The 72,089-nt window shown below is 35.7% G+C and overlaps 1 protein-coding gene across 1 annotated transcript; it reads left to right on the top strand.

Moving 5' to 3' along the window:
- The first annotated feature begins 53,547 nt into the window (after nucleotides 1-53,547).
- On the top strand, nucleotides 53,548-54,317 carry LOC107019609. The gene is made up of 3 exons (XM_015220033.1): nucleotides 53,548-53,642; nucleotides 53,747-53,849; nucleotides 53,967-54,317. Exons 1-3 carry the CDS (start codon nucleotides 53,548-53,550, stop codon nucleotides 54,315-54,317), a joined length of 549 nt encoding a protein of 182 aa, XP_015075519.1.
- The last annotated feature ends 17,772 nt before the right edge of the window (nucleotides 54,318-72,089 follow it).

Below are 72,089 nucleotides of genomic sequence, written 5' to 3'. Positions count from 1 at the left end.
ACATGATGCCGTCCAAAATGGCTAATAATGTTATGCTAAGGTTATAATCTAAGGTTTGCTTAAAAGATCGCCATGAAATTATACTTGAATGAATTGCTTGCCTTATGCCAATAAAATGGATAACAATACATAGTCTAAGACTGATGAATTGAATTTGCTATAATATTATCCTAAATAATTAAATGATTGGTTAATGGTTACTGCATACCAAATTAAGCATGAATAAATATGAAAATTGGCTTATGCTAACAAAGATGTTTATGTAATCTTTACCTAATTGTTTATGCAAATATTAATCATATGCCAATCGTTGTATCAAAAATAATGAAATGACAACTCCAGCATTGCTAAAGTAATTCAATGAATCCATATCAAGGGCATTCGATTCAAGGGGACCAGTCCCAACATCCTCTAAAGAATAAACTATGAACTCATGTAATTTAATGTATCAAATTCTCATCATCCATAAATAATGATATGAAGCTACTAAACAAAAGTAAGCAAGTAACGTGATTAATAACATAACTAAAGATATCTAAGTTAATAAAGTGACCAAAATGATGTGTTAAAAGAAGTGAGAGAAGACTCACTTACACCTAAGCTACTGCGGTAAAAATACTCACGAATGAAGGTGTTAGAACGTGTGAGACAAGTCACATAAAAAAAATGTTATATAAGGAAAATTGACATATCATCAACGTAAAGAAAAGGACGACAAGTCAACAGTAGAGTAAGTAAATCTCAATCTAGAAGCAACCTTCCATAATGTTTGAGTCAACTCTGAAAGATAAGAAGATAATGAAAGTGAGCAAAGCACCGATAGACTAATTACGACCATGTGCTTGCATGTATAAGTAACATGAGACGAGGCTACCACCTGGGTGTATAAGTATTCGCCTTACGTCTATAGTCTTTGAACTATGTCTAGCCAACATAGGAACTAGCCTGTGGTTTCCACCGATGAGAGCTAGGTATGTTTTGATCTCACCTTAGCCAGTGAGATACACTTTTTTCGTTGTGGGGTAGACACTGGATTTCATGATTAGCTCACGCGATCTATGTCGTTTAATGCTCAAAATGATGTTTTTAGTTCACTATAGCCGTGAGCCACTCCTTTTAGGTGTGGATTTAACACTTGATACATATTCGTATTAGCCGAGAAACACCCCTTTTCGGTGGTGGGCAGACAATGGATTTCATGATCTTCTCACATGATCTAGATTCATTTCTGTAACAACCCTAAAAATTGATATTCTATGTGATAGTTCATGTGTCTAGAATGCCTAGGATTAGACCGGGTTCACACGGAATGATGCGCGGAGAACCAAACCTTGGAACCCTTGCTACATCCAAGCCAACTAAATTGGGGATTTATTTGAGCTAGGAAAGGTTGGTTCCATCAATGTAGGGCTCTCGAATACGAAAATTTAATCGAAGGAGTGTTTAATGGACTTAAAAAGGGGAAATCTTAGGTTTGAAGGGTCTAGGGGTAAAATTGTCTTTTTCAAGGCTAAGAGTAGTATCGTAATTACCCTTAATATATAATTGGAGGCTCTAGGGGCAAAATTGTCTTTTTCCAGGCTAAGGGTAGTATCGTAATTACCCTAAATATATAATTAATTTTTTAATTAATAGATGGAGGGGCATTTTGGGGAGAGAGGGCAAACATTGTGCTCTTGAAGTGAAGTCCGTCTCCACCCGGGTTCGAACTTAGGTGGAAGCAATGAATTAAATTATTTTTAATTTAAGTTAGTTTATTAATGTAATTAATTTATATTTATTATTTATTAGATGATTTAAAAAAAAGATATTTAATAATTAAATAAAAACCTTATTTGACTATGTCCTATACTAGACTACTAAGACTAAGAAAACTCTCCTCTCCCACACTCATCTCTCTCACGTCTTTATAACACTAAGTCACGTTTTTTATTCAAAAATAACTTAAAAAACAGTAGGTAAACCAAACTTTTTCTCACTTGAAGAACTCACACGAAAATACAAGAAAAAAAAAGTTTAATCAACCACGTAGGCAAATAGAGGATTTTCCGTCGATTTTGACATTTAACTTTTGTTTTGGACGAGAGTGTTGGAGATGGTTTGGGCAGAAACTTCAAGGTTTGAACGTCCAAAAGGTATGGGTTTTTTTACTCTCTGTCCCTTTCCCAAGAGACCCTTAAGGCTCAAATTAATCTACTTAAAAACTAGGGTTGTTCCCGTTATTGTCGAACTCTTTGTCCCTAGTATCCCTTTGATCTCAATGTGATTTAGGTTAGAGATCATGTTGTTGGTATGTTTGCTGGTAGTTTAAGTATGAAGTTTTATTTTCGTGATAATGTTTTCTTGATTATATGTTTAGAATCTTAAGCATGTTAAATTATGTAAACCCACAGTATGTGAAAAATGATATGTTTTTATGGTTTAATTTTATGTGCGAATGTTTGTGTAAATCATGAGGCGTAAAAGTGGTGTAATGTTGCTGGATGAAATGGTAATTCCTGGATGAATATAATCATAAAAACATTACACTTAAAGATGCACCAAGATCCACGAAATGACTTAAGAATTAACGTATGAATGATGATAAAAAGAAGGTGAAAATAGTGAACAAATTTCCATCATTTGGTAGGTTGGGTTCCGCCAAACAAATGTTACAAAATGCAATGGAAAATGAATGTAAAATAAGTGAGATCTCTAAGGATTGAACCCAAGACATCATTACATGAAAGCTAATAACAAATCGACTAAAGATTAAGCCAAAAATGGATTGGAAGAGACTAAATTTCCAGCCTGCTGGAAATTGTCGTCTCGGCCAACTTTTATAATTATTAGATTCGTTTAATTTTTTTTTAAAATGTAAGGTCAATGGGGATTGACCTCATGACCTCACTAAATGAAAATTTCAGAAAAAATTCGTGAGGAAAATGCAAGCAAAAAATAGACGTGGTGAGTGGAGATTGAACCCACCACCTCTTGAATGGATGAGAGAGTTAGGAGAAAAATAAAGGAGAAAATAAATGTTGAGAGTGGGGATTGAACACACAAACTATTGGATATGTGAGAAAGTTAAGAGATAAATTAAAAGAAAAATAATGAGCTTGTGCGAGATGGAACCCACAACCTCCTTGAGTTAAATGAAAAAGGAGAGGCGAAAAAGAAAGAAAATATTATGGAGTTGATAGGGATCGAACTAGGGTCCCCCAAATCTGAAAAATGCGATTATCAAGTTAAAAATAAGATTATGTTTTTTCCAAGAGATTCGAAATCGGGTTCTCTTGCCAAAATCCGTATTGACATAAGTCATACGTAAGTAAATATTTAATGAATGCTTCCTCTAAAGATCGAAATTAATATCTTGGCATATCTACAAGATGCATAAGTCTTGTACCACATAATCTTGGGTTAATATGAATCACTCAGACAAACTATGAATGAAGCCCCATGGCTTGTATGTATAGACCCATAAGTCTAGCATACATTTAAAAGTAAGTGAACGTAAGATGCATGTAATGAAATGATGAAACCTTAGAAGGGTTAAGTACGAGTGTAAAATACACTAAATGGCCAAGTGCATTGGCATATGATGAAATTAAAAATGAAATGATGAAAACAACAATGAAATGATGAAATGAACAATGAAATGAAGAAACCCTAGAAGGGTTAAGTAAGAGTATGAAACACACCATATGGCCAAGTGCATTGGCATATGATGAAATGAACATTCGCGTACAAAGAGGTGAGTAATTATGAAGAGCAAAGGTGCTAATGCTAATGAATGTGGTGACAACATGATATGAGACTAATGTAAAAGATGAGAGCAATCTCAAGTGAGCCTAAGTAAATGTTACAAAAAAGTACTCACCTATGAGAGTGTAAAGCTAATGAAGAGACCAGTCTCTATGAACACTCTAATAAAGTATTGAGATTAACACACTTAATACTAATGATGAGCTGAGAAATCATCTATTGATCTATGATGTCCTCATACTAGAAGCCAGCTTCCATGACATATGAGTTGAATGTAATGGAACTTTATACTAAGCACCAATAGACTAGCTATGAGCGGAGATGCCTTCTTTCGGGAAGGGCGGAGGTTCACGTAACTCTCATGAGATGAGACCGTCCGGCATGCCGGGTATGGATCACCTTATATCTCCTAGTCTTCAAACCTATACTGCCAACATATGGATCTGGAGGGGTTTGATTCCCATGTACGCTAGCATTTTTTGAGTAACTTTAGCCAGTGATTCTACCTCTTTTCGGTGTGGGGTTTCATGACACTGGATTTCATGATGCTCACATGATCTATGTCGGTTAAATTTAAAGTTCCTAATGAATGAATGAGGCAAACCTCAATGATGCACATAATGAAATAAATGATACAAAATGTGTTAGGTTACGATAATCAAAAGGTTAGTTAGACTCAAGTAATGACATTAGGTCATTCTTGGTCATTGCCCAACAAACCCGGTGAAAGTCTTAAACTACATCCTAAGTATATCTGGTGTTTACACTGGCCTATGAATCAAATGAAATGGAGTACGTATGAATGAACGAAACAGACTCTGTGTTTGCTAAATCAGACTCCCTGGTTGAGGTCCCATATGTTGAGCTCTCATTTCTGGGAATCCTTAATGTTAAGTCCATGATTCTAATGTCTTATGGCATATGAATGAATGATATGAAAGATGTTATGTTCTATATGCGATATGATATGTGCTAAGTATAAGATGTTATTTGTTGTGTGCAATATGATAAGTATGTTGATGCATGTTATTCTCATGGAATGACATTTCTAATCCAAATTTGGAAAGCACCCTTACTTTACTTATCCAAGTTTAGAAAGCTCACTCACATTCCTAATCTCAATTTGGGAAGTCCACTACCTTAACCTTCTAAAATCATGTTGTTAGGAAAGAGTTATCCTTTCTCATGCATGTTCTTGGTGTGTGCTTGCATATACCCATACTTAGTACAAGTGTGTACTAATTCCATACAACTCTATTTTTTTAGGTGCAGGTACAGGTGGACGCTAGAGCTTACAAGTTGATGTTGCAGCTACTCGGATGTGGAGCTTTCATCCGAACATGGTAGGTCCTCATGCTTTCGAGGTAGTATACTGTTATTATCTACCTTAGATGTAGGATTTAGTTAGTGGATCATTTTCCATTAGTGTTTCATTTCACATTTAATTGTGACTTTGTATTGGTGCCATTTTCGCAAGTACACATTTAATGTAGCTATGAACTATATCTTTCATTTGATGGTCTTAATGTTAGATGTTTGATGGTGAACAGTTATACATATAATAGAATGTTTAGTAAGCATGTTAGGAAACAAAAAGTTTTAAAATTTTCTTCTAATATTAATGTAGGCTTGTCTGCGACTTTTGAGAGGTCAACGACGCTGGTCTCGTCTGGGTCTAGACTCCAGTCGTGACAAAGTTTGCATCAGAGCACTAGGTTAAATTCCAAGGATAATAAGTTCACATCAACCACATTGAGTAGTCTCTAAGTCATGGTAGTGAAGTGCACCACTATCCTGGATTAGAGACTGCATGCTGCGTAGGAAAATTTCCCTTCTTCTAATCTTAACGTGATTTTCCTAATGTCTGATTTCTTGGTGTTATGAGAGTTTCTAACATCAATACTTGAACTTTCCAAAAGATGAATATAAGGAGAAAAGAAGGCGGAGAGATTCGAAGAGCAGCTGCAGGGGTAATTCAAGTTTCTCCTCAGGCTCCAACTGCTGGAATAGATATTCTTGTTAACCCAACTAGGTTGAGAGATGGAGAAGTAAGGAAAATGTTTGTACAAATGGCCCCAGGTAGAACTTTACAAGCTCAGTCTATTGGGTTTGATTGATGTGAAGAAGTCTGTGTCGGTATAAGCGGTAATGCCTTCTTTCGGGAAGTGCGGAGGTTCACGTAACTCTCATGAGATGAGAATGTCCACCATGCCAGGTAAGGGACTCCTTATATCTTCTAGTCTTCGAACCTATACTGCAAAAATAGGGATCTGGCGGGGTTCAATTCCCATGTACACTAGCATGTTTTGGGTCACTTTGGCCGGTTATTCCACCTCATTTCGGTGTGGGATTTCATGACACTGGATTTCATAATGCTCACATGATCTATATCGGCTAAAGTTAAAAGTTCCCAATGAATGAATGAGGTCAGCCTCAAATGATTCAAATAATAAAATGAATGATACCAAAGGTGTTAGGATAGGATATTCAAAAGGTGAGTTAGACTAAAGTAATGACATTAGGTCATTCTTGGTAATTGCATAAAGAACTCGATGAAAGTCTAAAACTACATCTTAGGTATAGCTGGTGTTTTCACTAGCCTATGAATGAAATAAATGGAGTACGTATGAATGAATGAAGCAGACTCTATGTTTGCTAAAGAAGACTGCCTAGTTGAGGTACCATATGTTGAGCCCTAATTTCTTGGAAGTCTTAATGTTAGGTCCATGATTCCAAGGTCTCATGGCATATGAATGAATGATATGAAAGATGTTATGTTCTATATGTAATATGATATGTGCTAAGTGTAAGATATTATTTGTTCTGTGCAATATGATAAGTATGATGATGCATGTTATTCTCATGGCATGACTTTCATAATCCAAATTTTGAAAGCTCACTGACTTTCCTAATCCAAATATGGAAAGATCACTCACTTTCCTAATCTCAATTTGGCATGTCCACTGACTTAACCTTCTAAAATCATGTTGTTAGGAAAGATCTATCCTTGCTCATGCATGTCCTTGCTGTGTGCTTGCATATACCCATACTTCGTACAATTTTGTACTTATTCAATACAACTCTATATTTTTAGGTGCAAGTACAAGTGGATGCTAGAGCTTACAGGTTGACGTTGCAGCAATCCGAATGTGGAGCTTTCATCCAGACTTGGTAGGCTCTCATGATTTCGAGGCTGTCTACTATTATTAACTAGATTAGATATAGGCTTTAGCTATTGTAGCATGTTCCACTAGTGTTTCAGTTCCCATTTCATTTCAGACTTTGTATTGGTGACATTTTGGCAAGTCCACATTTAATGCAGCTATGAACTATATCTTTCATTTGATGATCATAATTTTTAGATTGTTGATGGTGAACAATTATACATATAATAGAATGTTTAGTAAGAATGTTAGGAAACAAAATGTTTCAAATTTTCCGCTAAAATTAATCTAAATGAAGTAAGAATGACATAGGTAGGCTTGTCTGTGACCTCTGACAGGTCAACGAAGCAGTCTCATATGGGGTCTAGACTCTAGTCGTGACAATTTTAATTAGTGAATCACCTTTTTCGGTATGGGGAAGACACTTGATTTCATGTTAGCTCGCATGATCTTACTTCTAAATATGTCTATAAGGAATCAACAAAGAAAGATGATGGAACGTATGTTCAAAGTGAGCTATGAAAGTAAGAGCTTAAGAATGTCATTTGTCAATATTAATAGCAATGAAGTTTCAGCAATTAATGGGCAAAGAAAATAAGATTGTCTTATAATGACTTATTATATGACGCCAATAAAGGGGAGTAGAAACATAATAGCAAATAAAAGCTTCATACCTTCCCTAACATGAAAATGCTGAAATAAGTGGCATAGCCAATAGAGACTTGCTTATGAAGTGTTATTGAATGTATAATGTAATTAATGACTCATTGTAAGGATAATGAAATCATTCCTTAGTTCTTGGATAACTTACATGATTCATTGTTGGTATGGGACTACAATGAATCATTGCACTAGTAAGTAAAACATAGGACCAAAGAAATTACTGAACTACAAAATAAGTAGAATAAAAAAAGTGAAAAATAAACTAAGTACAAAAGGGAGAGCTCTCAAGTTAGGCATAGCAAAATTTCAAATCTTTGCTCGAGTTGTTCTAAAATTATGTTGATGATACTAATGTCTTTTGATCACATAGTAAATGATTTGTGTGATTTGAATGAATTAAAATACATCATATTCATACCACGATTAACAACTAACGAATTAGGAAAGTCTAGTGACAACACTTTCCAGAAATGACATGTTGTTTTCGAAGATCTTTCATTGATCATGCATAACCTTATGTGTATATGTGCATACACCCATACTTAGTACAAGTGGAGTACTAAGCCTATTCAATTTACTATTTTATAGCTGCAGGTCAGAGAGCAGATTGAAGACTCAACGCAGCGGTTTAGACATAGCGTTCTCCTGACGATTTGGTAGGTCATCTTGATTTCGAGGATGCTAAAGTTTTAGTCTAGCATTAGTATTTACACATAGCTAGTGGATGTTGTCCCTAGAGTTTATTTCATACATTTATTTGAAGCTTTGTAATAAAACCATTTTGGCAAACTACTATGACATGTTATTCTTTGTTTTGAATTGATTCCGCAATTATAGATGGTTGTTTCCTTACTTTGAGCTTAGTATATGATGTAACTAGTTAATAATTATATGAAGTCTATGTATATTTCATTTGTTTAATTTTTTTTAAATATTCCGCAAATTTAACTAGATGAATATGATGAATGCAAGAAGAGGCTTTTCTACGACATCTAAGAGGTCAACGATGCTGTTTACGATTTGGATTCGAGAATTCGGGTTGTGACAAATTTGGTATCAGATCATGATGTTAAATTACCTGGGAACTAAAGGTCAAAACAAACACGTTACGCAGTTTCTAACTTATGGTGTTGAAGCGCGCAACAATCATAACTTAGAAACTACGCGATGACAGGAAATATTCCCTTCTTCTACTATTTATCGTTCTATATGGAATTGTGACATATTTTTTTGTTAAAGGATCTAACTCTCTTTTGTATCTACGTGTAGAAACTGAATACGAGGAGAAACACAGGAAAGAGATTTGGTGAGGTAGCTTCTAGAGGAAACCAAGCTCCTCCTGAAGCCCCAGCTGCTACAGATCAAGTGCCTCGCAACCCATCTGGATTGAAAGATGGTGAAGTGAGTGAGGCATTGCTGCAGATGGAAATTTCAATCGCCACTCAGGCCTAGGCCATCACAGCTCAAGCCGCAAAATAGGGTGCTTCAGGGGGGACCCGCATGCTAGGACCATATCTGGCAAGCTGAGGGACTTCACCATAGTGAATCCCTAGTTTACTGCGGATACAAGATATATGAGGATCCTCAGGAGTTCGTGGATGAGGTCCAAAAGATACTATCTGCCATGGGAGTTGATGAGAAGGCGAATGCTGAGTTGACTGAATATCAGCTCAAGACTTAGCACAGGTTTTGTACCAGATGTGGGCAGATGGCCAAACATTAGAAGATGTTCCCATCACTTGGGATGTTCTCAAGATTTCGTTTCTGAAGAGGTTCTTTCCATGAGAGCAAAGGGAAGCCAAAGTTGAAGAGTTAATCAACATGAGACAGGGAGGTATGTCTGTCAAGGAGTATTCCTTGAAATTCGTTAAACTCTCAAAGTATGCTTCTTCTCTAGAGGTAAAAAGCAGGGACAAAATGAGAATGTGTCAGGAACGGAGTCTAGACCCCAGACGATACCTGTATCGTTGATCTCTCATAGGTCGTTGACAAGCCTACATACGTCATCATTACTTCATCTAGGTTAATTTAGAGGAAAATTTGAATTATTTATTTATTAACATGAATGTAAATTATTCTACTTAAACTCATATACGTTAACCATCAACCATCTAACATTAAGATCATCAAATGAAAGAAATCGTACCATGCATCATTAAATGTACACTTGCCAAAATTGAACCGATAGAATGTCTGAAATAAAATAGGGAAAGAAATGCTAGAGGAACATACTCCACTAGCTCAATCCTATAATTATGGTAGAATAAAATGGCAAACGTCCACGAATGCATGAGGGCCTACTATGTCCAGATGAATGCTCCAAGTCCGAATTGCTTCAGCGTCGACCTATAAGCTTTAACTTCCACCTGTGCATGCACATAAAAATATAGAGTTGTATGGCATTAGTACACACTTGTACTAAGTGTTGGTATATGAAAGCAAACACCAAGGACATGTATGAGTAAGAATATCTCTTTCCAAACCACATGATTTATTGAAAGTCAAGTCAGTAGACTTGCAAAATTTGGACTAGGAAAGTTAGTGGACCTGCCAAATTTGGATTAGGAAAGTCAATGGACTTGCCAAATTTTATTAGGAAAGTCATGCCATGAGAGTAACATGCATTATAATACGTATCATATTGCACACATCAGCAAGTGTCTTAAACATAACAAATAACATATTGCATATAGCACATAACATCTTTCATATCATTCTTTCATACGCCATGAGACTTTGGAATCATCGACATGACATCAAGACTTTCCAAAAATGAGTGCTCAACATATAGGACCTCAACTAGGGAGCCTCTAAACGAAACACAAAGTCTGCTTCATTCATTCTTATGTTCTTCACTTCTTACATTCATAATCTAGCATAAACACCAGGTATGCCTAGGATGTAGTTTATTACTTAGATCGTGTTCGCTGTGCAATCATCAAGAATGACCTAGTGTCATTACTTAAGTCTATATCACCTCTTTATTATCCTATCTAACACCTTTGGTATCATTCATTTCATTATGTGCATCATTTGAGGCTGGCCTCATTCATTGATTGGGAACATTAACTTTAACATAAATAGATCATGTGAGCATCATGAAATCTAGTGTTTGTCCCACACCGAAAAGAGGTGGAATCACCGGCCAAAGTGACCCAAAACATGCTAGAGTATATAGGGGATTGAACCTTGCTAGATCCCTACATTGGCAATATAGGTTCAAAGACTAGGAGATAGAAGGAGACTCATACCCCGCATGCCAGATTGTCTAATCTAATGAGAGTTACATGAAACTCCACCCTTCTGGAAAGATGGCATCATCTCTCATAGCTAGTCTATCGGTGCTCAGTATAAAGTTCAATTACATTCAACTCATACGTCATGGAAGTTGGATTCTAGTATGAAGTCATCATAGCTCAATAGATGATTTCTCATCTCATCATTAGTAATTAGTGTATATTAATCTCAATACTTTCATTATAGTGTTCATTGAGAGTGTTCTCTTCATTAACTTTACACTCTCATAGGTGAGTACGTTTTGGTAACATTTACTTAGGCTCATTCGAGATTGCTCTAAACTTTTACATTAGCTTCTTATCATGTTGTCACCTTATTAATTAATTTTAGCACATTTTCTCTTCATAATTACTCACCCCTTATTCCGTGAATGTTCATTTCATCATATGCCAATGCACTTGGCCATTTAGTGTGTTTCACATTCTTACTTAACCCTCTTAGGGTTTCATCATTTCATTGCATACATCTTAGGTTCACTTACTTTTAAACTTATGTTAGACTTTTGGGTCTATGCATACAAGCCATGAGGCTTCATTGATAGTTCGTTTAAGTGATTCATATATTCCTAAGATTATGTGGTACAAGACTTATGCATCTTGTATGTATGCCAAGATCTTGATTTTGATCTATTTGGGAAGCATTACCTTGAACATTTATTCACGTATGACTTATGTATCAATACAGAGTTTGGGCAAGGGAGCCTGGTTTCAAATCCCTTGGTTAAAACTTACATTTTTTTATTTATTCTATTTTTATCCATACGGCTTGAGGACCAAGATCGAGCCCTAATGCCTTCGTTTCATTTTTCCTTATTCTTCTTTCTTTCTTATTCGCTTGTCTTGGGACCGAGGGATTGTAGGATCGATCCTCCACAACCTCATTTCTGTTATTTTCTTTTTCCTTGACTTTTCCGAGTTGACATTTAGGGTATGGGATCGAGTCCCCACAGCCTCAATTTATTTTTCTGTTTAATTCCCTTAATCAGTCTAGAGGTTGCAGGTTCGATTCCCAGACATCTGAACCTTTATTTTCATTTAATTCCTTATGTCTTACCTAGATGTTGTGGGTTCGAATCCCACTCCTCTCATTTTTATTTTCACAGTTTCATTTTCCAGTCAAGGACACGGTTTGAATCCCCCTTACCACAATCTTTTAACTTACATGATTTTATGACTTTTAACAAGGTGAGATCACGGGTTCGATCCTCAGTGACCTCACTTATTTTTATTCATTTTTTCACAACATGTTAATTTACTTAACTTGACCAAAACTAACATCAAAGTACTGGAATTTTTATTACATTCTTGCATCCTATTTTCTCACCTCTTTCACGTTAAATGTGTATAAGTTTGGAGTAGTTTTTAGTGTGTTCTTTAGGTGCATTTTCAAGATCATATTCTATAAAGAGTTTGCACTCAAATAGGCATTTTTACATCACATCTTGGCCGAAACTCATCCAAAGGATTCTGGAAATTTTATACGTTTTTCAGCTCATTTTCATCAACGTTTACATGTTTGTTTTTAGGGTAATTCATGGATCATTTAGTACATCTTTAGGTGGATTTTCATGGATTCATTTAGCTAATAATTTCTATTCAAATCAGCCACATTATACTTCATTTGAACATCACGATTTATACAAGTTTGTGCATGTAAGAATTCAACCATAACATGTATTTTCGAACTTCAAACCAAGAGTAGATGTCACGGCTACACATTGCACACACATAAAAACATAATTCCGTACAGCATGCTTAACATTCACATAACTCCGCACATACATACGTGAACATAATCAACATGAAAAAACATTACATCCCTAATTTCTACCAGCAAATATGCCCAACCTACCAATCGATGGGAACTAGTGACAGGGAACATGTAAAGGGGAACAACCCTTGTTTCCGGAGTAGATTCATTTTACTCCGAAGGGTCTCTTGGCAAAGTGTCCAAGAGTATGAAAACCCATAACTTCTATGTATTTCAAACCTTGGATTGCTGACCAAAACCTTCTCCAAAAATCACATCCAAATCCCCTCAACTTCAACACCAAATCGACGGAATAATCCTCCCTTTTGCCTAATGTTTTTGATTAGCTTATTTTCCTTATATTTTTGTGTAAGTTCTTCAAGTGTGAAGAACTTTGGTTATGACTCTGTTCATGTACGTGTTTTAGGAAGAATGTAATAAAAAGAATGGTTTGATCGTGATTGTTGAGGAGATCGACGTGAGAAGTGAGAGTTTTAATAGGATGTACTTGTTTTAGGCAGAATGTAATAAAAAGAATGGTCTGATTTTCCTTTTTCATATGTCATATAATAAATATTAATTAATTAAATTAATTTACTAACTAAAATGAACAATTTAAATCATTGCTTCCACCTATGTTCGAACCCTGGTGGAGCAAGACTTCACTCAAAAAGCCAATTTCGGCTCTCTCTCCTCAAAATGCCCCTCCACCTTATTAATTAAATAATTAATTACATATTTAGGTAATTAAGTTACTACCCTTAGCCTGGAAAAAGACCATTATACCCCTAGACCCTCTAAACATAAGATTTCCCCTTTTTAATTCCGGTAAAGACTCATCCGAATAAATCTTCGTATTCGAGAGCCCTACATGGCAGGAACCAATCTTTTCTAGCTCAACTGACTCCCCAAGTTAGTTGTATTGCTTGTAGCAAGGGTTCACAGGTCTGGTTTTTTACGCATCAATCAATGTGAACCCTGTCTAATCACAGGCATTGTAGACACATTAAGCATTACTTAGCATATAAATTTTTAGGGTTGTTACATTATCCCCCCCTTAGGAACATTCATCCCCGAAAAACACTACTAACTATCTAGCGTAATATCAGTCAGATAATAACATAGTTACTATACAAAATCAATCAATAGAAACAAACAATGGATAGATAAGGAAACTTAGACTTAACAGTAGGAAGTCTAACCTCAAGGGATGAAAAGATTAGGGTAGCGGGATCTCATATCGGCATCGGCCTCCCACGTGGCACCCCCAAAAAGATAATTCCTCCACGATACCTTTACTGTGGCAACCTCCTTGTTCCTTAGCCTCTTGATGTCTCTGTCTAAAATCTCAACAGGTACTTACTCATAGGACAAGTAATCCTCGACCCCTAAACCATTAACCGGTAGAATCAATGCTGGATCCCCTAGGAACTTCATTAACATAGAGACATGAAAGACTGGAGGAACATAAGCTAGATCCGCAGGAAATGCCAACACATAGGTCACCTCACCCACAAGCTGTAGGATCTCATATGGCCCAACATACCTCAGACTCAAATTCCCCTTCCTGCCAAACCTCATCAACCCCTTATAGGTGATATCTTAAAATAGACCTGGTCAACGACATCAAACTATAAGGGCCATTTTGGTTGTCTGCATAAGACTTCTACCAACTGTAAGTAGTATCCAACTTGTCCATAATCACTATAATCTTCTCTAAGGCCACATGAATGATTTTTGGACCCAAAATGGATGACTCTCCAACCTCGAACCACCCAAATGGAGACCTACACCTTCTACCATACATTGCCTCAAACGTTGCCATGCTAATGCTGGAGTGATAGCTATTATTATACGAGAACTCTATCAAGGGCAGATGGTTGTCCCACCTACCCCTGATATATCTTGGTAGTACTTGGATGGATGGAATATTTGGAAACATGGGTCTCTGTAACGGTCCTGGTCCGCAAACCATCCACATCTAGTACACACATCCTGCCGTGGTAATTAAGTATACCGTCAACTACCAAAGCAAAAGACTCATTCATCTTAAGCAACATTGAGTTTTTCAGCTCCACCAACACAGGATCAAGATGTTGACCCTTTTTCACTTCAACCACTGAGGATGATTCATAACTAGGATGAAGTGAAACACCCCCACTAGTAGAGTCAACTAACCGCACACGCGGTCTGGCCGGTCTGTGTATATCTTTCACCAAATTCTTTTTCTCATCCTCAACATGGGCTGACATCCCATGCTCAACCTACTCAAAGTATCATCTATAACATTAGCCTTACTTGAATGGTAGTGGACATTCTTGTCATAGTCCTTCAACCACTCCAACCACCTCCGCTGATAAAGACTCAACTTCCCCTATGTGAACACGTACTGGAGACTTTTTTGGTCTGTGAACACATCCACATACACTCCATAGAAGTAGTGACTCCACAATTTCAGTGCAAACGCACAGCTGCCAACTCTAGGTTATGATTGGGATAATTGTTTTCCTTAACCTTGAGTTGTCTGGACGCATAAGCTATCACATTACAACCCTTCATAAGAACACAACCCAAACAAACCCTGGATTCATCACAATACACAGAATAATTCTTACCACACTTAGGAAAAGTTCGCACCGGGGCTGAAGTGAGTCTATCCTTGAGCTCCAGGAAACTCTTCTCACAAGCCTTTGTCCATTAAAACATGGCCTCCTTCTTAGTCAAAGCTATCAATGAGGCAGCACTGGAAGAAAAACCCTCCACAAACCTGCGATAATAACCAGCCAATCCCAAAAAGCTATGAATAACTGTAGGAGTAAGAGGTTTTTACCAGTTCTTAACAACTTCAGTCTTCTTGGGATCTACCTCTACACCATTATCGGACACAACAAGACCAAGGAAGGTCACTAATCTTAGCGAAAATATACACTTTGGCATACAACTAATGTTGTCTAAGTACATGCAAGATTAGTATCAAATGTTGTTCATGCTCTTTCTTGGCCTTTGAGTAGATGAGAATGTCATTTATCAATACTATGACGAAAGAGTAAAGGTATTCAAGGAAGACCCTGTTCATGAGTTCCATAAATGCAGCAGGTGTATTCGTGAAACCGAATAACATAACTAGGAACTCATAGTGACCATAACAGGTACGAAAGGCTGTATTTGGGATACCTCCTTCTTTAACCCCCCCAGACTTGAATTAGAAGAATCGTTGCCTCCTTGGAGCCTCTTCACTTGAACAATTCAGTTGAACTCTTTCCTTCCCTTTTTCTCCACCTCTCATATATGGAAAATCCTTCATCATGTGACCCGGTTTGCTACAACTTTAACAAGCGTTATAGCCCCTTATGCATTCCCCTCCAAGAAGTTTGCCACACTTCCTACAAGGTGTCCTCTCCTGAGGTGTATCTACTTCACTGTTTATCTTAACTCAGGGTTCGGAATCCCTATCATAGTGAGTCTTGGATGAACTAGACTCTCCTTTGTGGGAGGGTCCCTTCTTAAACCTGCGCTTATCCCTTATTTCTATAGTACTTTCATTGAAAAATTCTTCTCATATTTCTTTGACATGTTCCCCGCCCTAGTATGCTTCCTCTTCCTTCTTTCCTCGACTTGTTGGACATGGACCATAAGCCTTTAAAGGTCCATGGTGTCATGCATCATAGCTTCCCTACACTATTCTTCGAGATTCTCAACAATCTTAGATCCAGTGTAAACAGGAGGATTCATCCTCGTGAAGTCCCTTAACAAACTAGCCATGGTTCTGGCAGCTCTGTTCTCCGGGAACACCTTGTTCGTTCGCCTGGGCTGTCATAGCCTGAGCTTGTAAAGTGATGGCTTGGGCCATCTCTTCCTGGCTGTACTCACTTCTCCATCTAGCAACCCAGTTGGGTTAACATGCATCTCCATTCAAACAGGTGGAGGCTGGGGAGGAACTTGATTTACCGTAGCAACTCCTCCTCCAATCTCTCCACCTGCATTTCTTCTCGGATTCATCTTTCCAAATCTCAAGATTTTAAGTTAGATACGCTCTAAACACCATGAAATTTGACATTAGAGAAGGCAAGATAAGATCAGAAGAAGGAAATTTTCTTACGCATCATGCAGTCTCTAATCCAAGATAGTGGTGAAACTACTCAATGTGGTTGATGTTAACTCATTATTCTTGGAATTTAACCTAGTGCACTGATACAAACTTTGTCACGACCGTAGTCTAGACCCCGACAAGACCGTTGTCGTTGACCTCTTAGAGGTCGCAGACAAGCATACATATGTCATTGTTACTTCATCTAGGTTAATTTGAGCGGAGAATTTTAATTTTTTGTTTCTTATAATGCATGTAAATAATTTTACTTAAACTCATATACGTTCACCATCAACCATCTAACATTAAGATCATCAAATGAAACAAATAGTACAATGCTGCATTAAAAGTATACTTGTCAAATGGAACCAATACAATGTCTGAAAAAAAACCGTAAGGAAACGCTAGTCTAACATACTCAACTAGATCAATCATATTACTAATCTAGAATAAAATGGTCAAGTGTCCTCTAATGCATGAAGGCCTTCCAATTCCGGATGAATGCTCCACGTCCGGATTGTTTCAACATTGACCTATAACCTCTAACATCCTCCAGTGCCTGCTTCTAATAATATAGAGTTGTATATGATTCGTAAACACTTGTAGTAAGTATGGGTATATTCAAGCACACACCAAGGACAGGCATGAGTAAGAAGATCTCTTTTCTACAACATGATTTATGGAAATTCAAGTCAGTAGACTTCCCGAATTTGGATTAGGAAACTTAGTGGTCCTGCCAAATTTTGATTAGGAAAGTCAGTGGACTTGCAAAATTTTATTAGGAAATTAATGCCATGAGAGTAACATACATCATTATACATATCATATTGCACACATCACATAACTCCTTACACATAGCAGATAACATATTGCATATAGCACATAACAGCATTCATATCATTCGTTCTTACGCCATGAGACTTTGGAATCATGGACTTGACATAAGACTTCCAAAAAATGAGTGCTCAACATATGGGACCTCAACTAGGGAGCCTTCTTTACCAAACACAGAGTCTGCTTCATTTATTCAAATGTACTTCACTTCATACATTCATAAGCTAGCGTAAACACCAGTTATGCCTAGGATGTAGTTTAAGACATAGATCGGGTTCGTTTTACAATGATCAAGAATGGCCTAGTGTCATTACTTATGTCTATCTCACCTCTTGATGATCCTATCCTAACAACTTTGGTATCATTCATTTCATTATGTGCATTATTTGAGGCTGGCATCATTGATTGATTGGGAACTTTAACTTTAACCGATATAGATCATGTGAGCATCATGAAATCCAGTGTCTTCCACACACCGAAAAGAGGTGGAATAACCGGCCAAAGTGACCCAAAACATGCTAGCGTATATTGGGGATTGAACCCTGCTACATCCCTATAATGGCAGTATAGGTTCAAAGACTATGAGATATAAGGAGATCCATACCCGTCATGCGGGACATTCTTATCTTATGAGAATTATGTGAACCTTTGCCCTTCCCAAAAGAAGGCATCACCGCTTATAGTTAGACTATCGATGCTCAGTATAAAGTTACATTACATTCAACTCATACGTCATGGAAGCAGGCTTCTAGTATGAGGACATCATATCTCAATAGATGATTTCTCATCTCATCATTTGTATTAAGTGTATATTAATATCAACACTTTCATTAGAGTGTTCATAGAGACTGATCTCTTCATTAACTTAACACTCTCATAGGTGAGTACGTTTTTGTAACATTTACATAGGCTCATTTGATATTGCTCTCATCTTTTACATTAGCTTCTTATCATGTTGTCACCACATTCATTAACTTAAGCATATTTGCTCTTCATAATTACTCACCCCTTATTACGTGAATGTTCATTTCATCATATGCCAATGCACTTGGATATTTAGTGTATTTCACATTCTTATTTAACCATCCTAGGGTTTCATCATTTCATTGCATACATCTTAGGTTCAAAAATTCACATAACTCCAAACATACATACGTGAAAATAATCAAGACGAAAACACATTACATCCCTAATTTCTACCAGCAAACATACACAACTTACCAAATCGATGGAACCGAGTGTCAGGGAACATGTAAAGGGGAACAACCCTAGTTTTCCGAGTAGATTCATTTGAGTTGTAAGGGTCTCTTGTGAAAGGGACCAAGAGTAAGAAAACCCAAACCTTTTACGTAGTTCAATCCTTGAGTTTTTGTCCAAAACCTTCGCCAAAAATCACTTCCAAATCCCCTCAACTTCAACACTAAGTCGACGGAATAATCCTCCCTTTTGCCTAAAGTTTTTGATTAGCTTGTTTTCATTATATTTTTGTGTAATTTATTCAAGTTTGAAGAACTTTTGTTATAGTTCTGTTCTTGTGCGTGGTTTATATTGAACATGAGAAATAGATTGGTTTGATCGTGAGTGTTGAGGAGATAGACGTGAAAACTGAGAGTTTTCATAGGATTAGGAGTTTTAGTTTGGAAATTAGTCAAACTAGGACTTTTTCAAATCACTAATAAAAATCAGATTTTCCTTTTTATTAAATATGCTTATAAATATTAATTAATTAGTTGGTTAATTTACAAACTAAAACAAAACAATTTAAATCATCTCTTCCACCTAGGTTCGAACCTGGGTAGAGCAAGACTTCACTCAAAAAGACAATTTTCGGCCCTCTCTCCCCAAAATTCCCCTCCACCTTATTAATTAAATATTTAATTGTACATTTAGGGTAATTATGATACAACCCTTAACCTTTAAAAAGACTATTTTACCCCTTGACCCTCCAAAATATAGATTTACCCATTTTAAGTGTGGTAAAGACTCATCCGAATAAATCTTCGTATTTGAGAGCCCTACATGGCTGGACCCAACAATTTCTAGCTCAACTAACTCCCCAAATTAGTTGGATTGGATGTATCAAGGTTTAGAGGTATAGTTCTACGAGCATCAATCCGTGTGAATACGGTCTTATCGTAGGCATTCTAGACACGTTAAGTGTTACTTAGCATATCAATTTTTAGGGTTGTTACATCAAGTTTGTGACTAGAGTGCATGAGGATATAGTGGAAGATTGTCGCGCATCCATGTTGCATGACAACATGGATCTGGGGAGATTTATGGTGCATGCTCAGACAGAGGTGGAGAGCTGCTATAAGAGGAGAGTTCATGAAGGCAAGAAGCTTACAATTGCAGCTCAGATTGGTTCTAGCTCGGGTAGGGTATCATTTGGAGTCAATAACAGTCCTTAGTTCAAGAGGAATTCAGGTAATTCTGCTTCTTCAAGAAATTCAAATGCCAAAGTGAACAAGTTAGGCCCCAGAAAGGCCAATGATCGGAATGTCCAGCGAAACAATAAGCCTTGTGGTAAGTGTGGACGTTCTCATGGAGGTGAATGTTTAGTAGGTACTAAGGCCTGATTCGGGTGTGGCAAGACTGGACACATGTTCCGAGACTGTCGTCAAGTGAGATATCAGGAAAAGGCAGATGCTCAGCCTCGGTTCTATGCAAATGGTGCAGCTGAACCTCCCAAGAGGAACCAATTTTATGCACTAAAGGGTAGAGAAGAGCAAGAGAATTCAGCTGATGTAGTCCAGGGTACATTGCATGTATTACTTTCCCTGTGTACGCATTCTTAGATCCAGGATCCACTCTATCATTTATTACTCCTTTGATAGCTAGTAGATTTGATATGTTTCTTGAAATCTTGCATGAGCCGATTCTAGTAAGTACTCCCATAGAGGATGACATTAGAGCAGAAAGGGTGTACAAAAATTGCCCAATTCACATCCTTGATAGAGTCACTCACGCTGATCTAGTTGACTTAGCCATGCTCGATTTTGATATAATCTTGGGTATAAATTCACTCCATAAGTGTTATTCCACAATAGAGTGTCTAAACAGGGTAGTGAGGTTTCCGTTTCCAAATGAGTTAAAGCGGGAATCGGAAGGGTGTGGTTCAAGTCTAGTCAGCCAAATTGTTTCACACTTAAAGGCAAATAAGACGATAGCTAAGGGTATTTATAGCACTTAGTTAGAGTCAATGACTTAGATCAAGAATTTTCTTCCAAAGACTATGTGTTAATAGTGAATGAGTTCCAAGATGTCATTCAGAGGATTTACCAGGAGTCCCTTCTGAATGTGAGATTGACTTTGGTGTTGATTTGGATATCAACACCAAGCTAATTTATATTCCCCCGTATAGAATGGCACCAGCTGATCTCAAAGAGTTGAAGTTGCATTTAAAAGATCTACTTGATAAGGGCTTCATCTAGCCGAGCATTTCCCCATGAGGTGCTCTAGTGTTGTTTGTAAAGAAAAAGGATGGAACCGTTAGAATGTGCATCAATTATTGGTAACTCAACAAAATCAGTATAAACAATAAGTATTTTTTTCCAAAATCGACGATCTATTTGACCAACTCCAAAATTCAAGTTTATTTTTCAAGATAGACCTTTGGTCAGGCTATAATCAGCTTAGAGTGAGGCAAGAAGATGTCCCTAAGATGGCTTTTCATAATAGATATGGGCAATATGAATTTCTAGTCATGTCATTCGGTCTCACTAACACACCTACCACATTTATGGACTTTAAAATAGAGTATTCCGTGAGTACCTTTATCCCTTCGTCATAGTATCCAAAAATGACATCCTCATATACTCTAAGTCTAGAGAAGAGCATGAAGTACACTTAAGAAAGTCATTGCAAGTACTAATAGAACATCAGTTGTACGCAAAGTTCAACAAATGTGAATTCTGGATGAGATAAGTGACCTTTTTTTTCATGTTGTGACCGACCTGGGTGGTGAGGTTTATCTGAAAAAGGTTGAATTAGTGAAGAATATTTCGAGACCCCTCACTCCCACAGATATTCGGAGTTTCTTGGGTTTGGCTAATTATTATTGCGGGTTTTTGGAAGGCCTTTCAACTATTGCTTCCCCTCTGACAGCCTTAACGAAGAAGAAGGTGAAGTTTGAGTGGTCTAAAAAGTGTGAAAAGAGCTTTCAAGAGTGAAAAGACCGGCTCAAATCAGCCCTAGTCCTTACATTGTTGAGGAGAGGTGAAGGGTATGTGGTATATTGTGATGCTTCTCGAGTAGGTTTGAGATGTGTTCTTATGCAGGGTTGTAAGGTAATTTCATATACTTCCAGGCAGTTGAAAGTCCACCAGAAGAATTATCCTACTCATGATCTTGAGGTAGCTGATGTGGTCTTTTCATTAAAACATTGGAGCATTATTTAAATGATGTACATGTTGATGTATTTACTTACCATAAAAGTCTTCAGTATGTTTTTACACAGAGAGAGTTAAATCTTCATCAGAGAAGATGACTAGAGCGGCTTAAAGATTATGACATGAGTGTTCACTATCACCCACCTAAGGCCTATGTAGTGGCTGACACTTTGAGCCGTTTCACCACGGGACATGTGGTTCATATTTACGATGAGAAGAAGGAGATGGTTAAGGAGGTACACCAATTTGCTAGATTGAGTGTACGAATGGTAAATACACCAAGTGGGGTGGTTGAGTTCATTCCAGTTCTGAATCATCATTTGTTGTAGATGTCAAAGCTAAGAAGCTCCTCGACCCAGTACTCATGGAGTTGAAACACTCAGTGTTGTGTAAGTTGAATGAATCATTTTCCCTAGGAGGGGATGGTGTATTTAGGTACCAAAACAGATTATGTGTGCCCAATGTTGACGATCTGGGGCCTAATATTCTTGCAGGAAATCATGGTTCCAGATATTCCAGAGGATTTACAAGGAGTCCCTCCTGAATGTGAGATTGACTTTGGTGTTGATTTGGATATCAACACCAAGCTAATTTATATTCCCCCGTATAGAATGGCACCAGCTGAACTCAAAGAGTTGAAGTTGCATTTAAAAGATCTACTTTATAAGGGCTTCATCCAGCCGAGCATTTCCCCGTGGGGTGCTCTAGTGTTGTTTGTAAAGAAAAAGGATGGAACCGTTAGAATGTGCATCGATTATTGGTAACTCAACAAAGTCACTATAAAGAATAAGTACTCTTTTCCAGAATCGACAATCTATTTGACCAACTCCCAAATTCAAGTTTATTTTCCAAGATAGACCTTTGGTCAGGATATAATCAACTTAGAGTGAGGCAAGAAGATGTCCCTAAGATGGCTTTTCATACTAGATATGGGCATTATGAATTTCTAGTCATGTCATTCGGTCTCACTAAAACACCTACCAAATTTATGGACTTTAAAATAGAGTATTCCGTGAGTACCTTTATCCCTTCGTCATAGTATCAAAAAATGACATCCTCATATACTCTAAGTCTAGAGAAGAGCATGAAGTACACTTAAGAAAGACGTTGCAAGTACTCAGAGAACATCAGTTGTATGCAAAGTTCAACAAATGTGAATTCTGGATTAGATTAGTGACCTTTTTTTGTCATGTTGTGACCGACCAGGGTGTTGGGTTTATCCGAAAAAGGTTGAATTAGTGAATAATTGGCCGAGACCCCTCACTCGTACTGATATTAGGAGTTTCTTGGGTTTGGCTAATTATTATCGCAGGTTTATGGAGGGCCTTTCCACTATTGCTTCCCCGCTGACAGCCTTAACGAAGAAGAAGGTGATGTTTGAGTGGTCTGAAAATTGTGAAAAGAGCTTTCAAGAGTGAAAAGTCCAGCTCAAATCATCCCTAGTGCTTACATTGCTGAGGAGAGGTGAAGGGTATGTGGTATATTGTGATCCTTCTCGAGTAGGTTTGGGATGTGTTCTTATGCAGGGTTGTAAGGTAATTGCATATGCTTCCAGGCAGTTGAAACTCACCCAGAAGAATTACCCTACTCATGATCTTGAGTTAGCTGATGTGGTCTTTGCATTAAAACTTTGGAGACATTATTTAAATGCTGTACATGTTGATGTATTTACAGACCATAAAAGTCTTCAGTATGTTTTTAGACAGAGAGAGTTAAATCTTCAACAGAGAAGATGAGTGGAGCGGCTTAAAGATTATGACATGAGTGTTCACTATCACCCAGGTAAGGACAATGTAGTGGCTGACCCTTTGAGCCGTTTCACCATGGGAAATGTGGTTCATATTTACGATGAGAAGAAGGAGCTGGTTAAGGAGGTACACCAATTTGCTAGATTGGGTGTACGAATGGTAAATACACCAAGTGGGGCGGTTGAGTTCATTCTAGTTCTGAATCATCATTTGTTGTAGATGTCAAACCTAAGAAGGTCCTCGACCAAGTACTCACGGAGTTGAAACACTCAGTGTTGTGTAAGTTGAATTAATCATTTTCCCTAGGAGGGGATGGTGTACTTAGATACCAAAACAGAATATGTGTGCCCAATGTTGATGATCTGAGGCCTAATATTCTTGCAGAAAATCATGGTTCCAGATATTCTATTTAACCAGATTGCACCAAAATGTACCATGACCTTAGAGAGGTCTATTGGTGGAAAGGTATGAAGAGAGATATCTCTAATTTTTTGGAGGAGTGTCCCAATTGCCAAAAGGTTAAGGCGAAACACCTTAAGCCTGGCGGCCTTACCCAGTTTATTGAGATACCAACATGGAAATGGGAGGCTATTAATATGGATTTTGTGGTTGGTCTCCCCAGGCCAGGAAACTACATGATTCTATTTGGGTTGTTATTGAGAGGACGACTAAGTCTGCACACTTCATACCTGTGAAGTCTGCTTACAGGGCCGAAGATTATGACAAGCTGTATATTGACGAGATAGTGAGGTGGCATGGGATCCCTTTATCTATCATTTCATATATGGGAGCCCAATTCACTTGTCATTTTTGGAGATCTTTCAAAAAGAGCTTGGGTACACATGTGAAGCTTAGTACTTCTTTTCATCCCCGTATTGATTGACAAGTAGAGCGTAGTATCCAGACCTTTGAACACATGCTGAGAGCATGTGTTATTGAATTCAAGGGGAGTTGGGATGATCACTTGCCGCTGATTGAATTCTCCCATAATAATAGCTATCATTCAAGCATTGGGATGGCACTTTTTAAGGCACTATATGGAAGGAGATGTAGATCTCTAGTGGGTGAGTTTGAGGTAGGAGAGTCTTCCATCCTTGGCCCAAAGAGGTGAGGATTATTAGAGATAGATTGGCTACTGCTTTCAGTAGTTAAAAATCATATGCAGACAATAGAAAGAGTGCTATTGACTTTGAGGTGGGTGATACAATTTAGTTGAAGATATCACCCATGAAAGGGGTGATGAGGCTTGGTAAGAAAGGTAAGTTGACTCCGAGGTATATAGGTCCATATGAGATTTTGCAGCAAGAAGGAAGTTACCACAATATATGTCTTCTGTTAATAGAGTGTTTCACGTTTCAATTCTTAAGAAGTGTCTAGGCGATCCAACATCCATCCTCCCTTATGAAGGGTCAGGAGTTGATGAGAACCTTTCGTATGAAGAGGTCCTAGTCTAAACCATAGATCGCCAAGTCAAGCGGCTGAGGAACAAGGAGGTTGCTACCGTGAAAGAATTATGGCACTATCACCTTATTGAGGGAGCAACGTGGGAGGCTAAGGCCGATATGAGATTTGGTTACCGTCATTTGTTCAGTTCTTGAGGTTAGATATACTCTTCCTAAGTCTTGTTTTATTTGAGAAAACTCTATGTTTTGTTGTATTAGTCGATTTGGTGTTGTAAGTCCATAATCGTATGTTTAGTAATTACACTATGTGAGTTAAATGAATTCATATATGCATTTCACGTTGCTGTTTTTGTATAATGTAGACATGATTTTTGTGTTTTATGTTATGTGCATTAAGTTAAGTGTGATTGAGAAGGAAATTCCTCAATCTCAAATATGAAGCTTCAGCTAAGCTTGAATGATATGCATTTTCCAAATAAGTATGAATCAGATATTCACTAAGAATTAAAGATCAAGTATGTCATATCTGATATTCACTAAGAAGTAAAAATCAAGTATGTCACAGTATTTTTGAAAATTACGCTCTTTGTTTTTAAATGATGTGTAGTGTCATTCTCGGAAGAATGTTCCTAAGGGGGGATCATGTAACATTCTGAAAAAGTCACATGTCTAAGGAAGGGCCCGGTAGGTCTTTAAGAATGAATATTGGGGGTACGTAGACATACCAATGCCCAATATTGAATAATACTGGGCGTAGAATACAAAATTTGCTAAGAGAGTTAGCCAATTTCAATAAATGTTAAAGTAGGCATAGTATAATCCAAGATTATTTTCCAAGGAATGTACCTGCAATAAAGACCCTAAGCTAGAAACATATGTTTGAGTGTATTTGCATAACAGATATGAGGCATCCATGTGTCAAGTCTTGGCACCATAGCACATGACCAATTAAAATGGGCATGTAGATTAAGCAGTTCCTAAGGACATAACGAGTATCTTTGGGACAATAAGTAACATTCAAAAAGAACCATCAAGAATAGTTATTTAGGAAAGTAAAATCAACCTATGTGCAAGCACATGGGGAGAAACAACTAAGAAGGGGACCACCCTAACCGAATTTTTTTAGGGTAATTAGGGGGCAGAAGTGCACCTGGTTCACCCATATGGGGAGGTGCTATGAAACTAATTATAGACTCTAACCTACATACCTAACTAACTAACTAACCTAGGAAAAACGAAAATAAATTATCTAGTACACCTGACAATCTATGACTTAATTGGGTGATACTAACCTAGTAACTAGTTTAAGAGACTACCTAGTACCTAACCTAGGATGGTCCAAAGGGTTAGTTGTGGTTATAACGACTTAAGGGTACTTTAGTAATTACCATAGTTCACTTAATTAATTAAATTATACATTTAATTAATTAAATTAAAGGGTTCAAACAAATATTCTTACACTAACCTTGTATAACTCGAGAAACATCCTAGTACTTAACCTAGGATGGTCCAAAAGGATTAGTTATGGTTCCAATGACTTAGGGGTGATTTAGTAATTACCCTAGGTCCCTTTATTAATTAAATTGTCAATTTAATTAAATAATTTAAAGGGTCAAAACGAAATTCTTACTAAAAATTTCTGAATTGACTAAACATTGTGTTTTCCTTGTTATTGTCAATATAGGACGGGCATTTTAGTAATTAATTAATCTATTTATTTAATGAACTTATTAAGACTTATTTTAATGAGTCAAGGTCAGTTCCTAAACCTAAAACTCAGGATCAAACACTCAGAGAACACAACGCTAAAATGAGTGAAAGAAAGAGGCAGCAAGTTCATAGATGTTCTAGGAGATTTCAAGGTTTCTCCAAGTTTTCGTTAAAGGTGGTCTTCGTATATTAAGTTATACTTAAGGTATGGGTTTCTCTACAGGAATTCTTTCTCCAAGAGTACTTCCCAACATCTTTAATCCATGAGATCTCGAAACTAGGGTTGTTTCACAAGGTTATCATTGAACTTCCCTTTCCCTAGTTTCCTTGTTACAATTTCTATGTTGTATAGATTAGTCTTGATCATGTAGTTTGTATGTGGTGCTGGATGATATTATGTGTAGGGTTTTTGAATAATAAATGCTGAATGAATTTATGAAATTGTAATTGTATGATGTTAAGTGTTCCTTATGTGAATTGAAGGAATAATGCTATGTTAATGAATGAGCGTGTTAGAACATGTTAGACAAGTCTTATTAACACCAAAGATGTTATTAAAGGACAATTCATAATTCATCAACGTAAAGAAAAGGATGACAAGTCATCAATGGAGTAATTAAATCTCAATCTAGAAGCAAGCTTCCACAATGTTTTAGTCTACATTAAAAGATAAAAAGATAATGAAAGTGAGCAACGCACCGATACACTAGTTATGAGCATGTCTTTGTAGGTGTAAGTATCATGAGACGAGGCTACAACCTTGGTGGATAAGTAGTCTCCATACGTCCCTGGTCTTCGAACTATGTTTAGCCAACATAGGAACTAGCCTGTGGTTTCAACCTAAGAGAGCTAGGTATGTTTCGGTCTCACCTTGGCCAATGAGATCACCTCTTTTCGGTGTGGTGTATACACTAGATTTCATGGTTAGCTCACATGATCTATGTCGTTTAATGCTCAAAAAGATGTTCTTTTGTTCACTATAGCCATGATCCACTCCTTTTCGGTGTGGAGTAAACATTTGATTTGGATTCGCCTTAGCCGAGAGTCACCCCTTTTCAGTGTGGGGTACAGAGTAGATTTCATGAGTAGCTCACATGATCTAGATTCCCTTTAATTGGTGAATCACCTTTTTCGGTGTAAGGAAGACACTTGATTTCATGTTAGCTCGCATGATTTTACTTCTAAATATTTCTCTAAGAAATCAAGAAAGAAAGATGACGTACCGTATGTTCAAAGTGATATATTAAAGCAAGAGCTTAAGAATGTCAATTGTCAATATGAACACCAATCAAGTTTCAACAAATAATGGGCAAATCCAATTAAGATTGGCTTATAATGACTTCTTATAGGACGCCAATATAGGGGAGTAGAAAAATAATAGCAAATCAAAGCTTCATAACTTCCCTAACATGAAAATGATTAAATAAGTGGCATAGCCAATAGAGACTCGCATATGAAGTGTTAATGAATGTATAATGTAATGAATGACTCATTGTAAGGATGGTGAAATCATTCCTTAGTCCTTAGATTACATACTTGTTTCATTGTGGGTATGGGACTACAATGAATCACTGCAGTTTTAAGTTAAACATAGGACAAAAAAAATTAATGAACTACATAATAATAAGAAGAAAAACAGTGAAAAATAAACTATGTACAAAATGTAGAGCTCTCGGGTTAGGGATAACAAAATTTCAAATCTTCGCTCGAGTCTAAAATTATGTTGATAATACTAATGTGTTTAGATCACATACAAAATGAGTTGTGTGCTTTCAATGCATTAAAATACATCATATTTGTACCACGATTCACAACTGACGAATTATGAAAGTCTAGTGAGTACATTTTCCAGAAATGGCATGTTGTTTGGGAAGAGATTTCCTTGATCATGCATAGCCTTATATGTATATGGGCATAACCCATACTTAGTACAGTGGTGTACTAACCCTATACAATTTACTATTTTATTGGTGCAGGTCAGAGAGCATATTGAAGACTCATCACTGCGGTTTGGACTCAGCTTTCTCCAGACCATTTGGTAGGTCCTCTTTATTTCGAAGATGCTACAATTTTAGTCTAACATTAATATTTAGACATGTCTAGTGGATGTTGTCCCTAGCATTTCTTTAATACATTTATTCGAATCTTTTTAATAAGGTCGTTTTGGCAAACTACTATGATATGTTATTCTTTGATTTGAATTGATTCCACAATTGTTAGATGGTTGTTTCCTTACTTTGAGTTTAATATATGATGTAACTAGTTAATTATTATATGAAGTCTATGTATACTTCATACATTTAAAAAGTTTTAAATTTTACACAAATTTAAGTACATGAATGTGATGAATGCAAGAAGAGGCTTGTTTACGACCTCTGAGAGGTCAACGATGCCGGTTGCGATTCAAAATTTCAAAATTCGTGTCGTGACATTTACTATAATCTCAATAATGTCTTCACTTAAATTGGTCTATGATGTAATATGATTCTATAAAGATATTTTTTGGGTTATGTAGGTTGTATGTACGCTATCTTTGTATCCCTAATGTGATGCATTGGACCAAGTATCATTAGAAGGTTACTTGGGTGGTTAATGAGTAACGGAAAATATAGCTCACAGTAAAGAAAAATAGCGCACTGCAAAGTGAACCTAAAAGTGGCTTTTATTTTAGATGTGATTTTATATGATGTTTGGCTTTTGAATATGTATATATTAAGTATGTGAGTAACATAAATGCTATTTTATAGAGGTTTTATGAAGATTTACTCAAAAAGGCATGAAGTATGATTTCAAGAAATGTCCCTTTTAAATGCATGTTTTTGCATGGTTTCCATACTTAGTTCATTCTTGTACTAACTCCATTCTTCTCTACAATTTTACACAATGTGTAGGTTATGGATGCATAGAGGATGTATATATGATTGAGGAGATTAATATATGATTCACAAGCTTATGCAAAGGAATTCTTATGTTCTAAGGATGTCCTAATGTTTAGCTTACGGTAATGTTCTTTAGTATAGAACTTATGTATTGTGTTGTAAAGGGCCGTGTCCCTAAAGAACTCTAATGATGTTATGTCTAAGAAGGCAAAGAGACTTAAGGTCTAAATATGTATTATAACTTATATTCTATATATATGAAGTGATGTTTCTAGCATATGATGTGCTATGAAATGTTTCAATTATCCGCTAAATTTACTATGAAAAAAATGCAATGAGTGATAACTATGAGTTTCTATATGACCTTCGAGAGGTCAAGTATATCATGTTACTTCTAGGGGGTGCTCCCCGGATGTGCCAATTCCAATGGGGTTTTGACATTAAATTTATCATTTAAAGCTAAGAAAAACTCATTCTAATCATTAAAACTTTTTTATGCCAAGACCCACACCTAGAGCAAAGGAATAAAGAAGTTGAAATCCTTTTTGAAATCTCTTTTAAATGTCTCCTTGAATGAAAGAATGTTCAAGGATGACTACCATACCTTAATATGAAGAAACCCACAAATTTGGTGAAGAAAATGTAAAGAACATGGTTGTCACATCTTTTAAATGACTTAGGTGAATCTAGAGTCTAACATGTTTTTCATGAGGTTATAAGGTCCTAAAAAGGTTTATAATGTTGTAATGAGGCATTGTCTAATGATTTAGGTGAACTGGAAGTCAAACGTCAAGGGACGACTTAGACGTTCATCGACGACTGGTCATCTATGTTCCTCATGTGTCTATATGTTCTTATATGTGTGTTTTATATCTTATGAGGTCCTTATATGAGTTATAATAGTGTTTATAGGCAGTGTGTCAAGTTTCATGAAGTTTGGAGGTAGAATGTCCAAGAACGCCCATGACGTTCGAAAGGCTTGCTTTGAAATGATCTTGTGTGTCTTAGCATGTTTCGTCAGGTTTTACATTTTCGTTTTTTATGAAATTGATATGGGAGATCATAAACTCATATACGATCATATTCGTGCTGGAAATGTTCAGGATAAAGTCCCCAAGGACCAACCAAGGGTCCTTAAGGAAGGACCCATCGTTTGAGCCAAGTCTTTCTAGACCAGCCAAAATGAAGTAATCCTATCATAATTTGTCGAAAGGCTCCCCTAAGTAAGACATAAGGAGACCGCCCATACAATATCCTCAATACCTACTCAATATATACTTAAGACTAATAAGGATAAACATACTTCATTTCATTTATACAAATCATTGTTCAATACCAAATGCAATAGAGAAACATACATATATTTAGGAACTTCACATAAGAATCATCCTCCAAGACAACTCCCAAGTCATACTTAGTGCAATGTGAAAGTAGCAATCCATACTAATACTTCCACTTAGTGTTCCGTAGGAATTACCTTAGACTAGACAAATCACATTCATCAAATAAATAGATTTCATTATGCAAAAAATTAAATCAACATGCTTCCTAAACATTACATTAACATGCATATTTTCATTTGCATCATATCATGACCCATTCATATATTTCATATAAGGTCACACGAAGACTTCCTCCAAGTGTCTACTTGTCCAATGGATAGGTAGTATCCCATTCCACCATCTACCCTAATTAGTACACCCTTAAGAAGACTAAGTTTATTTACATTTATTTTTTAGGGGATAGATTCAACCAACATAGACCATGAGAGCTTGACATGGAATCCTGGTACTAACCCTTACCGGATGAGGTATCCCTACATACCAAAGGCAGAGTCATATTCTTTAGGCTTTACGTGGATTCTTAAATAGCTAAACCAACGTTGTTGTATAGTTAACGGATGAGTATATTGCTATTAAGTAACTCATTATGTACTGACGAGGAGCACCCATCTCAAGAGGTACATTAATTAACATCTCTAATCACGAAGTCTACACAGTCCTTCTTCAAATCCTCTCAGTGCTACTCATAACTCCCCCACGGAGTCTTAAACATTCATTTACTATAGGTTAAAAGAAAATTATTGAAAACCCCATCTTAACTCACATAGGGTATCCAACCTCAAACCTATCTTTGCAAAGATCATGGGAATAGTGAGGTTGCTACTAAACACTTCATCTCAACTCACGAAGTGTGTTCACCCCAAAATCCCCATTTTCATACTTATAAATAGTAGGTATGGTCTAGACACTTCAGTTGTACTCACGAAGAGTGTCTAACCTACAATCACCCATTTTCATTAATTAAATTCATTCATGCATTCAAGTGTGTGTAAGAGTACATGTGAGCACACCTTTCACTTAATAGAAATTATTCATAACATTGACATCTAGACATGTTCATATCCACATTTAACACAATTTACACATTAACATACTTCACATATCAAATACATACTTCATACTGGCATAAACCTTTCAAGATTCTCATTTCAACGTCCTAAAACATATCTTATATATACATATCAAAATGATAACATCCCAACAGATATCATACCTTCAAGGAAATTCCTACAGTAAATTTATAAATTCATAAGCTTCAACAAAACACCGCCACAAAATGTGGACCATACTTTCACGTCCGGGGAGCACCCCCTAGACGTAACTAGCGTCGTCGTACTCTTTTAGGACTAAGACTAGCCTCTTAGCTTACATCATAACATTCATAGGTCAAAATGTGAAAAATTTAAAACTCTTCATTACTTCTACATTGAGGTTTAATTAAACCTCTACATACACATAATATATTCATATCTAGTATAAATAGACCTTTCCCGTAGGAATATTACATAGTGTTCTACCTTTATTGCACATAAGTAAATATATAAGATATAACATAGTGTAAAATGGATGTCTCATCTCATAACCATCTAACAAGATATTAACAATTTTGGCCTAGCTCATACATCCATGTAATAGAGCCATATATAGGCTATACAATTCGTACTCAATGAAGAGGGAAAGAACATAAGAGTCTGAAAAGTAAAAAAACTCCATAAGATAGATAATGGCATTGCCCTCGTAAAGTTAGGACCTTCAATGACCGAAACCTAAAATATTGTAGGGAAAGGGAGAAAATAGGATTAGTACATCACTCGTACTAAGCATGAGACTATATGCACATATAATATAAAATCATGTTAAAAAGGAATATTTCATTAAAACATGTTATTTTACATTTAAAAATCCTTATGCATAAAATATTAAAACCATACCAATGAATAAAACATATTAATTAAGTCAAAAGCATGTACATCAAAATACCAACAATACTCGCTATATCCAAGCCAACATGCATATCATGTAATTGAACACTTAATCAAGACAACACTATTATTAAGTTATAGTAGCAACAAGCATAGACAAGATTTCATGACCACATAACCTAAAGCAAGACAATTACCCATGAACCCTCATTAAGACAACTAGTGAAATAACTAAGCAAAGCCCCATAACCTTATTCAATAAAGTAAACTCAACAATAACCATGAATAATATCAAACTTCACATAGCATAACATTTACGAATACATATCATCATACTTTCAAAATAGATATCAACACATGTTCATAAGTGAAACCAATAATCATGTAGTATCATCAATGAGTAAGACCATCATATACGTATCATGTACAATCATAAGTTATTCATATATAAGGACATCCTCCCAAGACTTCCCACAAGGACAATTAGTACAGTGCTTATGTAGAGTCCCATACCCCTACCTAGACTAAGCTCAAAACGTTAGGAGAGTCCCATACCCCAATAAGTTGGATAGTTCGTCTCATGCACCTTAAGTTATCTACAAGCATACGCTACTACTTTCCCTTGATGCATAAGCACACATCCCAAACCCACTCGAGATGCATCATAATACACAATTAATCCCTTTGTACCCTCGGATAAAGTCAACACCTAATCAGAAGTAAGTCTATCCTTCAAGATTTGGAAGTTTCTCTCACATGCCTCCGACCACTCAAACTTCTTACTCTTTGGGTCAAAGTAGTCAACGGAGATTCAATGGACACAACCATCCACAAACCTCCGATAATAGACCTCTAGACCAAAGAAACTCATATTGTAAGTTGGAGTTAATTGTCTAGGTCAATTTTTCACTTTCTCGGTTTTCCATGGATCAACCTCAACTCTCTCGTTAGAGATGATATGACAAAGAAACGCCACCAAACTCAGCCAGAACTGACATTTGCTTTACTTGGGAAACAATTGATGTTCTTTAAGGACCTGCAATACCACTCTCAAATGAATCATGTGTTCACCCTTATTCTTCGAATATACCAAGATGTCGTCAATGAAAATAATGACAAATGAATCTACGTAACTTGGAAAAACCCTATTCATAAGATCCATAAATCCCGTAGGGAATTAGTGAGGCCAACTAACATTACTATGAACTCATACTGAGCACATCTAGTCTGAAATGATATTTATGGTTTTTACGCGCCTCTCACCCTAAGTTGGAAATACCAGATCTCAAGTCAATCTTAGAAAAGTAGCTTGGCACTTGGAGTTGATCAAACAAATAATCAATCCGAGGGAGAGGATCCATGTTCGTAATAGTGACATTATTGAGTTTGCGATAATCAATGCACATTCTTAGGGACCCATCCTTCTTCACAAAAAAATGGAGTACCCCATGGAGAAATACTACTTGTAATGAAGCCATTGTCTAAAGATCCTTGAGTTGAGCCTTCAAATCTTTCAATTTGTTTGGAGCGATCCAATAAGGAGAAATTGAAATGGCGTTTGTATCCGGTAGCAAATCGATACGAAAATCAATTTCCCGTTCGAGAGATATACTGGAAAGATCATTAGGAAAGACCTCCAGAATTACCCTCACTACAGGGAGCAACTCAATGGGAGGAAGTTCGGAGTCTAAATCATGGACTCTTACTATATGGTATAAATACCCTTATTAGATCATTTACAATCTTTCCAACAAGAAATGATATGACCTCTATGAATAGAGTGTCCCCCCTTCAACTCTAAAATGGGCTCACTTGGAAAGTTAAACTTAACCACCCTCGTTCTGCAATCTATAGAGGCAAAGCAAGAATGCAATCAATCCATACCCAATATTATATCAAGATCAAGCGTATCAAGTTCTACTAGTTCAACATAAGTAACTCTATTGGGCAAGGTAGAACCATCATCAATTAAAGTTTATACATCAATAGAGAAGACTTTCAACATACGGGTATCCATATCAAGAGAAGTCTCTTGCTCACATCTAGAGCAAGGAGCATAAAAGTGATTCTTCGTAGGATCATCATTAGAACCACTTTCTTGAGCTTTACCACCACCCTTATCTTGACCGTTCACATTAGGGCAATCCATAACCCTGTGGCCACTTTTACGACAACCAAAACAATTATCTGTTTCCTTAAGGCAATCACCATAATGCTTTTTGCCATACTTTCCAGAAGTTAGCTTCCTTATTGATGAGCTAGTTCTCCCTCCCTTTTGAGGCTTATGTTTGTACACCCTATGATCACGCATCTTAGGGACTTTTGTAGGAACTTGACTAGAAAACCTCTTTGTAAACCTACGTTTGTCTTGGATATCAAGCGTACCCTTTGAAGAACCTCCTTCAAAAGAACTTTCCCTCTTGGAATCTCTACTCTTTCTCTTAGCCCTTGCCTCTTCCACTTTTTGAGAATGAACCATGAGACGAGGAATGTTCATATTGTCATGTAGCATAGACGAATATCATTTCTTTTGCAAGTCATCAGACACTCCCGTTACAAAGTGGTTCATTTCATCCCTAGGATCGGAATGTAAAGAAGGAGAATACTTTGACAATTTAGTAAAATTCAAAAAGTATTCAAGTACACTCATACCTCCTTGGCTAAGGTTGATGAACTCCACACAATTGGATTCCCCTCTTCTCCCTACGAAAGAACCGATCGACAAAAGAGTTCTTGAAGAACTTTCAAGTCACGGGTCAACCCCTTCAAGGACTATTGTCCCCCCATTGGATGTACCATGTTTGGGCCACATCTTTGAGTTGGTAAGTGGCTAACTAAGCCTTCTAACTACTAGTAAACCCCATAGCATAAAGGATCTTGTAGATTTCATCAATGAACTCATGGGGGTCTTCTTCAACCTTAGATTCATCAATTTAGTGAAAGTAGGAAGATTCATCGTACTAAAATCACTCTAATGGGAGGACAAGGTGTCATGATGATTGTTTGTTTGGGGTACAACCTCCTTATTAGCTTAGGTTGTGTTAGCTTTTGCTTGAGTAATGGCTACTTTAGATTGCGTAGTAATGGCTTGGGCCATTTGGAAAACGGCAGCCCTTATGTCACCATCTGTCATAGCAGGAGGATTTACCGGAGCTTGGTCATTATTAGAAACTTCTTCAAGAGGAGGGACTTGATCAACACAGGGAGGTATCCCACATTAACAATCTCTTTCTCAAGTCTTCGTGCCGCGTTTCTTCGAGTATTCATTTCCTATAACAAAAATACAAGGTTTAGGTGAACACAATAAGTATACTTTAGATGCACGATATTGGATTTCCAATAAAGTGAGAGTTATCTAAGCATCACATAGAATCCTATCCAAAAGTGTGGCGCTCTTCACAATTATGAATAAGAATCTACATATACGTGCTTGACAGAGACATCAACTCATAAATATTTAACATCATACTCTGATACAATGTTTCTCACATATGGGGAGAGCCCCCTACACGTAACCGGTGTGTGCAACCTTTTTGAGGACTAAGACTAAGCTCTTAGCTTTCATCATTACATTCATAGGTCAAAATGCGGAAAATTTAATAGTTCCCATTAATTCTACATTGAGGTATGCATAGATCTCTACACAAAAAATATGTATTAATATAGAGTATACATAGACACTTCGTATAGGAAGATAACATAATCTTCTTCTCTTATTGGATATATATATATATATATATATATATAAGAAATAACATAGTATCAAATGGATATATCATCTCATAACCATCTAACAAATATATAATAATTTGGGCCTAGCTCTTACATCAATATAATAAAGTCCCATGTAGGCTATACAATTCGTACTCAAAGGAAAAGGAAAGAACAAAAGAGTCTTAAAACAAATAAAACTCCATAATATTGATATTGGCATTGCACTCGGAATGTGAGGGCCTACCCTCTTGGATGATTGAGAATTTCCAAGTCTTCTTCCAAGTCAACTCAAAAGCGATTCAACCACCGAACCTAAAATGTTGGGGGAAAAGGGAGAAAATGGGGTTTTTACACCACTTGTACTAACAATGATACGATATGCATATATAATATCAAATCATGCTAAAAAGGGAAGTTTCATTAAAACATTTATTTTTATAACGCCTTATGCATATTCAGGAAGACCATACCAATCAATAAAAAATATTCATTAAGTCAAAAGCATGTACATCACAAGGCCAACAATCCGATGGCTAGCCAAGCGAACATACATATCATGTAATTGAAAACATAGTCAAGACAACTTTATCATAAAGTTATAGTATCAATAAGCATAGACAAGTATTGATGACCACATAACCCAAAACAAGGCAATTACCCATTTAAGAATACATATCATCATACTTTCAAAATGGAGATCAACACATGTTCATAAGTTGAACCAATAATCATGTAGTATATTCAATGAGCAAGATCATCACATACGTATCATGTACAATATAAGCATATTCGTATGTAAGAACATCCTCCCAACACTTATTTAAAGGATAGCTAGTGCAATGCTTCGATGGAGTACCATACCCCTACCTAGAATACCCTAAACCCCTTAGTTCATCCTATTTAGAGTTCATTCCTTTATTTCATTTTTCCTTCTGGGAACAGCTTGCCTTAATCGAGATAGAACACATGAGCTAATGTGAAATCCGGTGTCATGGTTCCCTACACCGAAGGAAGGCGGACTACTTTCCAAAGTAGTACCAAAACATGAACATAGCAACTACGTGGATCCACTAGCTAGTATTCCTATGGGGACAACCTAGTTTAAGAACTAGGAGATATAATTGGTAAGCTCTTTATGCTACATGCATTATAGTCTCCAATATAAAGAGTATATTAGTGATCCTACCTTCCCTATGTGGGAAGAGACACTACTCACTCTAGTTCACTTGGTGCTAAGCTAGTGTCCCTTTTTGAAATGTTTTTAGGCCTTTATTAACAATCATATATTACTTTAGGCCATAGGGTCTATCCATTGTATAATCATCGTCATGACAGCTCAATATGATTTGCATGAGTATAGTCCTTTCATTACAATTCATACAAGGTTAGCACATTTACATCATCATTGATTATAAGGCACATTGGTCAGTATCACCGTCCTTATAACATTTAAATCTTAGCCAACACTTCAAAAAACAACAGTCAAGACATTTCAATTCGACATGATACCAACCATATCAATATTAGTACAAGATATACTCCAATGCAACATCATCACTTAACTCAAGTAACCACAATTGCATTAAAGAATAGGGATTAGAAGACTTAGCATGGCTCATTCATAATTAATCTTCAAGGTCTAACCATAAACCATTAACTCAACCTAATAAGGGTGTAATATAATCACAAAACAATAACCAACATGATAAAAAGGCTAATTGAATCACTACATCACAATTCATTACTAGTTCATAACTTAAGATAAGAGACTTAGGTCAAATTCATAACATGTTTCCTAAACTAGGTGAATTAATCAAGAACAATGATGCTGAAACTAAAAGTAACATTAATATATTCATAATTGATACAATAACTTAATATAGTAGTGATTCAACCAATAATCAAGTCAATTGAACCAACATTACACATTCATATTAAAATCACAACCTAGGGTTAAGGAAAATAGGTCATCTTCTACAAACTAGATCAATCCATCAATAAAAAACATAATTGAGTTATAATACATGATAATCTACCCATAATATCGTAAATAATTAATCAACAAATCAATTCACAATATCAATTTCGAGATTGGAAAAGACCGACTTGGATTTCATATTTTTGAAACAAATTTGATAGAACCCTTTGGAGAAGAAGTCCCAATGGTGAAAGGAATCCTATACCATAAATTTTGACGAATATTTATGGAAAAACCTTGGAGATTTAATCCCTCAAACCCACCTTGACCTTGTATTTTATGGATTTATTCAACTAGAGAGAGAGAGGATAAGCGGAAGAGAGTTTAGGTTTGGGACATTATGAGAATATAGGTTAGTCTAATTAGCTTAGGGAATTTATAAATGTTGTTAAATAACTTAATTAGACCTCCTGTAACACCTAATTCACCTCCAATCTAAGCCAACTTATTAATTGAATTAATTAGAAATGTCGAGTAAAATCACACCCTCATAGACGAGACCACGATCGACGGATCGTGTGTTCATCGACGGGGAATGCTCCCTCTGTGCTTCACATCCGTCGCTAAGTTCATATAGTTTTCAAAAAATTCCCTTGGACAAATATTCTAAGTTTCCACCAACGGAGGCAATCATACGTTGGGGCCTCATTGAACTAGGTTCCGGATGTTATCGACTTTCCTTGACGTTTTGGTTTCTAGGTTTCCTAAATGACTTATATACATTAAAATGGACCTTCAAACAGTTTCTAAGCCTTTTGACACTTATTTTGGGTTCTAGAAGACGTCTTAGATTTTTGAAGTGTTACACATACAACTTAATACCATTTCACAATAAGGATTAAACAACGTAGCCAACTTACCATTCATCAAAAGCTTTAACCACCTATCCATAATTTATCCAATATTCCATGCAGTAGATAAAACTCACTAAAACCACCAAGATATAATAACTTTAACATTATCCAATCATGCATATTAAACCCATTTAATAAGCTAAAAGTAGATAAAAAAAATAGACTTGATTCCATTGGGGTTTTTATGTTACATTCATCATTTAACGGTAAGAACAACTAATTCTAATAATTAAAATGTTTTCATGAAAAGTCCCATAATTAGAGTCAAGGAATAAAGAAGTTTAATGTTGAAATCATCTATGAAAATCTCTTTGAAATGGCTCCTTGAATTAAATAACATGGTCCTCTTCCTTGGAGATTAAAGCTTCATCAATGGAGGTTTTTGGAGAAAGATTTTTGGAGAGATTTTAGATTTGATCTTTAGGGTTTGAATTTGTGAGTGAAATGATTTTTGAAATAACCTAAATCAGTACACAAATGATCCTTAGAGTTCCCAAAAGACCCCTACACTATTTGGAACCTTTCCCAACTTCTAATTTGACTTAAAAATGACGCGGCCAAATCTGTGACTTAGCTTCGCATCGCGAGGTCATTTTCAGATTTTGGTTCAAGAAAATATTATGGAACAGTCATGTCCGTTTTGGCCCCGCGTGCAGTGCCTAAATTGCCCATCAAATGCTGGCGGCGTGTCGCACAATAACTCTCAAATCTAGGCTGTCTTCTAATGTTTTGACATTGGGTGGGGACTTATTCTCCCGAGGTGAGTAAGCATAGATGGGATAGTATTTGGGATCACCTAGGTGTGTATTGAAGGAGGTGTATGGTTGTTTCAATCATGTGTTACCTTGGTGAGTCTTGGGATAACCTTATCTAAGGAAACTAGTATGGATATGAGTTCACTTCCTCTTGTTTTGACTTTGAGAGTTCACATTTTTAGATAAAATGAATTCACTGTAATATTGACAAGATATCACTGTAACATGTTGAATACTTTACTATAAAATGGTTCATTTGTTAAAAATTATGGAAATAGTTTCCTAAGTGCTAAATGATGATCTATATATTGGTCTACTTCTATATTCATGAATGTTTTACTTAATTGCCATGAAAATGTATTTACACTAAAATGTCCCTTTTTGCATATTTTCACATATGCCATACTTTGTATATTTTTTTGTACTAACCCCATACTTTTCTATACTTAATAAGTATAGGATGGAGGCTTTTGAATACTAGAAGGCGAAGCTTTGAAATATACTTTCTCAAGAAAAAGTATTTCCTCATATATCCGAGGGCATAGTCCGATTTTGTTAGTTTCTATCTTTATGATTTAATGTGTATTTCATTTAAATGGAAAGGGTCGTGTACCTAAGATTATTTATGTCATGTGTTTATATTTTCTTATGAAGACAAAATTATTCCTTAGCTTTTATGAAAGATCTTCCTTTTAATCAATTATTCGTTAAAAGTTGTAAATTCCGCACTACTTTTCATGTCTTATGTAATGAATGATAGCTAAGGATTGTACAAGACCTCCAAAAGGTCAAGTGCAATTGTTCCGACCAATGGATTCTCCCAAACTTCTAGAGCATACTTTTGGGTCGTGATAGCATAGGAACCATTGAGACTCAATTTTGCCCTCAAACAATGCTCAAAACTTCACTATAAAACACTACGACATACTAGTTCAACTTTGAATACTTCTCGGACATCTTAGACGTTTGACTTCGAAACACTCCCAAACATTACAAACTGACTTCTAATGCTAAAACAGACTATTTTAACTCATTATTAACTCCTAAAAGACATGTGAAGCTCTAGTTATACGTAGTTCATTTAGAGGGTGTAACATCATTACACCCAGTGCGACGTAGGTAATACTCAACCATTCCATGCTTAGTGGTGTCCATGGAGGAATGTCCTTCTCCTCATCACACTAACATGTCTCATGAGTCCTTACCTAAGCAAGGTTCAAATGTCAATTCACTGTTAAAAAAATTGAATTTCTCAACTTTTAAACTTAGCACGCTCATACATTCTTCCTAGTAATGTTAAAATGGATATTAACACTACACATATCATAACAATATGAAGCCATTTCACAAAATTCATGTTTCTAATATAACAGTAGCTCTCATAATCATGCATCATTTAGGGAACATCTTACAATTTATAGGCACCCAGAAGAATAATGGTGTCACGACCGGAATCTAGACCCAGACGAGACCGGCATCGTTGACCTCACAGAGGTCGCAAACAAGCCTACACACGTCATCGTTACTACATCTATGTTAATTTTAGCGGAAAATTTGAACTTTTTGTTACTTATCATTCATATAAGACATTCTACTTAAACTAATTAACGTTCACAATCAACCATCTAATATTAAGATCATCAAATGGAAGAAATAGTTCCCTACTCTATTAAATGTATACTTGCAAAAAATGGCACCAATACAATGTCTGAAATAAAATGAGAAAGAAACGCTAGTGGAACATACTCCACTAACTGAAACCTATATCTAAGCTATAATATAATAGGCAAGCGTCTTAGAAAACATAAGAGCCTACCGAACTATGGATGAATCCTCCACATTTGGATAGCTTCTACGTCGTACTCTAAGCTCTAACGTCCACTTGTGCCTGCACCTAGAAGTAGATATTTTATAGGATTAGTACACACTTGTACTATGTATGGGTATATGCAAGAACACACCAAGGAAATCCATGAAAAAGAATAGCTCTTTCCTAACAAAATGTTTTTTGTAAAGTCAAGTCAGTGGACTTGCCAAATTTGGATTAGGAAAAAGAGTGGACTTGCCAAATTTTAATTAGGAATGTCAGTGGACTTGCCAAATTCTGATTAGGAAAGTCATGCCATGAGAGTAACATGCATCATCATACATATCATATTGCAAGAAGTACATACCGTAATGCACATATCATATCACGAAGTTCACATCATTCTTTCATATGCCATGACTCCTTAGAATCATGGACATGACATTAGGACATCACAAAATGAGGGCTCAACATATGGGTCCTCAACTAGGGAGCCTTCTTTAGCAAACACAAAGTCTTTTTCATTCATTCATACGTTCTTCATTTTCATTAATTCATATACTAGTGCTGCATCCCTATATTAGTAGTATTGGGTCAAAGGCTAGGAGATATAACGAGACTCATACCCGGCATGACGGACAGTCTCATCTAAAATAGTTACGTGAACCTCCACCCTTCTCGAAGGAAGGCATCACCGCTCATAGCTAGCTGATCGGTGCTCAGTATAAAGTTCTATTACATTGAAATCATACATCATGTAATCTGGCTTCTAGCATGAGGACATCATAGTTCATTAGATGATTTCTCATCTCATCTTTAGTATTAAGTATGCATTAACTTCAATACTTTCATTGGAGTGTTCATGGAGACTGGTCCCTTCATTAGTTTTAAACTCTTACAGGTGAGTATGTTTTGGTAGTATTTACTTGGGCTCATTTGAGATTTCTCTCATCTTTCACACTATCCTCTTATCATATTGTCAAGTCATTCTTTAACTTTAACACATTTGTTTTTTCATAATTACTCACCCCTTCACATTAATTTTCATTTCATCATATGCCAATGCACATGGCCAATTAGTGTGTTTAACACTCTTACTTAACCCTTCTAGGGTTACATAATTTTATCATATACATCTTAGGCTCACTTACTTTTAAACTTATGATAGACTTATGAGTCCACAAATACAAGCCATGAGGCTTCATTCATAGTTTGGTTAAGTGATTCATGTTTACCTAAGATTATGTGGTACACGACTTCTGCATCTTGAAGATATGCCAAGATATTAATTTCGATCTTGAGAGGCAACATTCATTAAATATTTACTTATGTATGACTTATGTGTCAAAATGGAATAGGGGAAGGGAACCCAATTTTTGAATCCCTTAAACAACACTTAATCTTATTTTAAACTTGATAATTGCATTTTGTCTGATTTGGGAGACCCATCCATCAACCACATAATATATCTTTCTTGTTCCCCTCTTCTTTTTCGTTTTAAGGCAAGGAGGTTGTGGGTTCAATCTCCCACAAGCTCATAATTTTTATTTTAATTTACCTCTTAACTTTCTCACCTATCCAAGAGGTTGTGGGTTGAATCCCCACTCACAACGTTTAGTTTTCTCCTTTATTTTTCTCCTAAATCTCTCATCTATTGAAGAGGTTCTGGGTTCAACCCCCACTCACCACATTTATTTTTCTCCTTCATTTTTCTCTTAACTCTCTCATCCATTCAAGAGATTGTGGGATCAATCCCCTCTCACCACATTTATTATTCTCCTTTCTTTTTTTCTCATAACTCTCTCATCTATTCAAGAGGTTGTGGGTTCAACCCCCACTCACCACATTTATGTTTCTCCTTAATTTTTTTCCTAACTCACTCAACCACTCATCTCATCATTAGTATTAAGTATGCTCATTTAATAATCTTACCATATACTAATGTTCTTACCCAATTCGGATTACTCATAATTGACTATGTGTTTCATGACAATCTAAGTATATGCTATGTAAGACTTATGCGTTATACACATGCAGCCAAGGGAGACAAGTTCAATCCTTAGTGGCTAAATTTTGTTTCATTTTAATGTGTATCGCAATTTTAGTCAAGGGACCCAAATTTGAATCCCTTAGGCAGCACTTTATTTTTAATTATTTGGAGTGCTAGATGGCTTAACTAATTCGACCAAGAGGATCTGGGATCTAACCCCTGTGGCCTCAATTTTTATTATTTTATTTTGGTGTGAGAATTAAGTTTCCCAGACCCTTGGCCAAGGAGCCGAGTTCAATCCCCCTTACCTCACTATTTTCTTTTTCTTTTATTTCCAAGCTTCTTTCAACCTGACGAAGTTCGCATCCCCTCTCTCACCCAATTTTATTTTCTTTTATTTTAAGGCTTAATATCTTAGTATTAGGACCTTAAGGTCACGACTTCCACCCTCAATGGCAGCATGTACTTTTCTTCATTTTTACTGGAGAATGGCCGAAACTATACTCCATTAACATATGCCTTTAATTCACTTTCTTTTTATTTAGCATAGGCGTTTTAGCTTAGAGTTTTACATAAACTTTTAACCAATTAGTTAAGGAATTTACTTTTATTTTCTTGTGCACGAACATCACGATTTCATCATCATATGTTGATAATGCAACAAATCCATAGAAACTAATTCACCACTTTCTTGAAAACAATATGTAATATGCTTCTCATGATACCTAGCATTATTGTGTACATAAAACATGCATAGAGTCGGACACACATAAAATGATCAACTCTATTCAGGAACATCACATTACACACAGTTAAAAACCTTCCTAAGATTGTTTACCATCAAACATCCCAACGCATGCATCACATTTAAGAGAATCTAATGACAGGGGCATGCAACGGGGACAACCTTAGATTTTCGATTGGAATATGTACTGAACCTTAGGGAACTCTTGGGAAAGGGACAAAGAGAGAATAAAATCCATACCTTGTCAGCCTTTACAACCAGCCACAACCACACGTTTCCACCTGCACACAAACCTTTCTTTCGAGCTTTGATTCTTGTTCCTAGGTGAAGTTCTTTACGTGATCTCTTAATGAACTTAGGCGTATAATTTTTTTCTATTTGTTTTTGATGAATACCGCCTAGAAATCTTTAGAATCAGTAACATTATTTTATTTGTCAGAATTGTAAAATAAAGCTGAAAAACGTTTCTAGGAGAGATAATGAATTAAGAGTGCACATTGAGTAAACTCCTATTGGAGGTCGTGTACCTCTATCCTTGAGAGTTTGTTGTTGACTTATTCAACACAATTTAAATGATAAAATCAGATTATGATCTATATATTAAGTTACTTTAATGCCCCTCCTTATTTTTATTATTTAGTGAATGAACGTGAATGTGCAAAGAACAGAATACTTCATTAGTGATTATCGTGGCTTAGGATTAGGTGAAGTAGTTTAGACTTAGTCAACTAGGACACTTTATAACTTTGAAAATCTGATTTAATTAGTTTAGTAAAATGACCATAATACCCTTACAAAAAATCAGATTATAAACCTCAATTTAATCCACTTAAATGTTGCTTCCGTCAGGGTTCGAACCCGTAACGTCCCCATCGCGAAAACGGGTCCCTCCGGGTCGACCCGACCCAAACCGCCCATCCATTTATTAATTAATAATAATAATCTTATTTTCCTTTTTCTTAAATCAGTATTTAAATATTAATTACCTAATTTAATTCACTAATGTAAATAGTCAAGTTAAATCATTGCTCCCACCTAGGTTCGAATCTGGATGTAGCAAGAATTTGCTGAGTAGGCAATTTCGGCCCTTTATACACAAAATGCCCCTCCACCTTATTAATTAAATAATTAATTACATATTTAGGGTAATTACGATACTACCCTTAGCCTCGAAAAAGACCATTTTACCCCTAGACTCGCCAAAAATTAGATTTCCTCTTTTTAAGTATGGTAAAGACTCATCCGAGTAAATCTTCATATTGGGGAGCCCTACATGGCTTGATACAAGCATTACTAGCTCAACTAACTATCCAAGTTAGTTGGATTGGCTGTCGCAAGGTTTCAGAGATCTGGTTCTACGCGCATCAATCCGTGTGAACCCGGTCTAATCGTAGTCATTCTAGACACATTAAGCATTATTTACCATATCCATTGTTAGGGTTGTTACAAATGGCTAAGAATATCTTTAATTTACAAGAGTTAGCCTACAATCATGATTTCCAAACAGTAAAAGCCACACAAATTTCAAGAGACTCAACATTTTCATTTCAAGGAGACTCAAATTTCTCATTATAAGGCTAAACCTTACATATTAAAAATGACTTTAAACATGATTCTTACCTTATTAAATGAAGTTAGATGCACAATCAACATCTTAAAACCATAATTTGATCAATAGTCCTTTTCAAGTACTTTAGAATCTTCAAAACATGCTTTACATATTGTCAATTTAGACATACAAAACATAGGGAGAACATGCAACTCATAGTGTTACGTAAGACTTCAATCATGAACAAGTTACTAGGAACTCTTTAGTTTCAAGCTAAATTAAGAATAGAACGACAAGATAGAAATATCTAAAACATATCTACTCACATCACCATCCCCACTAGGGTAAACGAAATTAGGCAACTTAACCCATCCTTAATAGGATCTAAGCTTATTAACCTTCACCACCATCAATTAAAGTTATTACACCCCTAAAAGGAATTATAGTATCTTAACAAAGGAATACGAAAGGGATATAAAATATTTCCATCTAGGAACACTATCCCCCATATGGGGTATGCCTAATCACCGCATCCCCTTAAACAGTAAGGTGAAAGCATGTCAAAACCAACCTTTCATACTCTTCACTCATTAAGGATACACATTATCGAGGGTTCTTACCCCTAATCTCACTTCAAGGAGTCTACTAACTCAAACATCAAGTGATAATACCTCAAATATCATCATTCATCTATGTTCAACACCTAAATAGAATCAATAACATCCTAGTTAGGTCATAACATAGACACTAAGGGTCATACAACATTAGGAGAAAACAATAGATGAGACATAGCCAAAAGGTCTCTTTCTTTTTATTCAACATTACCGTAATACAACTTCTAGGTTAATAAAATTCACATCATCTCCCTACAAAGATAAGAATGATACCCTCACTTCAAGGATCAAGACTACAGAAAAAGACTTCAATCCAAACAAGGAAACTATGAAAAAGGGGAATATTTGAACCATTAAACATAAAAAAATTGGCAACGTCAAAACCATATCATAAGACTGTGACCATGCAAAGTCATATAGTAACACACCATTCCAAAATAGATTCATTTTAACCATAAAAACTTCTAGCATGCTTTAAACTTATCATGAAATACATTTCTCAACATAACATACCATTTCACATAGATCTCATATACAGCCACAAGGGTATCATATCAACATAAGTCAAATTTCACATTCACACATATTCATCAAACCATAAAACCAAGATTGGCATAAAAACTCACCTTCTATCAAGAAAGAATATAGACACCATCTAATCAAATAAATCACATCTAAAAGACCACAGAACAACAAAACATAAGAGAGAGATCTTATAAAGTTAAGTTCTATGGCACGACATGAGAATGATGAAGAAGGGAAACTCTATAGTCCTAAATCCTCTAACTCATGGATGTGTTACGACTCATAACCAATGAACAAGAGTCTACTAGAAGTCGCAATACGGGACTATTAAAACCTCAAACAACTTTCATAAACCTCATGCTTTGATACCATGTTTGTAATGACTGGGGAGAACCCCTTTGAAGTAACATGGCGTACTTGACCTCTCGGAAGTTTTATACAAGTCCATTGTTATCATTCATCACTTTTTATTTGGTAAATTTAGCGGATAATTTTAAACTTTCTTAGGACATCATATGCTAGAACATCTGTTCCATTATATACAAAATATCATTATACATAGTCAAAGACTATAGTCTATTTTTTACATCCTAGACTCAAAATCATTAGAGTAAATTAGGAACCCGACCCTTGCAAAATAAATCATAAGTACAATATTAAAAGACTTCACAGTAAAGATAAAACTTAGGAAATCCTTGAACCGAAGGATTCCTTTCCTTGGGCTTGAGAAACAGATAACATGCTCCTCACCATCTAATGACATCCTTTAATAATCCATAACCTACAACTTGTGTAAAAAGGTAGAGAAGAATGGAATTAGTACAAGAATGCAATAAGTATAGGTACCATGAAAAAACATGCATTTAAAAGTGACGTTTTACTTGAAACCATGCATCATGCCTTTTTGTGAAATAATCATAAATATCTGATACAATAAGAATTATATCATCCAGATAATTAATATATGCATATTGAATGGGCATACATCATATAAAATCATACATTGCATTTAAGGCATATTTGGACTACATTATAGTAAGCAATTTTCTTCTTTACGGTAACCTCCTTTTTCTCATTACAGTGAGCTCCCTTTTATTCTAACTCATTTATTATCCTTAACATCGTAAGTAATTTCTCTAGTAATACTTGGTGCAATGCATGAATAATTTCCCATTACATTATCTATACTCAAACATCACCTTTGGACCACAAAGGACTCATGAATACAACCTTTCAACTCAACATATACATTCATATAAGACCTATTCATATAACAAGGCACATGCATCACATTAGACAAAGCATAATACATTACTCATAATCCTAATCTAAGTCTTCTAGTGCAATGTACATGTGAAGCCCCATAACCTCACACATACTTAATAAACCTATCATAACACTGGAAGCATCATAACATTCGCTGCATAAATTAACGTGTCTAGCATAGACAACTTCATTCATGCCAAGAAATTCCTTCATAATATAGTCAATAAGACCAACTTTATGCATGTAGGGAAAAGAGCACATCATATAGACTCATTAGGACTTATACCATGCATATTATCACATCATGTAGAGGATAGTGTAATGTCATGCATAAAGACATAAACATATGCATATACATTGGAACACCTTCCAGAACCCCCCTCAAGAGCTACATGTGCAATGTATAGGTGAAGTATCATATCCCCACCTACACTAAGTAACCCTTTTAGGTTATCCTAGTTAGAGTCCTACTCATTTACTTCCATTGTCTATTTTACTTTAGGGAAACTATGAACTTAACCGACACTAAGAGCATGGGTGCTAAAAATGAAATTTGGTGTTGTAGAGCCTTACACCAATAAAATGTTCTCTACTTAGCAAATGTAGAACATTAACACAAACTAGCATACTAGGTGATGTCACTTGCTAGATCCTATGTGTCAAGAATAGGTTAAGGAACTTGGAGGTATATGTGGAAACCCTCTTTATGCCAAACGCGGCATTACAGTTATTCACTAATGGAAATATCACTCTATATCATTTGTCTATGAGGCTAACCACATTGTGAGGACTATAGTGACCTACCTTAATACAATGGGAAGGGACATCCCTCATATTCAAGTTCACTCGGTTCTAATCTAAGTTCCCTTTATTTTAAGACTTTATTAAATTACTTTATAAAACATAGGCTTTAGAAGATTGACTCCTCATATGCTTAGATTATAGGTCATAGAAGAGTGTTCATCAACCTATATCATGTGAGAAACCCTTTCACATGGACATAGCATATTCAAGAACCATCTAGTTTAGGGTATACTTGAGAAAACCTTTCAAGGCCCCTCTGTTGACTAATTCATCATACATGTGTGTGTGTATACATATATGTGAGTAAACCTTTCACATAACTCATTAAGGCCACACATGTTCATACATTAACTCATAAGTGTAAATTATGAGAATTCCTTTCATATAAACAAATTAAGACACTATGCACATTCAAAACATAACCATGCATTCATATTAATCTACATACAAGAACAAACCTAGGAAATATCCTATCAAGTCACACAAATGAAATGCATAGACAAGATAACATACCCTTTACAATACTAGTACACCTATCAAGTCATCCTAGTTAATGATACATCACATCACGTCATAGAATGGTAACATACCATAAGACTCATTTATTGAATACTTACCATATTGTTACAGTAAGCTGTAGTCATTATTCACATTTGCTAACTATACTTTACATTGAATATTATAAGACCTTCCTCATAGGCAGCACCTATACATAATCTTAACATAACCATTCACATGGTCATAATATTAGCAATACAACCTAGATCATAGAAAGAATAGGAAACTAGGCATAGGCTTCATATGGGGTGATCACCACCACCACACATTCATAATACAAGTTCCTTAATGGCCATGATCACATCACATATATATTGGTGATAAAGTAAATACCGCCAACATAAGTTGACCATACCACATAATGCTATACAAAGCGTTCATCAACTACCGATTCAATAGCAAAGTAGAGGGGAAAAGCCATTCTCACCAGTTTATCAACCTTTGATCATCATTGATTAAAACCTATTTTTCATAAACAATTCCAGTAGAGGGAAGTAGCTAAATATACTTTAACATAAACGAAACCATGCATAAGCCACTATAAGATCATGAAATTTTTCTCATGAAATTTTTGTGTAATTTGCCTTTGGTGAGGTATTGGGTTAAATTCCCAATGACCTCACAATTTTTAAAAAATTTTAAAACATAGCTCAGTTTTTAAATTTTTGGCCGAGACCAACATTTCCAGCAAGCTGGAAATTTGGTCTCTTTTAATCCATCTTTCTCTCAAGTTTCAATGTTGATTCCTGGAGTAGTTCAGGTGATATATATCCAGCAACATTAACCTTATACTCAACATCAAATTTATAACATTTACCTATACGAAAACGCAACATTTATAACACACAAATTTCAGGCAGTAACATGGTTAATTTACAGCACACCCATGCTCAAACAATTTACGTAAAACACTTTCCCAGAATATATCTTTCATTCCTTACATAATTTCCAAATACACAATAAGTACATAATCACAACCAGACCTAAAATTATCTAGTAGAAGACATACCAACGCATGCGTTGAGTTTTTCAAAGGATCTAATGACAGTGGCATGCAACGGGGACAACCTTAATTTTTCAATTGCGATTAAACTGAACCTTAAGGGTATCTTGGGAAAGGGGCCAAGAGAGAAGAAAACACTTACCTTAATGTTTTTCAACACTTGTTTCAATGCTGCCTATTCCCGCGACACCACTACCTCTTCACAAAAATTTAAAACCATTTCGTCGAGAAGAATGTTTTTGATTTTCGTTTTAAGGTTTGTCTTTTCATTTATGTTTTTGTGTGTAAGTTCTTCAAGAGTGAAGAACTATTATTTTATGTTTTTGCTGATTAAAAAGGTGAGAATGAAAGCGAGAGAAGTGAGAATGAGAGGATTAGGATTAGGAGAGTTAGGTGGAGACTTAGTAAAACTAGGACTCTCTATTATTTATTAATATTAATATTATTATTATTTTATAAAAAATCTTATTTTCCTTTAATAAAATCAGAAAATTAAATAATAATTAATTTAACTAATTCACTTAATACAATAAATCAATTAAATCATTGCTTCCACCAAGGCTCGAACCCAAGTGGAGCAAGATTTTTCTTAAATGGTCAATTTCGGCCACCTCAACCAAAATTTACCCCTAACCATATTAATTAATTAATTAATTAATTAATTAGGGTAATTACAATACTACCCTTTTCCTTGAAGTGACCATTTAGCCCTTAACCCTCCAAACTTATAATTACCCCTTTTTATGTCCGGTTAAGACTCATCCGAGAAAATCTTCATATTTGGGTGCGCTACAAGGCTGCACCCAATCTTTCCTAGCTTAACTAACGCACCAAGTAATTTGTCTCATCTGTTTCAGAGATTCAGAGATCTGGTTCTACGCGCGTCAATCCGTGTGAAGTCGGCATAGTAATTTTTAGGGTTGTTACAAGTATAATGAATCATCGCACTTGTAAGTAAAACATAGGATCAAAGGAGTTCATTGAACTATATTAAAACAAAGAAGAAAATACTGAAAATACTTTAAGTCAGTAAAAAGAGCTCTTGGCATAAGGGGGAGCAAATTTATAAATTTTCGTTTGAGATATCCTAAAATTATGTTCATGATTCCAAGGTCTTATGTTCATATAGAAAAAAATTTGTGTGTTTTGAATGCATTAAAATATGTCATATTCACACCGTGAATTACAAATAATGAATTAAGAAAGTCTAGTGACTTCACTTTCTAGAAATGACATTTTGTTATAGATAGAAAATTTCTTGATCATGCATAGTCCTTATATGTATGTGTTCATACACCCATACTTAGTACAAGTGTGTACTAACACTATACTGTTACTATTTTTACAGGTGAAGGTCAGAGACAAAGTTGATGACATTGAAGCGGTTTATACTTAGCGACCTCCAAACCTTTGGTAGGTCCTCTTGAGTTCGAGGATGTACTTCTAGAATTAGTACTTTAGACATAGATAGTTGATGTTGTCCCTAGCATTTCATTCCAACAATTTTATTCAAAACTTTGTACTAAGGTCATTTTTGGTAGACTATTACGATTTATTGATTCTTTCATTTGAATTGCTCAATCTATTGTAGATGGTTGTTTAGTTCGAGCATATCAGAATATCAATATATGTAGTAATTATATGAAGTCTATGAATAATTCATTATGATTTAAAAGTTTTCAATTTTCCGCAAATTTCACTATATGATTGTGATAAAATTTAAGAAGAGGCTTGTCTGCGACCTCTTAGAAATTAACGACGCTAGTTGCGATTCGTATTCCAGAATCTGGGTCATGACAAACTTGGTATCAGAGAATGAGTTTAAATTACCTAGGAACTAAATCTCATAACAACCATGTTATGTAGTTTCTAACTTATGGTTTTGAAGTGCACAACAATCATGACTTTGAGATTATATGATGAGAGGAAATTTTCCTTTCTTCTACTCTTTATCGTGCTATGTAGCGTTATGACATTTTGTGTCATTCTAGTATCTTTAATTCCTTATTATGTGTGCATGTACATTAATGAACACAAGGATTGAAAAAGATGTTGCTGGAGGAAACCAAGCTCCTCCTCAAGACCCAGCTGCTGGAGTTGAACTTCCTCTCAACCCAGCTGCGTTGACTGATAGAGAAGTAAAAAAATCATTGATTCAGATCGCTCAGGCCATCACTACTCGGGCAGAATCCTTCACAGCCAATGTCACTAGAGAGGGTGCTCCCAGAGAGAACCCACATGCTAGCATCATGGCTAGAAGACTGAGGGACTTCACTAGAATGAATCCTCCAGTCTACTACGGGTCCACAACTAATGGGGATCCCTAGGAGTTTGTGGATGAGGTCTATAAAATTTTCTGTGCCATTGGTGTTTTCGAAGAGGAGAAGGCGGTGTTGGCTTCATATCAACTCAAAGATGTGGCTTATGTGTGGAACAAAATTTTGGCAAATGGTCGAGCACCAAGAGAAGTCTCCATCACTTCGGACATTCTATGGACTCCCTTTCTTGAGAGATTCATTCATAGAGAACAACGAGAAGCTAAGGTTTAAAATTTCATCAACCTAACATAGGGAGTTATGTTAGTCCAGGAGTATTTCATGAAATTTGTTAAGCTCTAAAAATAAGCTTCTTCTCTGGTGTCTAATAGAAGGGATAAGATGACCAAGTTTGTGACTGGTGTGTCAAAGAATCTTGAAAAGGATTGTCGGGTAGCCATGGTGAATGATAACATAGAACTTGGTAGGTTTATGGTACATGCACAGCAGGATGAAGAGAGTCGTCGGAGAAAGAGAGGCCAAGAAGCCAAGAATCCTAGGCCCTCGGACCAGACTTGTTCTAGCTCTTGTAGGGGTACATTTGGAGTCTAGAACAAGACGAAGTTCAAGAAGGGGCACCAACACTCAGGTAATCCTACTCCATCCAGGAACTCAAATGCCAAAGTGGAAAAGTCTGGCCCCCAAAAGGGAAATCATAGAAATGCCCAGCATAATAGCAAGCCATGTGGTAAATGTGGCCGTTTACATGGAGGTGAGTGCTTCGTATGTACTAATTCCTTCTATGGGTGCAGCAAGAGTGGTGATGTAGTCAGGGACTGCCCACATGTTAGGAATAGGGCCAAGAGAGATGCTCAGCCTTGGTTGAATCCTAATGATGCATCTGAACCTCCCAAGAGGAACAGATTCTATATTATGAAAGATAGAGAGGAACAAGAGAAGTAAGCTGATGTGGTCACGGGTACGTTGCATGTCTTTTCTTTTCCTGCGTATGCATTGTTATATCAAGGATCCACTTTGTCTTTTGTTACTCCTTTAGTAGCTAATAAATTTGACTTTCCTCATGAGATCTTACATGAGCCTTTTCTAGTTAGTACTCCCATAGGAGACAACATTAGAGCAGAAAGCGCATATAAAGATTTCCCAATTAATGTCCTTGATAGAATCACTCATGCTGACCTAGTAGAATTAGCCATGCTTGATTTAAATATAATTTCGGGTATGGATTGGCTCTTTAAGTTCTATGCTACTATAGACTGTCGAAACAGGGTAATAAGGTTCAGTTTCAAAATGAGTTAGAGCTGGAGTGGAAAGGCGTGCTGCAAATCAAACAGGCCAAATCATTTCCCATTTAAAAGATAATAAGATGATATCTAAGGGTTATATATACCACTTAGTCAGAGACAATTACATAGAACAAGAAGTTCATAATTTTAGCGATAACATACACTTAGAATTAGATAAAGTGTAGTTAAGTGTTATCAATAAAGGGGTTGATACTGGGAGTGGTTTTTATAATTTTTTATTGATGTTTAGTAATTTACTGATATTATTATAATTGAATCAACATATTTGTGTCCTTGGTTTTTTTCATTAAAATTTGTCAAGATATGAGTTTTAATGGGCGAAATTTTAGCCAAATAGGGAACAATGATGACATCGGGAACTTTCATTATGTCACTAAAAATAAGTTATGAGGTGTAGGTGCTATATGATTGCCTCTAAGTGTTTACAATATGGTGTTTTATGTGAGCATTTATATGTTTCAAATGAAGGGTCTCTTTGTGGGACTTGCTTATGACGACACTCTTGACAACATCCGAAACATAATGGACATGTGTGGACCATTCTATTAAACGAATATAACAAAGGAGTTAGTGCAACTCTTTTTGTTTCCCTTTCCTCTAATAAGGGAGGAAACAAATAGGTTGTCCGATTTACTAAGGGAATCAATCACTTCTTGGGAGGATCTCATTGATGCACTTTATCTTATATTTTTCCCTCCCTTAAAGATTCTCTAACATAGAGATAATATGCAAAAACTTCAAGTGAGTGGATGGTGAGCCTATTCATGAGAAATTGGTGAGGTTCTAGAGGTGGTTGCTCCCTATAAGCACAGAACTAATTTTCTATATGAACATAAGACCTTGGAATCATGAACATAATTTTAGAACAACTCAAGAAAAAATTAATATTTTTGCTCCCCTTAGGCCTAGAGCTCTCTCTCCCGTTGTTTATTTTCTTCAGTCTTTTCTTCTTTATGTTGTGTAGTTCAATGATATCCTTTGATCCTCTATTTTACTTACGAGTGAAATGATTCTTTGTAGTCCCATACCTAAAATGTAGCAAGTAAGTAATCCAAAATACCAAGGAAATGATTTCACTACCTTACTCACAAGTTATTTTTTTAATTCTTGTTAAATTGGGCATGAAGTCTTTATAAGTCAATCTTTATTGGCTATTCCCATTATTTTTTATTGGAATAATATATAGTTCTTGGGGCATATATTCATACTCCAACTGATGAGTCATTAAATTTTGCTCCCTTTATTGGAATAAACTAATAACTGGTAAAACTTTCTTCTTATCAAACACTTATGATTTGATATCTTTAAGGTTTTGGTACTTAGTTCACTTTGAACATACATTTCTTCTCCTTGATCTCATTATCACTTTGAACATTCTAGGCTAACTTAGGATATTCTTTGAGGACTTTCATTGGGATAACATGAAATATAGTGTCTTCCCCACACCAAAAAGAAGTGGTTGACCGGCCAAAGTGAAACCCACTATTCCCTAGCTTTCTAATGGGATCCACTACCTAGTAACCTATGCTGGTGACATAGTTAGAAGACTAAGAGACTTTTGAGACCCTTATCCATCTTGGTGGTAGTCTCATCTCATGAGGCCTACATGTGATGGCACAAGCTTATTTCTAGTCTATCGGTGCTTATCAGATTTATTATACTTTAAAACTTGTAGAGTTGATTCATACATTGTGGAAGCTTGCTTCTAGTATGAGGTATGCTTAGCTCAAAAGATGACTATTCATCCCATTATGTACTTATTATCATGGTGTGAGTGAGACTTGTCTCACGATTTCTAACACACTTTTATGTGAGTACCTTTGACATAATCATTTAAGTGTATGTGAGACTTGTCTCACATCCTTTAACACCCTATATAAAGTAAATTTCATAACTAATAAGCTTTCTGTTATTTCATTACTCACCTTATCTTCTTCAACGTTAATTAATAGTCTTGTACCATCCTTTGTGAATGTTATAAGAATTCATTCAATGTGTTACTATATTCACAAGTTCATTTAGATAGGGTATGTTGGGACTTGTCCCAATCATTGGCATACCCTATGTTATGAGTTCATTGAATTATGATTGGTATGACTTAATCATTGGCCAATTCTATTTCATATTTTTGGAAATAATATTGTTGGCAAATTTTTTGGCATAAATCAAAGTTTAATATTATCACTTGCCAACTCAATTAACTACATTTATTTACTATGATAATCTCATCATTTTGAGCATCCAATTTTTAGCATTTGATTAGCCTATAAGAACAATTCAGTACGTTGATTTGGCATTGACGATTCATTAACTAGCTTTGACTCTCATTCTTATTTCTTCTTGGAAACATCGCATTCAAAACACTTCAAAACATATCTAGTGTAAACTCTCACAGTAATCGAAACCTTCATTCCTTTCAATGATTAACCGAATTTTATTAACGACTTATACCAATTTTATCTTCTCGAACACAATTAGGCATTACAAAATATGTTATCTCATGTAAATAATACTCTATTCATACGGAACCTATAGGTCTCATTCGACATTATAAATCACAGAAACCTACACATAATGATCAGTTAGCACCACATACCAACAATATGCTCGAGATTTACATTATACATACTACTAGAATAGGAAAAAGTGAGAACTATAGAGATGAACATTCAACAATTTAATTTGGAATAACCCTAGTTTCAGTTTTCTTTAATTAAAAATGTTTGAAAAGCCTCTTTTGGAGAGGAATACAACAAAGAAAACCCATACCTTATTTTAGAATTGAATCTACAAAGATAACCCGGTTCTTTGCACGAAAATCTTGAAGAATTGCCTTGAAATCGCCTAAGGTTTTTCTGACGTTTGCTCACTATTTTTCAGTCGTAGGTTTCTACTAGATAAACATGATTCTATGTCTTAGGAATGGAATATTGATTAATTCAACATAGGCTTAATAACTTAATTAAACAAATTGATTAGCTAATTACAAAAATTCCTCTCATAAATTGACTAAAAATACGAAAGCATTTCATTTAGACAAATTCTAAAAATTTACTAGGGGTCTCAATTTGACCATTAATTTAAATTAATAGTTAGCTACTAGTCTAGTGTCACCCAGTTAGGTCTTAGGATGTCAGCCACACTAGTTAGTTCATTATAGTTAGTCCTAGGTTAGTTTGATAGTTAGGTAAGTTATTTATAGCCAAGGATTGGCTAAGATTGTCGGCCCCATGTGTCTTGACACAACTTGTGCCTGTACCCTAACCGCCTTAACCGAATTGGTTGGGCATTGTTTCTCGGTCAGTAGCACATGTGCTTGCACAAGTGTTTCTATGCACTTTCCTAACCGTGCACTTTTGAAAGTTCCATTCTTTTTCCAAGGATCCTCACTATGTCCTTGTGCACTACTTAATATACATGATAATTTTAGATGATCATGTGTTATGGTACTCTAGCTTGACACTTGGATGCCTAGCACCTAATGTGTGTAAGTAATGAAAATAAGAATTTTAGCTTAGGGTCTTCATTACAGGTATAATTCCTAAACAAGCTTGTTTTAAGTTACTTGTTAATACATCCAAAATTGTCTAACACCCTTAAGACAATATTCTCTAACATGCCCAATATTACTCAATATTGGGCATTGGGATGCCTATGTACCCCAATACATATTCGTAAAACATAGTTGACTTTTTATTTGACAAGTATATTTTATAGAATGCTACAAAACCACTTGCTTAAGTTTGATGACTACCCTTTCTTGACCTCTCATATTCGCACAATCCCTAACCTTGTGCAAACTTTTACCACAACCAAAACAATTTCCCATTCCTAACAATCATTCACCAAAATGACCCTTTCCACACTTGGAACATGTAGCCTTATAATTTGTTGTGTTTCCACTCCTTTCCCTTTTGAGATCTAGGTTTAGCAACGTTCTCATCACGAGCCTTAGGGAACTTAGATGGAACTGGATTAGAGAAACTCTTCTTGAACTTAGGCTTGTCTTGTATTTCGAGCCTATTCATAGAAGAACCTCCATCAAAAGATCTTGGCCTCTTAACATATCTACTCTTCCTCTTATTCCTTGCTTCTTCTACATGTTTTGCATGCACCATAAGGCAATAAATGTTCAAGTTTTCATGTACACTACACCATTTTAGGTCTACGGCAACACTAAATCTTGACAAGGCTTATAAAGTGTTGCCTAAAATACTTTTGGGAACACTTTTAAAGTGTAGCCAAAGATTTTGTCTTTTAGCTACATTAATTTTAGCAATACTTCTAAAGTGCACTCTTTAAAGGAATAAACTACACTTTATAAGTGTTGTTACAATATGATATAATTGACAACACTTATTTACAGATACAACCACACTTTTAAAATAACATATTTTTATAATTGAAAAAACAACACCTTATAAGTGTTGGCTTAAAATTTTTCACTAAAATATTGTATTCCCTCCAATATTTTTAACACTCCCTCCCATTTTTATTGGCCAAAAAAAATAAACATTAATAAAATAATAAAACAACTCTCCCCTTTTCCCCTTTCTGTTCTGCGATTGTGCGCTCAGAACGCTTGAACGAAGTGAAGAGCTGAGAACGAAATAGCTCAAAACACTCTTTCTCTTCTGCGATTTGTGAGAGATAGCTGAGAACACTCTTTCTCTTCTGCGATGTTCTCTTCTGCGATTTGTGAAGAGAAGTGAAGCATTAAAGTCACCGAAGAACTAACTGAAGAGTTGAAGATTTGAAGTTACTGATAGTTCAAGTCGTCTCTCCGATAACGATTTCTTTAAGAGTAAGTCTGATTCTCTTTTCCGATTCTGATTCTCTTTTCCGATGCCTATATTGTTTTGTGAAGTCATTGATAGTTCAATTTTTTTTTTTGTGTTTTATGATGAACTGATTGTTTGCAAGATGATGAAATGAAGTTAAATAGTCTTTTTGTCACGCTTTTCTCTTTAATTTCTCACTGAAGAAAAGGATTCCAGACTGCTTTTGTTGGAACAGGGTTTATCAGGTAAGAACTTCTATTTTGAAAGTGTAAATTTTAGCTTTAGGGTTTGGATTCTTGTGTTCTTATACGAATTTTTAGGAGTGAGGCTACTATTATAGCTTCATTAGTTGATTTTTGAGAGTGTACCTCGTAGTCTTGTGTTCTTATCTGATTCATGTGTTTTTTTAGAGGAGCTGAACAAAATAATTAAAAACACATTCAAGGAAAGAAGAGTTCAGTGTCAATAAAAATATCACATCTAATTTGTTTCGCAGATCAATTTTTCCAAGGTTTGTTTTGGTTCGAGATTCTGCCTGGAATTTTCATGTGTCGTTACTGGTTCGAGTTTCGTGGTGAAGATCATTTCCCTTCTCCTCTCTTTCCAGTTTAGTGCCCGCAAAAAGGTAAAGTCATTTTCCTCATAGTACTCTTTTCGCCTCTCTTTACGCCTGAAGTTTCTTTCTTTGACTGGGTCGACGGCTCGCGACGGGACGTCGTGGTCACGACGAGCCGTCGTGGACCTCGCGATGGGCTGCCGCGGACCTCGCGACGGGCCGTCGTAGTCATGAGAGGCCGTCGTGGTCATGACGGGCCATCGTGGTCATGACGGGCCGTCGTAGTCATCCGTCGTGGTCATGACGGGCCGTCGTGGACTCCGTCATCCCATACTTGCAAGTTTCTTCTACTACTTCTCTGATCTTCATGACGAACATGCAGGACGGACCGTCATGGCTACGATGGTCCGTCACGCTTTCCGTTACAGCTGAAATTTCAAATTGATTAATAGTTAAATTTCTTAATTTTGTGTTCTTTCTTGATGGAACAGATTTGTTTACTAGAGGAATTGATATTCAAGCAGTTAATGTTGTTATCAATTCTGATTTTCCTAACAACTCAGAAATGTATTTTCACAGGGTATGTATAACAGATCTTTGATCTTGCTTATTGACTTATATATTGTTTTTGTTATTTCATCATTGGTAATTTATTGTTAGTGTCTAAGGTTTGAATTATATAGAATATCCATGTTATAACCATAACTTTTGACATCCTAGTAGAAGGCATGCTTCCATAACTACAAACAAATAAACAAATAATTATTAGGAGAATCTAATTGTATGTGTCTCCTCATTAATTCCTTTTTTCTTTAGTGTTCGTGTTAGTTTGCGTGCATCATGGTTATTGTATAACACCAAATATTTTATATTGTTTCTTATGAAGTTTGAACCCTAATGCAATTATTCATTGTTGTTGAACTCATTTGGAATTCTAGACACCTAAGGGAGAACATCAAAATACAAGTAGGCATCTGTATTCTGTAACTGCTAGATTTCTTGCCTCTCTATATTGTTGCAATCGGAACTTCTTACCTCTTCTATATAACTGCCAATGTCTTATTTGTGCAGGGAAATGGAGGTGATCAAATTTGAAGTGGATGATGAAGAGTTTTTCAATTAATGTAAAAGTTTAAATACATATTTGATTTATTGTGTACACATTTAGAATATTGATGTATAAGTATGGGTATGTACACAACACATACTATCTTTTGGTTGTACATGACATATTTCTCGAAGTTTATTTGAAATATATAGCTTGAATTTAATGATTAATTAGTTCATTTTGTGTTTTAGGTCACTTGTATGTATGTAAATATATTATATATATTTGTTCTACATGTAGGCTTATAAATGTTGAAGTTACACTTTGTAAATGTTGCTCTAGGTAGATAAAAAGTTACACTTTGAAAGTGTTGCAATAGATGACCAATAAAAGGCAACACTTTTTAAGTGTGACCAATAAATCTGAAAAGGCAACGCTTTTAAGTGTAGTCTAACAAAAAATAGGTGTTGCTAATGCACATCTTCAAAGTGTGCCCTTATACCTATTTGGCTACGCTTTATAAGTGTAGCCAAAGATGGCAACATTTAAATAGTGTTGCCTAATGTCAAAGGTTACCCTTCTTTTGGGCAGCCCCTAAAAAGTGTTGCTGAATGTCCAAAAGTGTAGCCTTTTATCAAAGGCCACACTTTTTGCTAGTTTAGGCTACACTTACGTGTTGTTGCTGTAGGCCGAAAATGGTTTAGTGTTAGCATAGCCAAACGACACTCCTCTTGAAAATCATTTGACACCCCTATCACAAAGCGGCTCATTTCATCTCTAGGATCGCAAAACAAAAAAGGATAATTTTTTTACAATTTAGTGAATTTAAAAGAGTATTCATGAACAGTCATACCTCCCTGCAAAGTTAAATGACCTTTACCACTTTAGCTTCCCTCATTTCCTTATTAAAGAACAGATCAAGAAAAGCTTTCTTAAAGAACTCCCAAGTCAAAGACCATCCCTTAATGGCCTATTATCTTTCCATTGGACATACCATACTTCAACCACATCCTTGAGTTGATAAGTGGATAACTAGGCTTTCTCACTAGTGGATAACCCCATAGCCAAGAGTACCGTATAAACATCATCATTGAACTCTTTGGGGTCTTGTTCAACCTTAGACTCATAGAATGTAGGAGGATTCATCCTCATGAAATTCCTTAAATGGGATTCCATGGTAATGACTTTTTCATGAGCTCGGGGTACAACCTCCCGATTAGCATGGGCCATCAGTAGTAATGGATTGTGCAATTTTAGCAAGGATAGCCCTTATTTCATACTCCGCCAAAGGTGGAGGATTGACCGGTGCTTGTTCAACATTAGCATCTTGTTCAAGTAAAGGAACATGATCATCACAGGGAGGAGCTCCCGCATTGACAATCTCCTTTTCTAGTCTTCGCGCCGTATTGCTTCGATTGTTCAATTTCTCCTATAATGACAACGATAGGATTAGATGCAAATACACACCAAAAGCATACTCTAATGGCACGATATTAGATTTCCAAGAAAATTAGAGTTTCCTAGGCATCATGTAGGTTCCTAGTCATAAGTGTGGGACACTTCACAATTATGAATACGAACTGATATAGACGTGGTTGAGAGAGACATTGACTCTACGATAATTCAACATCATGCTATGATACAAAGTTTGTCACATCCGGGTTTACCCTCTAGGTGTAATCGGTGTCGTCATCCTCTATGAATACTAAGACTTAGTTTAAATAATTGCATTCATAAGTCAAAATACGGAAGAATTTAATATATATCGTATCAAGTGTACATAAACCCTTCGTATAGGAAGGTATAGGCTTCTAGTTTAATTGCACATACACACACATATATATAAGATAAAACTTAGTCTTAAAGATTGTTTCATCTCTTAGCCATCTAAAACGATCAAAATAATAAATTGGGGGTAGCCCTACATCAATGTAAAGAAGACACACATAGGCTTATACAAATTGTACTCAAATGAAAATAGAAGGAATATAAAAGTATTTAGAACAAAACAACAACATAATCTCGAAATTGGCATCGCCCTCGGGAAGCGATGAGCTACCCACTAGGATGGTCTTGAAGTCATCTCGAATAAGCCTTAAACGACCGGAACCTAAAATGTTTGAGAAAAGGAAAAAAAATGGGGTTAGTATGCTACTTGTATTAAGTATGAGACCATATTCACATATAATGTCAAATCATGCAAAAAAGGACATTTAGTTAGATCATGCTATTTTATCCTTTTAAAGTTCTTTGCACAATTAAATAAGCCATACAAAGAAACAAGACATATTTATTATGGAAAAGTAAGTACTATGCATTCCAACATGCTTGAACCCATTATCTACTAAAACCCTATAATAAAGGAATAACATCACAAGCATGAACAAGAGTTTATCATAGCATAATAACCAAGACAAGTACTCATGAATACCTATCAAGTCAACAAGTGGAATAACCAAGCAAAGACCCATAACCTTACTCAATCATGTAACCTAACAATAACCCATAACACCAACTTTACATAATTTAACATTTAAGGATACTTAACATAATACCTTAATATCATAGACAAGATACATGTTCATAAGAATAACCACTCATCATATGATATCATTTACATGTAAAGTCAACATTTTGTCATCATTTACTTCATTAGCATAGATATATGTAGTATAAACTTCATAAAGCTTCCCTCAAGGCAAATAAGTGCATGTCATAGAAAGAGTCCCATACCCATACCTAGGCTAAGTCAAACTTCTTCAGTCACCCTTGTTAGTTTATACTTCATTACATAATTTAAGTATAGGGAACAGTTGTCTTAACCGACATAGACCGGAAGAGCTATGTTTGGAATCCAGTGTTCTAAAACCTTACACCGATGGAAGGTGGTCTACCGGCCAAAGTAAAACCAAACATAAACGTAGCTTTCTAGGTGGATCCACTGGCTAATCTTTCTATGGGGGTAAACATAGTTCAAGAACTAAGAGATAGGTATTCCCTCTAAATACCATCGAGTAATTACGACCTCCTCTCATGGGAATCCATTTAATAAGTATACCTCAAAAGGGGATTCAACATCACATATAGAACTATAGGATAACTCTTCCTCTATGGAAAGTCATCGCCTCCAATTGTCAAGTTCGCTCAGTGCTAAGCTATATCCCTTTATTGTAATGTATTTAATGTACTTAATTATCAATCGAAGCTCAGTCTAGGTCATAGGGTATAGATCTAGTATAATCATCATCATTATAGCTCAATAAGAATTGAATGAGTATAATGCTTTTATTATAACTCATATAAGTGAGGTTACCACATTTACATATTCATTCTTCATAAGGCACATTGGTAGTAATCAACATCCATATAACATTTAATTTTAATCAATCTGACAACCATAGTCAAGACACTTGAATCCAACATCATACCACCCTAAACAAGGCATCCTCCAACACAACATCATGACTTAATCACAATTAACCATATTTTGAATTAAAGTATACGGATCAGAAGACATACCAAGTCTCCTTTATAGTTCATCATAAAGGTCTTACCATCAAACCATAACTCAACCCAATTAGGGGAGTAACATCATCACGCAATGATAACCAATAATATAACAAGGCCAATAGCATCACGATAACCCCATTCAACACTAGATCATAACTTAATATAAGATACTTAGGTCAAATTCACAATATACTTTATAACCTAAATAACATCTCAAGAACTAGAATGATAGACATATTATTCAACTTAATCTATTTATAATAACACCATAGGATAGTAATTTAATCAATAACCAAGTCAATTGAATGATCATTATACAATACATGTCATGATCACAACCTAGGGTTATAGGTTGAGGATCATGCTCTACAATTTAGATCAAACCATCAACAATTATCATCATCAAGTTAAAATACATGTTATCATATACATTATGCCCTAGAGAAATCATAAACAACTCAGTTCACAACATCAATTTCGAGATTAGATGTAACCCACTTCAAAACTCCACATTTTAGAAATACTTTGAATGAACCCTTTGAGGAAAGAAGTCTCAAAGGTTAATAGATACTATAGCTCAATGTTTGATGAAGATTTGATGGTTAAATATTCCCTTTTTTTAGTCTCCAAATCCCTCCCCTAGCTTATCTTCAATGGTATCTTCCAATAGAGAGAGAAAGAAGAGAGAAGCAAGAGAATTTGTTTTGAGGGTTATGTTTAGACTAATTGGGGTTGGGTCTGTATATGGGAGGTTAAATAACTTAATTAGAATCTCTCAATTCCCTATCTAACCATCTAACCCCACAATTAATTTAACTAACCAACTTAAAAATGTGGAGGAAAACTTGACCCTCACAGGCGAGACCCCGATCGACGGGCCGTCTATGAGTCGACGACTCGCCACCCCTCCGTCCTGTACACTTGTCGTTTTGGCCAGAAACTTGTGCATGCAAGGGATCCAGTAATTTGTCTATATTTGAGAGGACTGGTGGAATCGACACCTCGTCAATCCACACACGAGCCGTCATTTTCCTTCCGTGGTTACACATTGCCCATGAAGTGTTGCCTCCTACGTGCTAGGGTCCTCCTCAAGGACCATTGGTTAGTCCTTGGGGAGTTGTACCTGGACGTTTCAACTCCGATTCATCTTTAACACTTGTTATACACCCTTCCACCTTATATCATGAATTTCAGGTTCCTAAAAGCTAGTCAAATAGGCTAAGGCACGCTAGTACGTCCGTCAACGAAATTCCAAAATGTCATGGATGTTCTTAAAAGTTTTTGTTGTGTAAACCACTTACATTACATACTTTAATTATAATAGTCCTAAAAATAGTGTCTAGACCTCAAGACACCCATGTTAGACTTTAATAAAAGTCTTGGTTTTTTATAAGGTTACATTATTATAATCATGAGGAATTAATTTCAATCATATAATAATAATATCATAACATACTTGCATGATTTATGATAAATTCAATAGTCTAGGGTTAGGGATGAGGGATATTTTCTATCAACATCACAACCACACATTAGACATAGAAGCAACACAATTTAAAAAACTAATCCTTCATAATTGAATTAAATAAGAAACAACCTTTATACCTTCTTGCCCTTCCATAGCCTCCATACCTCAATTACCAATGAACACATAGCGACTGCATAATCAAGGTAAATTTAAGTAGTAATACATTGTAATTACTATTCTACATCCTCATATTAACATCATCTTTTGCAACTAATATAGAATTACAAGATATAGTGAGTGTAAAGAAGAACAAGGGATCAAATGGTCAATCATGAGTGATTTACCTAAATCAACCTTAAAAACTTAGTTAAACAATGATAAAATACTATAATTCATCATAATTGATTAACAATTTTATTTTTAAAATAGATCCATGTCTAAATTGAAACCCTAGGTTTTGGGGAAGTTGAAGATCATCTTTGGAAAGGAATCTTGGCGAATGAAATCCTAAGAGTGAAATAAACCATATCTTAGTTATGATCTTCCAAGAATTTTAGATGAAAACCTTGGTAAATTCGTCCTTGAATTGAGCTCTTGTATTCTCAATGGAGGATGAAGTTTGGGGAAGAGAGAGACTAGAGATATGTTAGAGAGATGTGAGTTTCGGTATTGTGGGGTCTTAAGTTTGATTTAGACTTAAGGTAGCTTATTAACTTAATTAAAACCCCTTAACCCCTAATTATACCCCCAAGTAATTAAATAATTAAATTAACCCCTATAAAATTGGATAGTGAAATCATAGACCTGACATAAGAGACCACGACCTACGGTCCATAGGTCTGTATAAGCCCCTTGCCCCAACCGTCCTGCAGGTCTGTTGATAAGTTCACAGACTAGTCTTTTTGCCACTTTTGGAAATGTTGCTAATTGTTGGAGTACGGAGCAATCGACGCCATGTGAATTTGTATCACATTCCGATAGCATACCTTAGAAGATAGGGTAATACTACCAAGTGGGATCACGTACTTGACCTCTCGGAGGTCTTCTACAAGCCTTTTCTGTATCATTCATCGCATATACATATCTGAAAAGTAGTGTGAATTAAAACTTTTCCTATCTTTAGAATTGTGTTTCAAAAACTCTTTCAAATAAAAACAATAGAAAATAATAAGTCTCGTATCATCAAATCTTAGACATAAGAATACTTGGGACACAGCCTATACAATAGAAATATAGTACTACTAAGTCTACTACGATGCTTGAATAAAAGAACTCTAACATAGTAATGCCCTCGAGTCAAATGAAGACATACTTCAACCTTGGCTGAAAGATCCTATAATCCCATTTTTTTCTCCCAAAAGCACCTTCACCTATGAATCACTTTAGAGATTGATAAAAGTGTGGAATTAGTAAAAACACATGTGCTATGAATGGCTTAATGCATAAAAATCATGATAACGGACATTTAATGGAAATATGCTCTTGTTGAATAAATTATCATCGTATAAGAATAACAACAAAATTTAACACCTTAGAAACACCTATGATAACACCTAAACATTTATTCACATTTTAAGAAATGTAATAGTCAACTACTTCAAACATACAGTGAACTAGAACAAGGTTACAGTGAATTACTTCAATGTTACACTGAGCCCTTTCTAACATGCAACCTTCTCACTTACAGTTATCCTAAGACTCACTTAAGTAAGAAAAAGAGAGACCACCCATACGCCCTCTAAAGGCACACCTAAATGATATTTGGGACTAACTTTAATGAGATACGCACACTTACAACACACAAAAACACCTTACATATATGATATAAGATTAACCTCACCGAGGTTATGCAAAGACTTAATTAATTCTAGTAAAGAACGCGCATGCACCCTCTTCAAGATTACCTGAATAATCCGTAAGACTTCCTAAGTTTATATTATGCCTAAATTATGATACACCTTTCCTATCTAGAGTTATTCTTAAGACTTCCCTAGATAATCTATGAAGAGATCATCCTTTATTCCCCCATCACACTTTAACTAGGCAATGCCTAAAGTTACTCTTGACTAGGTACTTAATTGTTTACATGATTTCCAAGTTAATTCATTACTTCATTAGTTAATTTAAGAGACATTCATCAATAAGGACATTCAACTAATGGTCTCGGAGAAGACCTAGGGACTCACTAACTAACATCTTCAAAACCCAATTGTGCAATGTCTAGGTATCGTCCCATACCATCACCTAAACTTGATAGAACTTCTCAAATACTAGTAGGTATCCCATATGATAAGAATAGGAAATAAGTGATATAGACCATGGTAACAAGGCATGGAATACGGAGTTGTAACCTACGCAGATGGAGTGTGTTCTACTTGTCAATAGGAGAACTTGGACACATCACATGTAGGCACATTTTTTATAATATGAAGGATTTATTTGTTCTCTAATGTCATCTTATGTATAGACACTTCCCAAACTATACTCACTCGGTGCCATCCTTTTTTCTCATAGAGTATTTCACATAACAGAGTAGATAAAGAGGTTCCACATCTAGTTCACAACCCAATCGCATTACACTTTACCAAAGAGGTCCCCTAGGTTGCCTTACAATGGTTAAGAGGATAACTAAATGATTTTGCTGAGGATTATATCATGACGTTTAAGAAAACCAAAATTTAGTTCACCATTCACACAAGAAGTATACCATTACGACTTTCGATTTCAAGGATATCATAACCTCTCAATGAGGTTGAGGGCTCCACATATTTTGACCTTCTCACTATGTTCGAGACCACATATCATTCATACATACAATACTAAGAGACTTTAGCATCCTAAGTCAAGAATCACATATTAACAATGTATATGTATCAAGTAAGTGACACAAATCAACCAATCAAGACATATCAATACTTTACGTTATCACATATATCATATCATCAGGAAGCACATTGGCTTAACAAAGTCAACTATTGGTCATCTTATATACTACTATATAATCATAATTATAACCATATGAAGGCTCATATAACCAAATAGGAAGAAACATGCATCAACTCTAACACTACACACATGAGGATATAGTCATACGCTAACATGATAACCTAACAACATCAATAGAAAAACACATACTATCTGCTTAATCTCAAGTACATACATATGATCATATTTAACATAAGTCAACTACACAAATCGTCATAATATATCAAGTAGTGCCAACAAGACCGTGATCATAATAATACATAAAGTAAAGCCAAAGAGGTCACATAATTCACAAGTGAAACAAGTAGCTTCACAACAATAAGTGGACCACTCCATTAATAATATAATTAAAGACCTACATTGCATAAAATAAAATGAATTAGGGTAGCGTACCACCAATCTATTCTCATCACTTTAATCTTAGCTAAATCATCCAATACAATACCCGTGGTCATGACAATCAATTCAATACAAAAATCATAATTCTCAATGAATAAAACTAAATTCAATATAAATTCATCAACCCAAGACAACCTATACGTAAATCCAATACAATTCGTACATCATTCAATAGCCAAATAAAAACTACATTAGAATTCATAAGCACTGAGACATGATAATAACACCCATAATATTGACAAATTGAAGTGTTTATGTTTTGCGTGGGTTCATGAATTTATTAGGCTAAAAACGTCTAATTAAAATCAATTCAATCTATATTCAATGATTCAAAATGTTTTACGCAATAACCCATGGCTAGTTCACAAGTTAGAAATCGAATCTTTTCAGAAAGTCTTTGAAAATCAATTTAAACCTTGGCTCCTTGATGAAAATAGTTTCAAGGATAAAAACCATACCTTGAAAATAAGTAAATCACGAAATTAGGTGGAAAACCTTGAGAAATTTTTCCTCTTCCTTAAAGATTGAGGTTTCAACAATAGAGGAATTTTTAGAGAGAGAACTTTGTGGTTTTAATTTGGGGCTTCAAATATTGAGTTAAAAGAATGTTTTAATAATTGAAACTATTTATATTAATGATATGAACCTTTGAAAATAAACAAAAATTATTAAAAAGTCGAATGGAATTAATTTGGAAGTCAAATTTTGGACAGCCCGCACAGAGACTACGGCCACCTTCACGGACCATGAAGGTGGTTCTCGACCCTGATGTCTGTGTTCAATGGGGAAGTGGCTTCCTTGACATTAAAAGCGCCCAAGTGTCTTAAGAAAGTACAGGAATATCTTCACAGACCGTAAAACTATCCAAAACACATAAGCACGTTTCAAGGCACATCTTTCGAACGTCATGAACGTTTGTCCTCCAAACTTCATGAAACTCGAAATAATGGATATAAAAAATATTATTACTCATATAAGGAAATAATAAGATCATTCAACACACATAAGCAAATATGACATATATGTGACTTAGTCATCGAACGTTGTTGTCGTCCCCTGCCGTTAGATTTCCAATTCACCTAAATATTTAGACACTTCCTAATTACAACATTATAAACCATTTTAGGACTTTAGAATCTCATGACAAACATGTTAAGCGCTAGATTCACCTAAGTCATTTTAGAGGTGTCACAATTGGCTTCATAGATGGCTACTTTCAATATTGCGTAAATTTGCAGATTTGGGTCAAATGCAAGGATCCTCTCGAAGGACCCTTAAGGTGGTCCTTGGGGAGTCGTACCCAGACTTCTCCACAAATTTTCATCAATTTCCGACTCCTAAAACCCGTGAAATAGCCTAAGACAAAAAAGCACCTCTTTAACTAGTCTCCGGACGTCATGGACATTTCTTGACGTCTTGACTCTAAAACTTCGTAAATGATATATATACATTATTTAATGTCTTAATACAGTGTTACCAACCTAAGAAAAACATGTGACGCTCTAAATTAGGTATTGGACTTTTGGAATGTTACATTATCCCCCTTAGAAACATTCGTTCTCGAATGAGACTAAAATCCTTTGAAGAGAAAGGATAGACTCAATACTAGAAGTCCAACCAACAACATATATAATCAACGTGAGTTAAAACTCAAATAAACATAACAATATGGCATTTAAATATAGCAACTCAAATCACAATTTACTATATATATGAGCTCAACATCACAACATGAGGAATTTCCTTCTCAATATCAACTTTATCTCAACACGATCATCAAGTCACTTAAGCAAAAACTTCTTAAAACACATCAACTTTCTAAATACCATTTCATGAAAGAAATATTAAACCAAATATACAAATAAGTGCAAACCATGAAAAAGACCATTTTCCATGAAAACTCATTTTAGCAAAATCCTTTTACCGAAATTATGCATACTTCTTAAAATAAAGTCAAATTTGTATTTGCTCATTATTTTCATTAGTAGTAGGAATAAATGACCTTCCTTAGGAAAGAGATGAGGGTAAAGAGACTTCAATTTTACCTCAGCCTCCCATATTTCCCCTTCAACTAGTTGGTTTCTCCTTACCACCTTTCCAGAGGTCACCTCCTTGTTCCTCAACTTCATAACTTGTCTATCAAGGATCTCTATGAAAACCTCTTCATAGGAGAGTTCGTCATCAAAACCAAGACCTTCGATAGGAAGTATTGACATGGGATCGCTAATGCAATTGTAAAGCATAGAAACACAGAATACTGGATGAACAGAAGCTAGTTCATTACGTAACCTCAATTCATATGCAACCTTTCCTACCCTTTGCGAAACCCCATTGGGAATGCGACTCAACTCCCACTTTTTGTTAAATATCATTACCCCCTTCATAGGTGAAATCTTCAAATACATTATATCACGTAATTTAAATTTAACATTTCTTCTTCTATCATCGACATAGGATTTTTTTCCGACTATAGGCTGTCTTAAACCTATACCTTATCATACGTACCTTCTTTAAGGCTTCAAAGATCATGTTGGGACCAAAGAGTGAAGACTCCCCTACCTCAAACCACCCAACCGGAGATCAACACCTCCTACCATAGAGTGTTTTTAAAAAAGCCATGCAAATACTCGAATAGTTGCTATTACTATACGAGAACTCAATCA

This window comes from Solanum pennellii, chromosome 5 (genome assembly GCF_001406875.1).
Source record: "Solanum pennellii chromosome 5, SPENNV200".
NCBI lineage: Eukaryota > Viridiplantae > Streptophyta > Magnoliopsida > Solanales > Solanaceae > Solanum > Solanum pennellii.
This window is presented reverse-complemented; position numbering and strand designations above follow the sequence as displayed.

Coding starts and splice junctions, on each gene's coding strand:
- LOC107019609 (XM_015220033.1), top strand. CDS start 53,548: ATGGTCGAGCACCAAGAGAAGTCTCCATCACTTCGGACATTCTATGGA. Junction 53,643..53,746: donor GAGAACAACGAGAAGCTAAG/GTTTAAAATTTC, acceptor GGTGTCTAATAG/AAGGGATAAGATGACCAAGT. Junction 53,850..53,966: donor TAGAACTTGGTAGGTTTATG/GTACATGCACAG, acceptor TTTGGAGTCTAG/AACAAGACGAAGTTCAAGAA.